General features: G+C 40.4%; 1 protein-coding gene across 1 annotated transcript; it reads left to right on the top strand.

Moving 5' to 3' along the window:
• The first annotated feature begins 52,539 nt into the window (after positions 1 to 52,539).
• POMP (proteasome maturation protein) lies at positions 52,540 to 70,691 on the top strand. The gene is given in 6 exon segments (XM_004604553.2): positions 52,540 to 52,800; positions 56,475 to 56,572; positions 58,864 to 58,924; positions 61,173 to 61,274; positions 63,662 to 63,755; positions 70,546 to 70,691. Coding segments are annotated over 6 exon segments (669 nt in total). The 5' UTR covers positions 52,540 to 52,554; the 3' UTR covers positions 70,614 to 70,691.
• The last annotated feature ends 1,398 nt before the right edge of the window (positions 70,692 to 72,089 follow it).

The raw sequence follows: 72,089 nt of genomic DNA, 5'->3' as shown, positions 1-72,089 counted from the left end.
AAAATGCAGGAAAACTCAGGAGCGGAAAGAATCTAATCTGGTGTTCTTTGATGATGCTGTAAGCGACTGATCCAAGCATCTTACACACACACATGCCCACTTATTTTCCTCCAATCCAGGAGATGGCTTCATCTGTTGTGTCATCATGCCAATTCTTCACAGTGTGAGTCTCAGGAGAGTCCTGGAGATGGTGATTTAGGCTGCTGAGCAAACAGACAGTGTCCTGCTGACATAACTGCTGTGAGCGCTAGAGACCACTCAGATATCCAGAAAGCAGCTCTCCTTATCTCTGGAGGGAAGAGGCCACCCTCTGGGCACTGAAGCCCCAAGTAGGAAGTAGTGAGATCACAGGATAGGGGTCACTTCCTGCCTTCAGTCTCTTTGATTTCTTCTTAGAATCTCCAAAGGGAAGTAAAAAGAGACAGGAGTATCCACGTTGCTCCTTTGATAGATCTTCTTCAGGACTTTGCTGCTCTTCACAGGCTTACATTAGTCATGGTAAAAGGCTCAGATACGTTTTGTATGGGATTGTGACCAGCTCATTTGACTATTTCCTTCCTATTTTGTACTGTAAGACTTGAAATGTGGAGCCACTTAGCAACAGCCCAAACCATTCCATTGTGTTCATTACATTGTTTTTTTTAATTTAATTTTATTTTATTTTATTTGCTTTTTGGGTCACACCCAGCGATGCTCAGGGGTTACTCCTGGCTTTGTACTCAGGAATTGCTCCTGGCAGTGCTTGGGGGACCATATGGGATGCCGGGGATCGAACCCGGGTTGGCCGCATGCAAGGCAAATGCCCTACCCGCTGCGCTATCGCTCCGGCCCCGTGTTCATTACATTGTAAACCAATGAATCATTAATTGTTTTTGGAGGCACAACATCTCGATTTGGATGTGTGTGGGGGAGGGGGGGCGGAGGGGGCTTGCTTCTGTCCTCCATGTCTCCAGAAATCCTGTCAAAACTTGTACCACTGGGAGTATCACTCATCTCATCTGTGTCTTACAGAGAGTGAGAGAGAGGAACAGTTTTTCCAATAGTATGCTGCCCTTTAGCATGAAAACTTCTAGACTTTTTGTTGTTATATACACTTTTCTTTTGTTACTGGTTTCTTTCTAATGTGGCTACTGTCTCCATTTATTTCAAATCCCACAGGTCATGCACTTCCTTCTCACTGTAGTTATTTTTATACTGATTCTGGAGGCTTCATCCCAATCCAGAAACAAACAAACAAGCAAACAATCAGAAAAATGCATGAGACAGTGGCTACCATTTCATTTGAAAATACACTCATTTGAGCCCAAACCCAACTCAAACCTGAAATCAGTCTATATCTTCATTCTGCTGCAGTCCTATAGCACAGTCATCACATCACCCTTCTTTGAGGCAGGAGAAGTATTGTAGACAGTGGGGTTATTAGTGGACCCTCCAGAACTTACAGCCTGTGTCTACCTTTACAAGTGTTTGGGGTGTCCTGTATGACCTCAGATCAATCACTTGACTCCTTTAAATGTGACTGTTTATCTACAGAATAAAGATAATAACTCATTTGATCTCTATAGCAATCACATTAATTTAATCTATGTAAAACATTTAGTGTAGTAAAAGGTACTAAGTGTTATAAGATACTATGTATCAGGAAAGGATATTGGACTTACTTGGTATGAAGTTACTAGTGACTCAGACTGTAGCTGTATTTATTACTATTAGTTTGGTTTGGGGGTCACACTCAAAGTGTTCAGGGATTACTCCTGGCTCTGTGCTTAGGGATCACTCTCAGTGGACACAGGAGACCATATGAGGTGCTGGACATTGAACCCAGGTTGGCCATGTACAAGGAAAATGGCTTACCTGCTATACTCTTTCTCCAGCCCAAGAGCGTAGCTCTACTGACCTGATATAGTTACAAGCCACGACAGCCAGAGCTCTCTTCCATACTCAGTTTTCATCACTAGAGCATCTAGCAGGACCTGTCTAGATGCTGAGAGATGAGAGATTTAATCTCAGCTCTCAACCCTTTGGTTCTCTTGTTTTATCTACCTAGTGCCTCTATTTTTCAGTTACATCTTTGGTCCAGGCCTCAGTCTTTGCCTTCCTATTTAAACCATTCAAGTCCTGATGGATTGAATGAGACAAATAGGAAAAGGTTTTCTGAGAAATGAGTCAGTGCAGTACCTTGAGAACAAATGCCAACCATAGTGCTAAATAGTCTCTAAGTTCATGGAACTTACACTTTTGAGTCACTCTGTTCTGGCCATGCCAGCTTCATTCTCTTCCATGTCCTCTGAAACAAGGCATGGATATTCATGTCTTGAGCACTTTGCACTGCCATTTTCTCCCATTCTGAGTCCTATGTCCCCAGCATCTCTTTGGCTTGTTCCCCAAGTTCCTCTGGCCCAATAATAAAACATTGTGCTTTCAGGATGCAGGCTTTCCTGACCACTTTCTCTCACATAGCCTCCCCACCTCTATTTCCCTCACTCTGCCTTCCCTGCTTCACTCTGGATGACTTAGTAACACTAACCCATTGTAGAGCCAAATCTTTATTTGCTAATTTCCGAGCTCTTGTCACTTTCACCAAAACTCCATAAAGCAGGGCCCTTACCTATTTTGTTCACTACTGTACTCCGGTAGCTAAAGCAATTCCTAGGATATCATGGACACACAATAGATCACTGTATCACTGTCATCCCATTGATCATCAATTTGCTAGAGCGGGCCCATTAACGTCTTGATTCATCCTAATCCTGAGATTTTAGCAGCCTCTCTTTTCTCATCCTTCCCAATGGTGCCGCATTAGAGGCTCTTCAGAGTCAGGGGAATGAGACTCATCATTGTTACCGTATTTGGCATATTAATACCTCATGGGGAGCTTGCCGGGCTCTCCCCAGTGTGGGCAGTAAACTCTCGGTAGCTTGCAAGGTTCTTCAAGAGGGAGAACTAGTCTATCAGATGTCGCTTCCAGGAGCTTGGTTCTATAGTTTCTGGATGTTGGCTGTTGATGGGATTACATGGTGCGGGAGAGGGGTGAGCAGTTTCTGGGTGTGACTGCCTAGCTAGTGGAAAATGGGAGATCTAGGTGGAAGAGGCCCAGTCCCTATCCGAGCAGCCTTGAAGATCTCGGCCCCGGCTCGTGCATACCTGAGTTCCTCTGCCGGTTCCTTCATGCATGAGGCTCATCCAAACGTGTAAACTATTATGCAAATTATGTAAAACTATTATATAATCATTTAAATTTGATTTTACTAAAGTTATTGTTTGTGAGATATTCCCTTTAGAAAATACATTTTATAAAATGAATCACAAACTTGAGTCTGTGTTGGAGATTCTGGAAAGTAAAACACCAACTACTGGATCCAATTCCTACCACTTTTGATTCAGTAAGTCTAGGGTAGGGCCTGAAAACAAGAGGTTACCTGGTGATGACGCTGTTGGCCAGGGAATATACTTTGAAGAGTCAACGCTTTTTAAAAAATAGCCTCACCATAAGCCTACATAATTTTATTCTCAATTAAAAATAAAGTTGATGCTCTTTCAAGATTATTTTGATCTCCTAAAGAGTCTCTTAAAGAAACATAAACCAATGAAACTGACATAGAAAAATAAGTCAGGTTATTTGGTCTACTTCTCTTAATCAAGACTATAGCTTCCTATGGAAATCAAATACTTAAAGTATTTATCACTATCAGCTATGCAGACTAGCCAAAAACTGACTAAATTATAGCTAACATACCCTATGTGATAACAGGCTATGAACAGCAGCCTCCTTGGTAGTGTATGTTAGCTGTTGCTTGCGTAAGCTGTCCTAAAAGACGTAGAAACAATCCTTTGCAGTGGACATTCATAAATTCTCTCAGGATCCATATCAGAATGAGGGGTGCCTCTGGAAAACCCCTGGGCATGGTGGCCAGACTCCACATTAGACAAGTCACATGCAAGGCATCTCTACCAAACAGAACAACGTAGGACATGTAATTAAGGTTCTGAGATGGACCAAGTAAAAGTTACCTTGCAACTTCTTCAATAAATGGGGCTTTACACATTTAATGCAAAAGAATATAAAGACATCATTTCAGTCACATTGAAAGTAGTTCATCCTACTTGGCTGTGGGGTCAAATCCTTATCCCGATTTCTATACCTCTGGACAATAGTACAGCATTCAATAGAGTATCAAAACTTCCCCCTCACTAGGCATGCCATCTAGTAAATTCTACTTCCTCTTCCCTCCCTGTAAAATATCTGTCTCAATAGATATTTACTGAATATCTTAATATCTCAATAGATATTTACTGAATTAATGATCACACATTGGGCTCATTGGTGATTGTGCTATAGATCTGCTGAAGAATGAAGATATAGTCTCTGATTTCAGATTTGTATTTTATTAGAGCTCAAATGAGTGTATTTTCAAATCTAATGGTGGCAACTGTCCTGTTTTTCCCTTCTGGATTGGGATCAAGCCTTAAGAATCAGTACTAAATAACTACAGTGAAAAGGGAAGCTCATGACATGTGGGGCTTGAAATGGACTGAGAACTTATTGGAGAAAAAGTATGGGATTGACTTAAAATTGACTTTAACTGACTTAAAAGAGAACAAAAATAAACCCCAACTTATTCTTGCCTTATTAGGGAGAGACGAATGACAAAAGAAAAGTATACATAACAATAGTACAAATGATCTCCATGGATTAAATTAACGTGATTGCTACAGAGATCAAATGAGATATTATACACAACTATACTTCAATGTGCCAAGTGTGAAGTTGGGGATATATAGAAGGTTACAGGAGGGGGTGTGAGGGTGTATTGCTCAGATGCAGGTTTCAAAGAAGTGACTGGGTAAGCCAAAACCCAGGAGTAAAGGAGAGTGAGGTACATGCAAGGTCTGGAATGTCATATCTTGAATGACTTAAAACAGGTTACAAGGGAACCGAGATGAGGCAAGAGGAAGTAGACTAGGCAGTGCTGACACATCAGACTCTTGGTCCTGGCATCCTCTTGACTAGGAAGCAGAGACATGCTTTCTCTGCCACAGCCCACACACTTCTCTTGTACCTTGGAAACGACCTCTAGACTCCTCCCCATCTTCCCTGGAATATCTTCTCTAAGAAGTGTGATTTCTGTCTCACTCTCCCTTCTTCAGGCATATTTCTTTGACATGCTCCCGAAAATATACCTGCCTTCTGATTAACCTGGAATAAATTGTCTTCTATTTGTCCTTGGGATCCTCTGTATACCAGTGGACAGACTTATCAATCAACTTCCAGAGGTCTACAACTATCTGTTCAAGGGCTGGAGTGATAACACAACGGATACAACACTTCCCTTGCATGTAGCCAATCCAAGTGTGATACCTAGAATCCTATATGGTCCGCTGAGCACCACCAGGAATGATCCTTAAGTGCAGAGCTAGGAGTAACCTCTGAGCATCTCCAAGTGTGGCCCAAAAATCAAATAAAATTCTCTTTGTCTGTTTATTTACACAATAATTATTACAAGAAAACTGTGTTAAGAAAGCAAGCGAGGACACAGACATAAATGCACCCAACACAGTACCTGTCCCAGAGAAGAGAAAACAGAGAGAAGTTATAGGTATTAAAGAATAAGTAAATGAGGTAGGAAATTGGCATTTTGTTTGTTTCCAGAGGTTCTGTGAAGAGATTCTTAATCAGCAAGGCTTTGACTGAAACAACAAATCTCTATAATCCAGAGTTATCGCTACGTGTGGAACAAAATCTTTCTTCACCGGATTCCAGTCAATCTTGCCACCGCCCTAACATTCGTATTGAGTGATTCCAACGGGAAAGAGAAAATGAATTTATCACAAACATGGTCTGAAGGAATGCAGTGTCTTCATTGTGGGCGGTTATAAGGAACCGTGCTTGGGAGGTAGGGCCTTTCCTGATTGCTGACTCAGAGCCTAGAGGCAATTTTTCTACAATGCAATTATTCCCTGTAACTGCTCACTAATAAAAAGGGATACTTGATTATGACATTAGATAAGCACACATATTAAAATCTATTTTAAAAATGAAATCCACAATTTCTAGTATACCAACAGATGTTTATGTATATAAAAGTGGTAGACTAATCATTAAATTGTTTTCCTTTTTTCCTGGGGTCGATTCCCAGCATCCTATATGGTCCCCTGAGCACCTCCAGGAGTAGTGAAAAGCCAGGAGTAACCACTGTGCATCGCCAGGTGTGACCCCCCAAAAAAATTCTTTAACAAGCTTTTAAAATAAAAATATATAAGCTTACCCATTTTTTTTTGTTGTTCTGGGGCCACAACAGCTGTGCTCAGGGCTAACTCCTGGCTCTGCACTCAGGGATCACTCTTAGCAGCGTTTGAGGACCATATATTGTGTCAGGTATTGAACCATGCTCACCTTTGTATAAGACAAGAGTCTACCCACTGTACTATCACTCCAGCCCACCCATTACAACAATTTATTTGATTTGACTTACATGGCATTCACTCTGCCTAGTTATTTAAATATTAATTATTCTCCATTGGGAGGGGGAAAGGTAATGACTCTTTTTTTTTAATTTATACATTTTGATTTTTAAAAATTTTTTAAATTTTATTGAATCACCATGTGATAGTTACAAGATTTTATGTTTGGGTTACAATCTCACAATGATCAAACACCCATCCTTCCACCAGTGCACATTCCCCACCACAAATATCCCGGGTATACCCCCCTTTCCCACCCTCCCCCTGCCTCTAAGGCAGACAATATTCCCCATACTCTCTACTTTGGGGCATTATAGTTTGCAACACAGACACTGAGAGGTCATCATGTTTGGTCCATTATCTACTTTAGGCATGCATCTCCCATCCCAACTGGTTCCTCCAGCCATCATTTTCTTAGTGATCCCTTCTCTATTCCATCTGCCTTCTCCCCTCCACTCATGAAGCAGGCTTCCAGCTATGGGGCAATCCCCCTGGCCCTTGTATCTACTGTCCTTGGGTGTCAGCCTCATAAGGTGCTACCCTACACTCCACAAATGATGACTCTTAAATTAAGACAAACACATTCAGCAAATAATTTTTTCCCATTCTTATTTGTATGTTCATTTCTTGAGAAAACACAGAACATCCTATATAGTGACAATTGTCTGCTTTATTGGAATACTAAGATTGGGGATTTTATTCTTTTTGCTTTCTAGATTCTGTGGCTATATTGTTCCAAACCAAACACATCCAGAGGTGTTCAGGGCTTACACCTGGCTCTGTGTTCAGGTATAACTCCTGGTGGACAGGTACTATATGGGTGCCAGGGATTGAACCCAGTTGACTGTGTGCAAGGCAAGCACCCTACCTGCTGTATTATTGCTCTGGCCTTTGTGGCTATATTGTTAATAATGATTTCTCATGCACATAATTCTAATACTACATCCATCACCAGTGTACTCACCTCCCTTTTCCAAGGAGACCTTGTTTTAACACTCTCTATTCAATACTCTCCCCACTCCCTTTAGCCCTCCCCCCTCTAACCAACTCAATTGTGAGGATCAGTTTTCTAATCGTGCTGCCTGGGGCCCTTTGTTGCTACCTTGCTACTATGTATACTTATGAATTTTAGAAAAACATGTAGGTCCTGACCACAGACATTTTGATGCAGTTGGTTAGTTGTGTCGCTTGGTTTGGGGTTTTTACAAGATTCCCTAGTAATTCATCCAAGTTTGAAAACCTCTGACTTAAAAGAGAACAAAAAATAAACCCCATAGAGATGTTATCAAAATTAAAAATGCAAGAGGGTGTCTTTATAAACTACAACCAATCGTTCAAATTTAGATGAACATAGTATGTGAGCAGCTCATGGATGAAAAATACTGCAGAATTTAATAGTTTATAGAAATAGTGAAGATTTCCACTACTTAGTGTGTACCTGACATTTTCCATACATTTTCATATGTGTCCTGATAAATAAGGTGTTTGACACTTATTTTAATGAGGAGACACATGTATTTTATCCAGACCATCAAGTAACAGAAGGTTCACAGGGCTTCCTTCCACATAGCCTTCGTTTACCCACCAGCCCACGTTACTTCCATTTTAAAATAAAGAGGTGACTAGCGTGCAGAACAATACATAAAATATGATCTAACTTCTGTGAAAACAAACACATTTCTCAGTGCGTAGACATAGAAAAAGGTCCAGTGCATGGCCAAATTGCTACCAGCCCCTTTTTGAGACTATCCCTAAAAATTTCTCTGGCTTTTTCTTTCTAACAATGAAGAATTATATTTGTAGTTTATAATTTAGAGAAGCTAATCCAGAGGCTTCTATAGTCACTTCTTAACCACTCTGGTGGAAGAAGCAAAATTTCTAGAGATTAGCACGCCCATTCTCCCTCTAACTTCACACCCCTAAACTTTAATTTCCTTCTCTGTCAGCAGAGAGAATGACCCCTCAGGAATTGGATGAAGATTTTCACAAAAGGCATGCTATCTGTGTTTTAACTATGTAATATGTTATATTCATGATATCAACTGTTACATAGTTCTTCCCTATGAAGTCTCTTTAAAGTTTTCCCTTGTTAAAACCTCATAATCACCAACATGTGGCAATTATTTTTTTTTTTTTGTGGATGAGGAACAAGGTCCAAATTATTTGGTGCTTTAATGGCCATTCAACGAAGCCTCAAAGATTCTCAATTCCAGAAAGCCTTCTCCTCACTACAGCCCTGCTCCTACTCTGAGCTTTCTGTGATTTCCCACGAAATAATGTTGGACAAAGATTAGGTCATTGGAAAGACTTGTTTTTGCTTTTAACCATTAGGGCATTGAAAAGAAAATCAAAATTAGTCAAAACAAAAACAGCAACCATATGTGTCCAGAGATATCTGTGGAGAAGCTAAAGACAAACAAGCCTTAGTCCTGCATAGCCTAACTGCAGTTTGCCTCAACTCCCTCTTTTGGAAACTGCAGGGGGCCAAGCCTCAGGTTGTTTTTTATCAAACCTCATCTCAAAAAACCCAACCCCCCTGCATGGTTCCCTTCTTGCTCTCATCAGAGCTCACATCAGGGGACCAATCACCGATCTTGTGATTTCTAAATGTTAAGACAAGCCATGGTAAAACAAAAAAAAATTCACATTTATTGTAGTTTAGCATGAGAGAGAGAGAGAGAGAGAGAGAGAGAGAGAGAGACAGAGACAGAGACAGAGACAGAGACAGAGAGACAGAGAGACACAGAGAGACACAGAGAGAGAGAGAGACAGAGAGAGAGAGACAGAGAGCACGCAGGAAAGAAAGCTTTGCCGAGTTGCTTTGTCCTTAACGATATTGCTTTGAGGAACAAATTGCAAACCACAGTGATGTGTGTGGTCACATAACCAGAAGCTATGTGAGCCTGTCAGAGGATGGAGTGGCAAGTAGCAGTTTTGAGACCTACGCAAGAGGCTTCCACCTCAGAAATGAAAAATCCAACCTGGAATTGGGCCTTCTGACAGAGGAAGTGGTCTGGAAGTTAAAGGGGCAGGAGAGATTGATAGTCATGCTGCAGGAAGCCCGGAGTGCCTCATCCTCTGCACAGCCCTTTCATTTGAACACGTAGCCGTGGAGACAGCTCAGTCCGAGTTAATTAAGCCCATCCACGTAAGAGAAAGTTCTTCCCGAGCAGGATACTGGGGTGGAAGGACAGGCAGCCTGACCGCACGTACAGGCTGAACTGCCCTGCTGAGCCGCTGACGACAAATGGGAGGCAGGGGTCTAGATTAAAAAGTGGTCCTGGCATTGAAGAGAGACAAACAGACACGTTCGGGGAAACACATGTGCTTTCCCTCTCACACACACAAAGGATGGGAACACAAAACAAATGACCCCACTGCAGAGTCCAGATCCTCTAATGATAGGAAGTGTGGTGGGAAAGGCTTGGACAGTACGGGCCAGGTTAGGAAAGCTGCAGCCTGAGCTATCCGGTGCCATACGCTTTAGTCATTTGGGACAGCCATGGCATGATGGAGCAGATTCTTTTGTTTATTGGTTTGGTTTTGGCAGTGCTCAGAACTTACTCTTAGCTTTGTGCTCAGAGATCATTCTTTGCAGGGCTCAGAGGACCCTATGTGGTGTTAGGATCCTATGGGATCAGCAGCATGTAAGGCAAGTGCCCAAACCCCTATATGATCTCAACACACACACACACACACACACACACACACACACACACACACACACACTCTCTCTCTCTCTCTCTCTCTCTCTCTCTCTCTTTAAAAAAGAGAAATAATTAATGGTTTATAGAAATGTATATATGGAGAAGTCTGTATTCTCTTGAGCACGAATTTATTCTCTCTCTCTCTCTCTCTCTCTCTGTCTCTCTCTCTCTCTGTCTCTCTCTCTCTCCCCTTCCCTATTTGGAGAAATGTATGTTCTCTCTTGACCAACCCCTCTATCTCTCTTCCTCAGAACTTCCAAAAAATCTGTTACAGTGGGTAGGGTGTTTGCCTTGCATGTGGCCAACCCGGGTTTGATTCCTCCGTCCCTCTCGAAGACCTCGGCAAGCTACTGAGAATATCTCTCGAGCACGGCAGAGCCTGACAAGCTACCCGTGGCATATTTGATATGCCAAAAAACAGTAACAAGTCTCACAATGGAGATGTTACTGGTGTCTGCTCGAGCAAATTGATGAGCAACAGGATGACAGTGACAGTGACAGTGATGCTTTAAAAGAAAAAAGAAAGAAAGAAATGTATATAAAGTTAAGGAAGATGAAATCCTCATCCCTGTTTATCAGAGTGAGGTGAGAGGTTGGAATAGTCCCTGAATGAAAGTGCCCATCCAAGAAAAAGGTCAAGGTGCAAGATCAGATGGCTGGTATTAGAGAGAATGGAGTGACAATTAGTATTAGAGGAAATGGGCAGGTGATAAGAAGCAGGGTGAGGAGCAGCTGCATGGATGGGTGGTCCATGAAGGGGTTCAGCTGTGTCATTTTTCTCGAGATGAGAATTCTGAGGTTCTGAAAGGCTTAAGCTGTAATCCAGTCAGCTAGCACAACCATCAGAGGAGAAAAAAACGGAATTTCAACATCGTTCTGCCTGATCCAAAAACCCCTGTTCCATCCCTTCAATATAGTTCCTCAAAGTAGAATCCCATGAAAACTTTGACATAATCAAAGAATGCTGAGATCAATAAGCAAGTATTGAATCTATCTGATCATCTGTCTCCAAGGCTCTGACACCTTAAGAGAGACTGATTTGTGCCAGGCCATGTGTGTACTACGTGTCAGAGTGCCTGAATGGATATTTTAATAGTTTGTCATACTGTCTTTCTGGGTGTGGCACACTATTGTTACCATCAGCGAAGCCAGGCGACATTGTCTGAAGACTGTTGCGTACCTGGAAAGTCCAGGAACCAAGATTCTAACTGGAAGAGTCAGAAATGATCCACCCAGGACAGGTATCTTGTTGTAATAATAGCTGTCAGCGGGTTCCTTGTAACCCAGGACTATGAGGATAACAAAGGGAAATACTAAGAGGGCTTAAACTGTTGCTACAAAATAAGACCAATGCAGTTACTTCCAGTTAACTTACACTTTTATGCAAGAAATAATTTCATGATATAGAAAGCCGTTTTGGCATACACTCCCAAATTCTTTTCACTTAAGGAATAAGGAAAACTTTTAAGGGTGCCTTGGTGAAAATTCTCTGTGGGTCTGTTCTAAATTTCTCTATATCTCAGATTTCCAAGTTATTGTGATTCTGCTAAAATACCTCTTTCTGCATTTCACTGTATACTCTTCATGGATTGTGTGTGTGTATATATATATATATATATATGCATATATGTATATATGTATGTGTATGGATAAATGTGCATGTTTGCAAAAAATTTCATTATATGAAGGGGTTTTTGTTTGTTTTTGTTGGGAGTCAGCTTTGGGCAACACCTAGCTTTCTGGAGGTAATGAAAGAGATACTCCTATAGACACCTGGCAGGGCTTGGGGGACCATGCAGAACTGGAAATTGAACTTAGCTTCACACATGCAAAGCAACTAGCTTTATCACTGAGCCACATTTTCTGAAGCTTCAAAAACTTGTTGCAGTATTACTAAGAAATAGGGTGAATTTTTCTTTTTTTGGCTGTTATTTGGTGATATCCTGCTTGCCATGCTAATTTTGGCACCCTTTTCCATGCTTCTTCACTGAAATGTGCTCAAACCTCACTTTCTGCATCAAACATTTTGTAATGTTATTCTTAAGAAATTCCCCCCCCCTCCAGAGATTCACCAGGGTGCCTGTCACCCACAATTTCTAATTTTCAAAGGGTTTCCTCTATATTTTGGGCCCTTACAAATCTAAAGATCATGTGGCAGAGTCTTTACTAATCAGAGAGAAATTATATTTTTTTATGAATGGCTCATTTCATTTAGCATGATGTCTTTAAGGTTCATACCATTAGGGTATGTGCTACACTTTTCTGCCTTGTTAAAGGCTCTATAATATTCTACCATATATGTATACATCATATTTTTTAGATGTTTAGAGTTTTGACCATGTCTTTGAAATTCCAGACACTATGTTCTTTTGCTATGAGTAAACATGCTTTGCTGACTTACATGTCTCTTAGCTTATCTTTCTCCTCAGAGCACCAGCTGTCCACTCCTCTGTTCATCCTACACCATCCATTACTGCTTCCCATCACCCTCCTACCCGAGAACATATCCTGGGTTTTTTCCCCTCTAGAAGTCACGTACCATACAGGCTCCAGGACATCTCCAGATGACTATAAATATCCCCGAGACCTCAGGCTCCCCACCCTTCCTTCCCAGTCTTCCTTATTTCCCAACTTCTCTGTCTGTAAAGGCAGTGTTCTGTTGCTTCTCGTTAATCTTGACCGTTTCTTTAGCTTTCATATTTTACCACCAGCAGCTCCCTCTCCGTAGTCTGTTTCTTATCTGCCCGTATATTCCCCTTCATCAAAATCCCACCCAAATCATTTGACCAGGGCCAGATGGCTTTGCCATTGCAGCATATTCACTCACTAAACACTTGCCTTCCTTGCTCTACCCCATTACCTCTCTCCCAAAGAGTGGTCCTGATGTTCTGTACATTATTTATATTTAATTGCCCATATTATTACACTACGTAAGCTTCCTCCAATAATAATAATTATCAACTGTCCTGTTTAGTTTTCTCCTTCATCTGCGCCCATTATTTATTCATTCCCTCCATCTGCACCTAGACCCTCTGTAACTTGGAGATCTTTGACCAACTCATGCGTTTTGCATTCATTTTTAACTGTGGGCATTAACCTCAACCACATCCAGACTTGGACCCCCCCTTTCCCTTCTGCTATAAAGTGAATCCTTTCTCTCTTGTCCCCCAGTAACAACTTGGATTGAAATTTACAATTCAGGTTAATTCTAGCCCCTATATCTCCTTTGTCATTTATTATTTTCTCAGATTTAATATAATAAATGCATTTATTTGTGACTATTTTGGCATAATATAGTAATTTATTTTTCTTTCTACATAGATTTCTTTGAGTAGATTCAAATCTGCTCTTTGTATTTCCAAAGAAGTCCCTCATTCTCTCAGCATAAATTAAGGCATTAATAGATCATATTATAAGAATTAAAGGGAGAAGGAATTCAAGATAATGGGAAAGCTAATTTTCCAGCCAAGATGGATTTAAGGTAGTCAGTGATAGGGAAGAGAAAGATTGGAGGAAATGTAGGTCTGTCGTGGCTAGTGCCAGTCTGTGTCTCCTGGAGCTCAGATCTGTGTTGATTTGTGCCAATCTGTGTTTCCCTGTTGTTCAACAATGCAAGACCATGTTGGAACTTTGGCTCCTTTTCTTCTTAGCCCCAATTACTTTGATAATCATGTGGGTTGCTTTTGTTTGTTACTGTTGTTTTGGGGCCACATCCAGAGATGCTCAGGATTTATTCTTGACTCTGTGCTCAGAGATCACTCCAAGCACTGCTAGGGGACCAGTAGCTGTGCCGGGGACCAAACCTGGGTCTGTCTTGACTATATGGGAGTTTCAGGGATCATTTCCTGTAGGATAATATAGCCTCAGGTAGTTTAGGTTTACTGGGTTGTTCCCATCACAGTCCTCCCTTTCCTCTGTGCTTATTTGTAACTTCTTTCTTTGTGCTCAATTGACTTGTAAATATTGTTTTTCCCTTTTCCTTAAGTTCTTTGTATAGTATATTCAGAGCAATGTCCTTTTTGTATGGGCACAGGAAGACTGTAGTAAATGCTATGCATTTGTAATGTGGGAGTCATTTGACTCTACATGATACTTTCCTCCTGGGCATCTGTTCTCTTGACCCCAAGCCTCAGCTGCCCTTACTTCCTAGCACCCCCAAAAGCAGGGTCCCAAAGAGGGACTGGATTGACCCAGGGCAAGCAGTGAGCTATGTGCTACCTTGGCATAGAGATGGGCCTTGCCAAAGTGCCTAATGCTTAACTATAAGTTAAGAGCTTGGTCATGGACAGATGCTGTCATGATCCAAAAAGTATCAACTAGATTCAGACCCTGCTAGGGTTAGGAATGATTAATCGGGCCTGAGCACTGTAATCTGAGTTTGTGGCAAAATGTTCTCAGGAGAGCTGCCCTACAAGCTTCAATGTATCTCTTACTGTGTCCATATAAAAATAACTAAAGGAGAAAAACACCTTAAGTGGTATTTTGCCTGAGGGCGGTCAGGAAGGGCTTTCTTAGGTTATTTTTGCTTCCAGATCAAGTGTCGCTTGGGCCTGGAGGGCAAGGTGCAGAGATATAAATAGGGGTGAAGCTTGCCGTTCCGGTAAGAATCCAAGAGAAGTGGGGGTCTGAGTCCAGAGAGTCTGAATCCAGGGGCAGAATCCGGAGAGTGAGGATTCAGGAATGAGGAGCTAGGAAAGAAGAGTGCGTGAGATGAGAGAGAAGGAGGAAGAGAGGGATTGAGATTTACAATATCCAATCAGCCACATGCTAAGGCAAGCATCCTACCCACTGTACTATTGCTCCAGCCCTCCATGTGATTTTTTAAATCTTTACCACCTCATACATTCCACAAAAACTAGCTCTGCAATATTCACTACAGTATCTAAAACCCAACACAATATGTGGCACTTCATAGGTCGTTAGAAACTAATGTAAAAATTCAGTGATCTGTGATCTATTGTATTCTACTGTAGTATATGCTGAGCTGAGATGATAGTACAACTTTATGATTGATCTTGTTTGCTGTTATTATTGTGCTAGATATATGTAATGTTTCTAGAATCTGGAATAGAAAATTATGGCTTGAAAAACAGCAATTTGAGTCATTATTAAAGTATACCATTTTTATAGCATGCTGAGCATTTAACAAGCATTTTCTCATTTAATTTTTGTTCTAACTCTATGAACAAAATAAAGCAGGCTCTATTCTGTTCATACCATTCCCACTCCTAAGTTCAGGTGCTCTAGAAAGTACAGCATTGAGCAAATTATAATTCTTGGTTGAGAATGCACTGACTTTGTTCCAGAAATAGTCCTTTTTATTCACTTTTTATTCATTGATTCACATTGTAAGTAACAAAACATAGTTTCCAATAACTTACATACACCTATATCTTCCTTCCATCCCATTCTATTGCTCTGCCCATATAACCACTTTTCAGAGTATTGTATTCCCTGTTTTTTTTTCTATCACACAATTTTATATTTTATAACTTTGTTTTAATTACTTAAGTGCTTATAAAAATATTGGTACACTTAAGTTCACTCAGTAATCTATTTTTTAAATTTTATTTTTATAAAGTAGTTCACAATATTTGATTACATTTAATATTCGAACTAACCTCCTCCAGTGTGTCCCCCTGTTTCCAGCAACTCTGCAGTCACACCCACAAGCCACCTCTGGCTGGTGCCAGATAATCTCATCAACAGCCACAATCCAGTGACTCATTGTCCTTCTCTCTCGGAAGAGAGCATAAAACGACACAGACATAGCCATGCCTCCGGACCCTGTGCCAAGCTGTTTCATTCGGGGTGCACCGGAGGGAGGCGGGTGAGCACCTCCTCATTCCAAGGAACCCAGTCTGGCAGCCAAAAACCTTCAGAACTCAACCACTGCCATTCTCACGGCTGCTCTCTACATGCCAGGGCTGAGCCTCACTCATGAGTAAACCTATCCTTGGACTGTGCGACATCTCATACCTCACACCACTCATACTCCAAGAGTAGTACACCAAATTTAATGGGGTTTAAAGTAGAAGGCAACCAAACTTAGAGGGAAATACATCTTTACAGATATATATATACATATATATTTTAATATTCATTGATGTCACAAGAAGCTATAGCTCGTTCATGTTCTCTGCTGTATAATTTTTGACTTATTCTTCTGTTAATAAATCTTGCTTTCAGTTGTTACCCAGAAAGGCTGTTTCTCTTGGGTATAATGTGAATTTTATAACAGAAGAATCTGAAACATTGAAAAATTTTAAACTAGATTTATCTGACTTTAAAATGGGGATCTTGGGCTGGAACAATAGTATACTGGGTAAAGCACTTGCATTGCACATGCTTGACCTGAGGTTCAACCCCTGACATCCTGAAGCTGCCAGGAGTGATCCCTGAGCACAGAACCAGGAGTAAGCTCTGAGAACTTCCATGTGTGTACACAAAATTTTTATTTTTTAATTTTATTATTATTATTTTTGCTTTTTGGGTCACACCCGGCGATGCACAGGGATCACTCCTGGCTCATGCACTCAGGAATCACCCCTGGCAGTGCTCAGGGGACCATATGGGATGCTGGGATTCGAACCCGGGTTGGCCGCGTGCAAGGCAAACGCCCTACCCGCTGTGCAATCGCTCCAGCCCCCAAAATTTTTAAAAGTGATCTTTCATGACTATGTTATACCTTTTCTAAGAGTCTCATGAAGGAAAAATAATAGGTGGTAGAAAGTACATTCTCCTTCCTACTTTTACTGCTAGTAAGTTTCTCCATGTTCTCTTTGTCTAGAGAAGAAAAATCTCTAATTTGAGTTAGCCTTTAAAAAATGTCATTTACTCTATTCCTCTTACCCACTTAATTTTTCTGCTACTATAGCAGAAATATTTATTGATATTCAGTCTTTACTTCCATGTCCACATAGATTTAAAGATTTTATACAGTTATTTATTTATTTATTGCCTTAAAAAAATTGAACCACCATGAGATAAACAATTACAAGGTTGTTCATGATTTGGCTTCAATCATACAATGTTACAATATTTATTCCCTCACCATCAGTGTCCCCAGTTTCCCTCCCACCACCCTCCCCATCTGCCCTTTACCCCAGCCTGCCTGTACAGCAGGCACTTTTCTTCTATCTCTGTCTGTCTGTCTGTCTGTCTGTCTGTCTGTCTGTCTCTCTCTCTCTCTCTCTCTCTCTCTCTCTCTCTCTCTCTCTCTATCTCTCTCTCTCCTTCTGGGCATTATTATTTGCAATTTAGGTAGTGAGTGGTTATAATGTACCTTCCTTTATCTATTTTCAGCATTCACTCAGTTCTTGTTCAGAGTGGTCATTTCTAACTACATTGTCTTACTGGGCCCTTCTCTATCTTATCTGTCCTTGCCCTACCCTTCCACTTGAGGTATGCTTCTATCCGTGGACCATTATAAGTGACACTCAGATACAGTATCTTATCAGAGAATGCTATCAAATATTTTAGCTACATTTATTATAATCTGTACATTTATAACCAACATTTAACTTTAAATCGGGGGATAACCTTGCAACAGAATCAATTGTTTGTGTGTGAGCTCATATTTTTAATAAACATCCTAAATATGAGAGGCTGGAAAGATAGTATAGGAAGTAAGATGCTTACTTTGTGCACAGTAGACTTTTATTTAATTCCCAGAAACACATATGACTCTGCTCTGAGAACTGTCAAAAGTAATGCCTGAGTGCAGAGCCAGAAGTAAGTTCTGAGCACAGTTCAGTGTGGCATCAAAGCAAAAAAAAAAAGATTTATAACTAAGAGAATGATAGAAGATTAAGTAATATGCTAGTTTCTATAGCTCACTAAAATGTTTTTAGAAGCAAGATAAATAAACTCACCTAAAAAGAGATATGTTTGGAAAATAGCTCATTCAGATAAAGGAAGTTCTGATCATGTATGCTATAGGTAACTGTTTTCAGAAATGATTTCACTTGTCCATAAATAAATTTTCCAAAGAAATGCTTAGTTGTTTGAAACGTAGAAAAAAATAGGAACAAATGCAGAATGTGTTTGCATGTATATGGTTTGTTCTTTGAACAATAGTTATCATTACACTTGGGGCATCAAATTACATAAACTAGGAAGGAAGAAGGAAGGAAGGAAGGAAGGAAGGAAGGAAGGAAGGAAGGAAGGAAGGAAGGAAGGAAGGAAGGAAGGAAGGAAGTAGAGTAAATAGAGCAGAAAGTTATGCTATGTTCTCCCAGCTTCATCCAGTGCCTGGATTTGCTACGTATTTCCTATACACATTTTGCACATATACTTCATAGAGAGTAGCAAGCACCAGTTTATCTACAACTTCCTGTCCTGCCTGTCTCAGATTGAATTTTCCTTGAAGCAGACTCCAGAAAGACAAAGGCACACATGAAGGTAGTTTTTGGACTGAGGGGGCCTAGCGCAGGGGAGAATAAAAGTAACAGGCTAGGGTAGAGAAGAAACTACAAAAGGAAAGGATCTCAGATCATAAGGAACAGTGCATTTATTATGATAGAAGCTAATTCACCTGGGAGACTTGGGAGCCAGGTACAAAACGCGCATCTCAAATTGTCCTATGAAAGGTGATGGAGCTGGGATTCTTCATACATTCACTGTGTGAGGGCCACTGGGGGAGTGAGGAACAGTGCAGAGGCCAGCTAAATCCTCAGCTCTGTGTATTGTGGTGGTTGTGAAAAAAACTCCAGGCTGAGAGACACTTAGGGTGGCAGCTGAAACAACTGAAATCCCTAGGAGACATGGGTGAAGCAACATGTTTGCTTTTCTGCCTTGCTCACTTGACTTTAACTGCAACACCAACACTTCCTTGTTGCTAGAGTCTTAACACTTAAGAGATTAATTTCCACATAATATGTCATCATGAGACATAACTCATCTACCTCCCTAATTGGGGCATTTACATTGCTTCAAAATGGGAATGAGGGAGCAACAACTAGCTAAGACATTCTGGCCCAAATTCAGAAATCGGAGGTAAGTGCCAGGGAGTGGGTATGTTACACATTCTTAAAGATGATGAAATTTCTTTAATCAAGCAAAGCAGAAAACTTGGATGAACTATAAGCACTGGGACTCTGAATCAAATGCAGTTATTTAGAAAGACATTTCATTGCTAGATGGATGTGTTCAGGAAATAGATATACTTGGTTTCTCAGAATTTCTAGCATCTAAAAAAATTTTAGAGGGCAAGAGAGAGAGAGAAAGAGAGAGAGAGAGAGGGAGAGTACAGCAGTACAGCAGTACAGCAGGCAGGGCATTTGCTTATACATAACCAAACTGGGTTCTATCCCTGGCACATCCTATGGTCTCCTGAAGTCTGTCAGGAGTGATCCCTGTGTTCAGAGCCAGAACTAAGCCCTGAGCACTGCAAGATGTGGTCCCCAAACAAAATTTTAGTAGGGGTCACATTCCAGAAGAACTGGGAGGGGACCAGAGCCACCCAATAGTGTTGGTGAAAGGGAATAATTCATGCAGTGCCTGGGATTGAGCTCTGGGCCTTGTACGTACTAAGTATGTACTTACCACTTGAACTATCCCCAACTTGAGGCTCTACAGTATTTGTATATAAAGACTTTATGATAAAGGTTCTGAGTGTGAGGAACCCTAGCAATGAAATTATTCAGTGCCAAAAAGTGATATGGAAATAAGAGACCTTGCTTTCACTATGGTTAGCCACCAAGAAGCTTTGTTATACATGCAAGGTAAGCAATATTCACAGTCCCTATCCACAATATCCACAGTCCCACAGTCCCTAGAAGCCCTGGTATAAAAGGGGAGGACTCTTGCACCTCTGTGTTTCACCTGGCACTGAAGGTGTGTGGCACACACAGACTGCAGCTTCTCCCATAGTTATACAACCCTCCCAGCTAATACAACTTTAATTTATGTAAACATGAAAACCAGGTGAACATCTGCTCTCAGAGAGACCAGTCCCAAGACAAACCTAAGGAGAATCAAGATTGTTCTGGGTCACTTGTAGTACTTTCAATTCTTCTTAGCCACAAACTTATGTGTTCAGCTTCTTTAAAGTTAGAGAAGGGCAAGGTTAGAATGATCATTGTCATATGATACAATGCTTTCCACACTTTAAATACTTCATGTGCATATTAATTCATGTAATTCTCACAATAACCCTGTTAACTAAATGTAGAGTATCCTATTTTACCAAAGAGGAGAGGAAGCAACAGAGAAGGGAAGTACACTTTTCGAATCTCATGCCTAGTTGATGGAGCTTGTCTGATCTCTAGGAGCTATGCTTCTTCGAGAGATAAGAATATCTAAGCTTAGCACTGTATAACCAGGATTCTATCAATCATTCTTCCTGAATCAGCAAGGATTGGCCATGGGAGATGGCTCATAACCACTGAATCCTACAGTAGTTCTCCTGGCTTTGTACAATCAAGAGTTGTGGTTTTGGGAGAGAGTACAACGGGTAGGGCACTTGCTTTGCATGTGGCCAACCCAGATTCAATCTTCAGCATCCCATACAGTCCCTCAAGTATCACCAGGAGTAATTGCTGAGTGCAGAACCAGGAGTAACTCCTGAACATTGTTGAGTGCAGCCCAAAACAAAACCAGAAAAAGGATGAGGTTTCCTCTTAAGAGTGTCATCAATGAGTGAATTCTAAATATTAGCAAAAATAATGTGTAACTAAAAGGTAGCAAATAAGATTATTTCAATTATAAGATTACCTGCTCCCACTTGCTACCTTTTAAGGTTTGGTTGTGTGGGTCTGACTCCTTGCAAAATTGCCTCCCCTCCATTCTGCAAATGCATTTCTGTCCTTTATGGAATTTGCCTCCTCTTCCTCCACCTCCTCCTCCTCCTCCTCCTCCTCCTCCTCCTCCTCCTCTTCTCTCTCTCTCTCTCTCTCTCTCTCTCACACACACACACACACACACACACAGCACCCATAATAATGGTTCTTCCAGGAAGCCTACTCTGTGCTCATTCCTCAATTTTCTATTTGAAGAAAGTTTTCCTCAGACCTCTTCTAACTTGCTCTCAACTGTGGGTCACTGACTTCTACTTTTTTTGTTGTTTTTGTTTTGGAGTCACACCTGGTAATGCTGAGGGGTTACTCTTGACTCTGCACACAGGGATCACTCCTGGCGGTACTTAGGGAACCATATGGGATGTGGGGATCAAACCTGGGTTGGTTGCATGCAAGGGAAAAGCCTTACCTGCTGTACTATTGCTATGGCCGCTGACTTCTTTTTCCTTACTTTTCCTGTTGACTCTCAGATTTTTAAACCTCAGATCACTGTACTCTTTCATGCGAGAAAGATGGATTGTTTTCACAGAGAATCTTTATTTTCCATGTTAGCAACAGGCTCACACCTCATCCAATCCCATAGGACCTTTAGGTCTGTCATCTTGACCTCCCGTCTTCACTTCACTGGAGCTCAGAGGCCCCAAACAATGTCTTTCTAACTCATCATCAGTTCTCACCAGTAAGCATTGCCCATGCTTCATTCTGGGCCCAGCTCATTACAATAACAGAACTTGGGGGGAACCCCAGTTTGAGGTTTTGCTTGAAGAACCAATTTCAGTCTCTTTGAAAAATTATACCGAATGATAGAGCTTTCAGAACACTGTTGCCAGAAAACATTTTCCCAGTTTGCACATGGGAGAAGACTGTATCACAGAAACTTTGACCCTTTTGCTTAATTTGCCTTGGATATGACTGTGAGAAGAAATTCATAAGAGCCCCTAAGAGTCCACATGAATTCACAAAGAACAAATGGAACCCAAGTGACCTCATTTTCAAATTTGAGAGGCCTGGTAAATTAGAGAAGCAAATTTTAACCTTAGCTTTCAATACCGTTGTGTGTGACAATCAGGGGATGGTGGATGGAGTCGAGTTATAACTAGCCTTCCAGGAATGACACGTATATTTAGTCTACATTAATCTGCTTCAAGCTATTAGAATATAAAAGAGCTTGAAATAGAGTAATTATTGCATGGAAATACTTAAAGGGCTGTCATGTAGATGAATTAGACTTCAGAGGGTAGGGCCAGACTATAGAGTATACAAACCAAAAGGAAGAAGTTCTTTGCCCCATATCAGGAGAAAGCATCTAACATTTACAGTAGAGTTTCTTTTTTTGTGGGCAAAGTAGGGGATGGGGAGTTGGTTGGGAGTGGGGTGACACAGCAAGCTATGTTCAAGGCTTATTCCTGGCCCTGTGCTCAGGAGACCCATTTGTGATTTCTGGGATCAAACCTGGGTTGGCTACATACAAGGCAACCTTCTTATCCATTGTACTACCTCTTCAGCCCAAGTAACCTTATTTTAGTGTGAGAGATGATGCTATTTTGCTGAAACAAAATGACTATTTACAGTAGGAATGTGCTTTTATCTTAGGCAAGTAGAGAACACTGAATAAATTGTGGTAACCTAAACAAGATACATTTATTTTTCTGAGCCATAGAGACATCTATCTTCCCTTGTAAGACGTGGTACAATGTCATGTTCCTTCACTAAAAAGTGACATAATTTGTTACCTGTTCACTTCAGTTCTGTTCTTTACTTATTTACACATTCCAAAAAATTAAAGTAGACCTACTCTCAGAGCACATAGACAGAAGGAAACAGTGGAAAACATCTGCCATTAGTTCTCCAATAAAAAAGAAGAAATGTGATTGCCATAAAGGTAGGTGGGTTTGGTGGAGGGGGAAGCTGGGGACATTGATGATGGGAAATGTACATTGGTGAAGGTACAGGTGTTGGAACATTATATGACTGAAACCCATTTGCAAACAACTTTGTAACTGTGAAAAAAAAAGATAATTGAACTTAAAAAATAAACAAATACATTTTTAAAAAGTAGTCTATATTAAGCAAAATTCATAGGATGTACAACAGAAAGGGGTCAGAGAGAGAACTCAGTGGGTAAGGTAGCTTTCCTTGCATGTGGCGATCAGGTTTGATTTTCATATTGCCCCTGAGCACTTTCAGGACTGAGCCCTGAGCACAGAGCCAGGAATAAGCCATGAGAACTGCCAAGTGTAGTCCAAAAACAAAAATTAAGGAAAAAAAGCAAGAGGTGGAGGAAGAAGAGGGGGAAGAAGGGAGAGGAGGAGGAGAAGGAGGTGAAGAAAAAAGGAGGGAGAGGAGGAGGAAGAGAAGAAGGAACATAAAAAGCCAGAACCCTAAAATATGGTAGAGTATTTAATTTATCAATATTGGTTCATCATTTGGGGCAAATTTATTGAACTAATGCAAAAATGTCAGTGCCAGGGGAATTAGGAGGCAGAAGAATATAGGGAAACTACATAGTTCCCACTCAATTTCTTTGCAAATGTAAAGCAGCTCAAAAGCCAAGCAGCAATTACAAAAATAGTCTCTATAACATGTTTTTATATTAGTTCTTTTTGGATAGTTATCTAAATGAAAAGATAAAACTTTATGATCTTCTATTTTAACTTTTAGACACACAAGAACATGTCTGCACACCAGATCCACCACCAGGGTTTAACAAATGCCGGAACAGAATTCAGGAACAAAATGGGCAGTCTGAATCGACAGTAGCAGTCAAGGTGCTTGCCTGGCAGATGTCTGACCCTGGTTCAATCCCCAGTACTCCATATGGTCTACCAAGATCCACCATGAGTTATGTCTGAGCACAGAGCCAGCAGATATGTTCTAAATATTCCCCCAACCAAAAAAAAAAAAAGCATAAAAGCATCATGGATCAACTAAAAAAAAATAAAATGGGCATTTTAATTAATTATTTTATTTTAAAAAGTTGCTCACAATAATTTGCTACATTTAATATTCCAACACCTGTCTCACCACCATTATACCTACCCACCACCATATTTTGAATGTTTCCACCCTGACCTGAAATGGGTATTTTTAACCAGTTGATTGTCTTTCCTCTAAGTGTTCAAAAAATATATGAAAGGCTATATTTTAAAGATGTCTGTCTTTCTGTGAATCTTGTCTTTAGTGATCATATTGGACATTTCCAATATGATCACTAAGCATTGATATAATTCTGTTTGGGGAATATTGCAGAGTTTTGGTTTGGGGGTCACACGAGCAGTGATCAGAACCTGTGCTGATCAAGGATCATGGCTCTGTGCTCAGGGATCATTCCTGGCAGGGCTCATATGGGAACCATGTGGGCTGCTGGGGATTGAACCAGGGTAGGCCACATGCAAGGCAAGTGCTCTATCTGAGATACTATTGCTTCAGCCCTAATTCCAGTCTCTGTCAATGCTGAGTACATTTATTCTCAGTTCGTCTTTTCAAAGATTGTGCTGTGGCCTGATGCCAGAATAAGAATGTGCTTAAACTTGTAACTTTCAAAGTCCTTCTTTCTAATTCCCACAACCCTGTCCAAATAGCAACAATTTCATTTAGGTCAACCAATAGTCAATTTTTGGTCCTGGGAAAGAATAACTAATAAACCCCACTTCATTCCAGCAAACCCAGATCACATTCCTTTTAGATGGCCTATCACATTCCACTCTTAACTAAGTACCATAGTTCCAGCTTCATTGTACAACTTTGGGTAGTCCGTGTCCTTACTGTTTTCTCAGTGAAATCGTAGAAAACCTTTTTATTTCATCATTCCCGTGGAAAACATTTCTTTCTAGGAATCCAGGCCAGGATAGAATCCATAAAAGGATTCTTGTTATTATAATTATGTCAAAAGTTCCTATTTTGGGTGTCTAATTAAGCTCACATATGTACATCTTAGCAAAGGACACTAGAAAACCAGAAGTTGCAACACCTTTGACATTGAGTATGCAAAAATCCTCTGTAAAGTGTCTTGTGGGCTTAAGAATTCCATTTCTTCCACTGGGGCAGAAGTCCTAAATTGGGATTGAATCGTTTCCAGCTGAAAGTAAGGATGCAGGGTTCAATAATAAATGAAAGCTTTTATGGGAGGATTTGAGACCCAGGTTCTCAGTTCCAATCTGCCTCTCCTCTGTGCCGGCAGCATTCTCTCTGCTATCCCATTACATCAGACTCTTCACACTTCTCATTTGGGTCTTTTAGAATCGTCGGGCAGAGACGCATGGCTTCTCATCTCCACCTATCGTCTGCTCCAAGAACTGCAACCATCCGTGGCACAAGTCTATAGGCATGGAGGAAGAGGGGAAAAGTATGGGACTGAAAAGTCAAAATAAAATGGAAGAACCAGTAAACTCAAATATTCTGGGTGAAGAAGCCTGAAAAATGCTTCTCAATAAAGCAACCTGTTTTTATAACTTTTTGGATATTTCCAGATTGAATCCTTATTTTTAAAAGATGACAATTAAAGACCCTTATTAAAAAGTGAGATGATCTTTCAAAGTGAAAACAAGATCTACTCATTGTTCTTAAATTGAGTTTAATAACATTTCTAATGAGAGATAAAAATATATTTGTTTTGATAGGTGCTATCCCAGAATGTTTGCTTTTTTAAAGCTATTATAAGCTTAGCATCAATGTATTTTTGAATGCTGCAGTCTAAAAAAAGACAAAACATGCCTCCCTGATGCCTTGAGATTCTTCTTTTTTCACTTCAGTTGTGATTTTTTTAATACTTTCACCAGTTTCAGGAAAGGGTGGGTTAGAGTTAGGGGTTTCCTGAAACTTTTCAGAACAAGAATTCTAATGAGGCAGTATGTTTAGAGAATTGTGTTTTGGAACATACCGACCGCATGTGGTATTCTCTTAGCCACGTTTTGCAGGTTTGTGTGAAATTTATTTTTAATCCTTAACAAAGCATATCCATGTTTATCTTAAGTTATGAAAAAAGTGTAATCATTTAAAACAAAACTTTTCTAAAACAATTAAATATACAATGAATGCTGAAACATAAAAGTCAGACAAAATGTTACCTTAACAAGAAAGAACTTCCTAGGGATCAAAGAATTGTTGTTTGTTTTATTTGCTAAAGACAAATAACAATACTTTCACTTTAAGGGATTGGATGACTACTGAGGGCCCAAGCCTGTCCATTGCTCCACCTTCACCAAGATAAAGGGTCCTTACACTTCATGACTACAGAGCTGGAAAATGTACTTATTGGCATTCAAAAACTATACAGAGTGTTGAGAAGAGTGTGATTGGAGACTGCACATGAATCAAGCCAATGGCATTTCTGAGCATGTCGTTCATTCTTATTTAAAATTGGATGGAATAGCACTAGGGCTTCAGTGGTGGGTATTTAAGTTTTGTTCATATATAGAAGTGAGAGCTGAATTCTTGGAATCTTTAAATCAATGGTATATTTTAAACCAATGATAAATAAGTAAAATTTAAAAACAGAGTATGCCAGTAGAAAAAAAAACATGGGTTAAAAGACAATCCCTGAAGCTTTGTCTATTTTGTGCAATCTTGCAGTCCTGAGTAGGGACTAATGCAGCAAGTGGTACTGTGTCCATCTCTGAATACAACAGGTCTGAATCCCATCAGTCTCTCTGGCAGATCTAATTTTAATGCTACCTTTGAAAAGGAAGGGAATCAAGGAGCTTTTAGTGAATGAAAGTTCTTTTTTCCTTCATTAGAATGTAGGTGTTTGGGCTTTCTTAAGTTGATGACATAAATTAAGTCAGTTATAGACTAATTTGTCATATTAGCACAAGGTTAGAGTTTGTGATTTTCTGTGAGAAATGGTCTTGTATCATACTGGACCTTTCAGCATGGGGCCATCATAGCAGAATCCATAATTCAGATGGATTAATGAATGAATCATCATTTCTAGTCTGCAACTTTCAAATGGACCATATCAAATTCAAAAGCATTCTATTTGTAGAGAAATAATAGTTCTATTCATTTATCTTCTGTGTTTTCTCCAAACAACTTCAAAATATTTCTCCTACTTTTCAAAGTATTTCAATAAGATACTTACTTTATATTTCTATGGGCTGGAGCACAGCGGGTAGGGTGTTTGCCTTGCATGCAACCTACCCAGGTTTGATTCCTCCGCCCCTCTCGGAGAGCCCGGCAAGCTACGGAGAGTATCTCGCCCATGGCAGAGCCTGGCAAGCTACCCATCATGTATTCGATATGCCAAAAACAGTAACAACAAGTCTCACAATGGAGACATTACTGGTGCCTGCTCAAACAAATCGATGAGCAAAGGGATGACAGTGATACGGTGATACTTACTTTGCATAAAGCTAGACTGTGATTTCTATATTTTTTTCTATAGTCCAGGAGTCTCTTTATTTTTAAACAAACACCTCTCCTGCCATGAATTCATAGGGAATGTGATTTCTATATTTTTAAAGATGTCATTTCTACATTTTCTACCTATCATCAAATGGCTAAGATCTTGAACTCCAGAATTTGACAAACTGATTCCATCACATCCTGGTGCGATAGAGGCAAATCAATGCAACTTTCTAATCCTTCACTCAGTTGCAAAATGACAGTTATGAATATTACTGAGCCTGAAAGACTGCTGTGATATTTGTATACACTAATGAGCTCAGCTCTGCATGGCAGAGCCTGACAAGCTACTCGTGGCTACTCGATATGCCAAAAGCAGTAACAACAACGGTCCTGATCCTGAAAGAGCCTCCATTACTCCATTGGGCTACACTAGCACACAACATGGATGAATGGAGATGTTACTGGTGCCCGCTTGAGCAAATTGATGAACAACGGGATGACAGTGATACAGTGAATGAGCTCAGCTCAGGGTCTGGTACTACATGATCACTGTTATGGTAAATAGTATAATGTATTTTCATCCTTAAGCAATTACAAAGAACCATAAAGTTATTAGATAGTAGATGAGGGAAATCTAACAATGCCTTCCTTTCAACTCAGTTCCTTTCTGCCATGGTCTCATGGAACAATTTGAAACGCTTAACTGTAGGAAGTTCACAGTTCCGTGCTGTGAGGGGTGGAAGAGAAGCAAAGGTCACGAAGCAGAGCATGACCCTGACAAATAGAGATATCACAAAATATTCATACAGAAGATAGAAGACCTTCATACAGAAGACCATATGGGAACCAACAATTATTTAAAACTCTACATGGGACAGACTTAACTGATTTGGTAAGTGGTGTTCCATAACTTTGGAAACTGTCACAGATAAATAAATAAAGACTCATAGTTGGCAGAGCAATAGTATAAATATTTCCAAACCTGACACTCCTCCAAATAATGGGGTTTGGAATGTATTGAATCAGCGGTTTACTTTGTTTTGCTTAATTCAGCTTAACAGAAAGTATGGCAGAGTGATGAAATGAAGTGGCTTAGTTGTTATCATTATTATTATTATTGTTTTTTTGGTCACACCCGGCGATGCACAGGGATTACTCCTGGCTTTGCACTCAGGAATTACTCCTGGTGGTGCTCTGGGGACTATATGAGATGCTGGGAATCGAATCCGGGTTGGCCGCGTGCAAGGCAAATGTCCTCCCTACCCGCTGTACTATCGCTCCAGCCCCTGTTATTATTATTTTTAAAACGACTTCGAAGAAGTGCTTTACATAATTACCTGAGATAGTTATGTACATTTTATCAGTTCATAGTCATCAGAACATTGGGAAAGGTAGTTCATGTGTAGTAGAGATAATAAAAATTAGGTCTCCCTGCTTTATTGCTGCTTTTGCAACACTTTGGGGTTGCATTTGGAGCTGTAGTACCGCGTATTTACTTGTGGGGCTCACTGGAAGGCAGGTATAAAGTTGCTGTGCTCACTCATTGGGCTGAGATATTCATCAGGGTTGCACTCCCTGAAGGTTGGTGTTGCTGGGGGCTTATTCTCCATTACTTCTGCTGCTCAAGCATATTCTGATCACAGTGCTAATCACAATGTTTGCTGTCATGCTCATACATATGCCTGCCAGGGGTTGGACTTCTGTCCATGGCTCACACATTTTTTGAATGACAGTGTTCACCAGGGTTAGCATCCTTTAATGGTGATGCTTGTATACACCTGGTGGTGGTACAGCTGGGGAAAATGAACAACAGAGCAGCATTGGCTTTTGTGGTTTTTGGTATTTTTATGGGTGACACTCACCTATGTTCAGGCTAACTCCTGACTCAGGAACCACTCCTGGCAGGGGTTGGAGGACCATATGTATTGCTTGGGACTGAACCCAGGATAGATGTGTGCAAGGCAAATGCCCTACCTTCTACCCACTATACCACTGCTCTAGCCCCGAGTCAGTAGCATTGGGAGTGGATCTGAAGGCCTCACACTTTCAAGGCCAGCACTCTAAGTCACTGAATTGTCCCTACAGCTCTTTTAAAAGTACAATTTAAGGGGACAGAGTGATAGTGCAGCAAGTAAGGTGTGTGTCTTGCACACAACTAAGCCAGATTCAATCTCTGGAACCCCACACGGTCTCTTGAGCCCGACAGGAGTAAGCCCTGAGAGTCACCAGATGTAGCCCAAAAACAAAAAAGAGTACATTTTAAAAATACTAGACATAAAGTAGATGATTTTTTTCATAAGGGAGGACTGGGGAAATAAGACTAATTATTTTGGATAAACTTATTCTCACATATCAGACTTCAAAGAACTTTCTTTGGCTTGCAGAAGGACTTGAGTTTGGATCATATCTTTCCAATGTAGGTTTGTGTTTGTTTTAATGTGAGGCTATACATGGTAGCACTCAGGAACTACTCCCAGCTCAGTGCTCAGGGATCACTCCTGACGGTATTCAGAGAACCATATTTGGTGCCAGGGGCTGAATCAGAGTCAACTGCATGCAAAGCAAGTGCCTTAATCTCCATACAATCTCTCCAGATCCCAAATACAGATTTTTATATACGGATTTTATTTAGTTTCCTATTGATTGAATAAGTGTTTTTTGAGGACCTGTCATGTGATCACAACATGATGAGTTAACAATGATATTAGGATCGAGTCTACAATGTTTTCCCCAACGTGAATGTCATAGTTTCTTTACCATTCTAAATGTGGCGGAATTTTGGCTGACCAAATGAAGATAGACTGTACCAGATAGTTCTACAGTATCTCTATTGAAAGTTCTTTATAGCCACATCCTGACCTACCAGATTGTTAGCAAATAGAGAGTTGTAGCTCCAATCTCATATCTGTCCCCAAAATAGAACCCCAGATTCTTTTAATAAGAAGCTTATCTTGATGAAACTATATCTAGGTCTTCCCTGACAAGTTCTATGATTCAGTGCTTTGTTTCTATCAACTAAAGTTAGAAACTCGGAGTGACTCACTTTTCTTTTTTGTATGCATCTATGTGTACAAGGAAATCAGACTGCTTTTGGTGGTGTTGTCTTTAAAAGAAAAATAAAAGATATGCTCTTTCTCAAGTATCCTTTTTAGGTCAGTGATTTTGAAGTGCAAGAGTTATTGGTATCCGAGAGGAAAGGGCTGATGCCCTGATTTATCACGACTCACTGTGAGTGGAGTTCTTCCATGACCGGAGAAAGGAAAACATTTGTTGTACTAATACTGAATGTGCTTCCTGTGTAAAATAACCTTTAACTCTGGAGATCCCCCATTTTAATGAGCGGGAACCTAGTGGAAAGAGAAGGAAATCCAAACACCCTAGGGGCAGTTACTCTTCTCCCCAGTAGGTCAAGCTGGAAACCTCCTTAGAGCAGAGATGACAGCCAAGGGAATGCTCTGCTGGGCTCTTGTTCCTCCTCTTTGAAGAGAGGATGAATTACACTGACTGTTTCACAATGTGAGCCACACTGGGACCTTCTAAGAAGGCTGAGCTACATCATTCAGGGATGTGAGGAAGATGAGACAGGGGAGTCCTTGCACTCACACAATCGACATGGGGACCTGGGGAAGCTGGTCAACTGTAGAGCCAGCTCTCAGACCTCAAGAAGAGAGTCTGTATCTCCAAATGTTTTTCTAGAAACACTAAGGAGTCTCCAGTGAACTGCCCTGACCATAGCAACTTGTCTTTCTGTGCACACCTAGAAAGGGGTTCCGTGTCCTGAGGCAGGGGAAATCCAGAGATTTTTCAGCCAGAGAATGAAATCTTTAGGGGACACAGAAGACTGCATGTTCTGCGTGCAGTAATCCAGCCCTTCAAGTTCTATGGAAAGTGTGTCCATGTGATTAGCGTAAGCTCCTGAGCTTGATGCTTTTAGAATTTCCTGTCCTGCTGGAACTACGTGTCTGATTGCAGACACAATTGCAATGTCTCAACAAACTACACTTCGATGATGCATTTGCTATTCCAAGAATACATTTAGCAGTGTGCGAACATGAAAGCTTCCTGCAAGTCACAAAGGGACACAGCAGACTCCAAACTTGTGTTTACTTTTCTCCTTCTTAGGAAATGTATTTGCATTTGAGAAGACAGCAGAGTGGTTTTCTCAAAGACAACTGGGTTTACAATTCCAGACAGGCTAGATTTCTAAACCAGAATTGTGTTTTCTTAATAATTCTTAAAATGGAATATCCTTGTCCGAAATTGTACCAGAGGATGCATGAACCCAGAAGAGAAACATTTCTAGAGTAACAATTTTACTTGAGGATAAATAACAAGAAAATTATGTTTTCTGTAGGCTAGTGGATAAAAACAAGGCTATATTAAGTACTCCTTAAATGTGAAGTGAATAAACTTGATGTTCACAGTCAATACTTTTGGGGAGTCAGGGTTTGGACCACACCGAGCTGTGCTCAGAGGTTACTCCTGGTAGTGCTCTTGGGACCCAATGTGGTGCCAGGGATTCAAACCAGGGTTGCAGCCACCCAGCCACAGGCAAGGCAAATGATTATTATCTGTATTATCTCTCCACACTGCTCCCCAACCCAATAGATTTTAATCATAAATGCAGGTTGCCTCTCTACTCTCACCTGCTATTCATATTCACTCTCCTCCAGCTTTTGAAGTTATTCAGCAGAGAACCCTATGAAGCCCTGTTGGGTGATAGGTGCTCTCACATTGAGCCTCCATTTCCTTCCTGTTCTTAAAGTGCTTTTTCTTCGAGGGGTTTCCACCACCCAGAATTTTAATTGCCACCTGTATGCAAATATTTATGGATCGATTTCTTTTTAGCATCAAAAATTTGCAGATCGGTTGACTACTTGGGATTTCTTTTTGGATATCTCAGAAATACAAATCCAATGTGTTTAAAGCTGGACTCAAGATTTCCTTCAAAACCTGGTGTGTCTCCATCTATAGCTTGCAAATGCCTTTGCAGTCATTCAGTTACATAAGTTCAAAACAAGAGCCATGCCTGACAACTTCTTGATCTTGTTCTCTATAGTCAACCAATCACCCAAACCTTGTCATCACTGACACCTAAATAGTTCTAAAATCCATCTTCTCTCCATCTTCAATCGATGCTTAGCTCTTGTTTTAACTTTGTTGTGATTCTATGCCATATCCTATTTGGCCTCTCCACCTATAAGACTGTATCTTCTAGTTCTATACTTACCTAGAACAGCCTTGTTTTTACTACTCCAGACACAGTCTTTGCCATATCTGTTCTTACTTCTTCCCTTTTATACTCTGTTAACTTTCTTTTTCTTTTTCTTTTTTATTTTTGCTTTTTGCGTCACACCTGGCGATGCACAGGTGTCACTCCTGGCTTTGCACTCAGGAACTACTCCTGGCGGTGCTCAGAGGACCATATGGGATGCTGGGAATCAAATCCAGGTCAGCTGTGTGCAAGGCAAATGCCCTACCCGCTATGCTATCGCTCCAGCCCCTCTCCTTTAATTTCTTTTTGCTGGCTGGAGCTGCATTATTTTTCTTTTGTTGTTTGATTCAACTATGCTCCCATCAAGACCAAAATCCCATGAGGACATAAACCATATCTAGCAGTAATTATCATCCCATACATTAGCATTTTGGTTTAGTCTGTGAATACTTGCTGAATCAATCAATAAAGTAGTTACTCAGTATCAAAAGAGTAAACTCTATTGCTATGTTACATCTAAAAGTAAACTGGTACACAAGAAAGAATTTTGTGAATCTAAGGTAATGTTTATTTATGAGATTTTGTTTCACATAAGTAGTTGGGATGCTATTTTTCAAATATCAAGTGTAGACTAGTATGACATTATGCAAAAAGAAAAAAGAAAAAAATTATATCCTTTCTTGACCATGAATGAAACAAATTTAAGCAAAATATAAGAAATTATACTGAGCAATATATAAATAAGAAAATAATATATAAATAAGATAATAATTTGGCCTATGCCAGGAATAAAAATTGCTGCACATTAGAGGATTTATTAATATAATTTATTGATTAAGAGATTTTAAAAAAGAAGAATTGCAGATTACTTCAAAAGAAGTGGCAAAGTGGGCCATAGCTCAGCAGTTGAGATATATGCTTTGCATGCAGGAGCCCAGGGCTCAGGCCGCAGCACAGCTGGGGGCAGCCCCTTAGCACAGAGCTGAAAGTAGCCCCCTGTGATGCAGGGTGTGGCCCAAAAGCAAAACCAAAAAAAGTGGAAAAACATTGGAAGATTCCACAAGTCATTAGAAGAACAAAAAAAGCAAACCTCTTAAACAAAAAGAACAGAAAAGAACATCGTCAGTGTATCTAATAAAACATATTTAGAAAAAACATCTGTTAAACATAGTTCTCCACGTAAAATCATTACACGCATTTCCTTTGAAAAAGAGCATGAGACAAAGAGATGAACTATTACCAGCCCTAATAATCTCATGTTGGTATTCTAATCATTTTAGAACATCCAGGAAAATAACAAAATAACATAAAGTTTGGAGAGGAACCTAATTGTTGTTATTTATGAATTCAAAGATTGTCTATGTCAAAAGCTCAAGGAATATACCACTATTACAAGAAATATTATCAAGATTTTTTTTTTTTTTTTTTTTTGCTTTTTGGGTCACACCTGGCGATGCACAGGGGTTACTCCTGGCTCTGCACTCAGGAATTACCCCTGGCGGTGCTCAGGGGACCATATGGGATGCTGGGATTCGAACCTGGGTTGGCCGCGTGCAAGGCAAACGCCCTACCCGCTGTGCTATCACTCCAGCCCCGAAATATTATCAAGATTTTTAGATATAGAATGGAAAGGCAAAAATTTATTGAATTACTACATACCAGCAAAAGTTGCTGCAAATTTTAATTTAAAATATATCACTTAGAACAAAAATAAGATACTTGGGAATAAATCTAACAAAAAATATTTAAGAAACATCATGTGCAAAGATCAAATTGCACTGAAATATACATAAACACACCTAAATGAAGAAAGATCATTCTGATGAAGAAGTTCCATCTTAAAGTTTCAACTTTCTCCAAAGGTATCAACTCAATAAAAATCAAGTAAGCACTTTAACTCTAAAATTTATGTAAAAAAAAGGCTAAGTGCCCAAGATAGCCAAGGTACTTTTTGGTTTTTGCTTTTTATTTTTAGGTCACACCCAGAGGTGTTCAGGACTTAGTCCTGAATCTGCACTCAGGGATTACTTCTACGTGGGCTGAGGGGACTCTATGGGGTGTCTGGGATTGAACCAGATCAGCTGTGTGCAAGGAAAACACTTATTCCACTGTACTATCTCTCCAGCTCCACCAAGATACATTTAAAGAAGGAAGTAGACAGAACTTGTGCTATCAGCTATTGAAAGATATTACAAAGCTATAAAAACAGCATACAATTGTAGAGATAGAAAAATTTACTAATAGAAGAAAGAGAGAAATATTGTTATGTGCGAAATTGTTACATGCGAAATTGACACTGTACATAAATGGTGATACTTGCACTTCTCAGTATGTACTTCTCAAAATGAAGTATGTTATGTGTATATAATAATTATATTTGATATATACATGTGAAAGGAAAGTATTCAAAATTTCCTGAAGAAAATGATTAATTTTATTATATTTAAAAATATTCTATGTCTGTCCCTCTCTTTCTGACTCATTTCACTTAACAGAATACTTTCCATGTTGATTTACCTATATGCAAACCCTCACATACTGGGGGAAAAGGCAGTTCAGTTAGAGAAGGGATCACCAAGTAAACGGTGTTAGGAGGATCTGCTCGGGATGGGAGACGTATGCTGAAAGTAGACTATAGACCAAACATGATGGCCACTTAATACCTCTATTGCAAACCACAACACCCAAAAAGAGAGAGAGAGCAAAAGGGAATGCCCTGCCACAGAGGCGGGGGAAGGGATTCTAGGACCATTGGTGGTGGAAAATAGGCACTGGTGAAGGGATGGGTACTCGATCATTGTATGACTGAAACGCAAGCACAGAAGTCTGTAAGTCTGTAACTGTACCTCACAGCGATTCACTAATAAAATAAGTAAATAATTTTTTTAATCAAAAATATATAGAAAAAAAGGACTAGTAAACAAATAAGTACAAGATATGAATCAGTATTTTAGAGGAGAAATAAATAGAAATTGGCCAATAACATAAAACCATACTCAACTTCTATAGCAATTAATTGGTGTCAGAAAAATAGTACAGCTGGCAGGATGCTTGCCCTGCATGTGTCTATGTTGGGTTCAATCCCTGGCACTCCGTATGGTCTCCTGAGACCACCAGGAGTGATCCCTGAGTGCAGAACCAGGAGTAAAGCCCTGAGCACCCCTGTGTGTGTCCCCCAAAATAAAAGAAAATAAAAGTAATTATAAAAATTAAAATTAAAATCACAGACTTGATAGGTAACAGAAAAATATAAATATGTATTTAGGTATTGATTAGGATGTAAAGAAATGGTAAGTCTGTAAATCTGATTATAAATTCCTTCAATCTGTTTGGTTAACATTTGGTATTATTCATTAGCTCTGGGTACTTCTATAATTTTACTACTTGCACCAGCATACATACAAAAAAATTTCTATGTCTGTTGATGCAACTTGGCCCTGCCAGCAGTGAACCCTGAGCACAGATCCAGGAGTAAGCCCTGAGTACCACCGGATGCGATCCTCCTCCCCTAAAAATATTTCTATTACCACTCTTTATGTTAACAAAAATTGAAACAATTTAATAAATTCAGCAGAATGGATTTTTAATTTAGGCACCTTGATATTAATAATGTCAGGATTTCATGCAAAAAAAATTTCAATACCATATTCCCCATCAAAGTGTCAGCTTCCCTCCACCATATCCCAGTGTCCCCTCCCCATCCCACCAGTATTATCCCACATGCCTTCTTATTTATTTATATACTTTTCATTAAAGGCCCTTTCTCAGTTTCTGTTGCCCTTGAATATATACTTAATATATACTTTATATACCACATACTGAGATCATTCTGTATCCGTCCCTCTCCTGACTAAATTCATTCAGCATGATACTTTCCAGATCCATCCATGTAGCTGCAAACTGCATGATTTTGTCTTTTCTTATAGCCTTACTAGGCTATGGATCCCACTGTGTGTATGTACCGTAGTTTTTTATTCAGTCATCTGTTCTTGGGCCCTGGGGTTTTTTCAAATTCTGGCTATTGTGATCAATGCTATAATCAATATAGGAGAGTAACTGTCTTTTCTGAAGAGAGATTTTTGAGTCCTTGAGGCAAATGACAAGAAGTGAAATTGCTGGGTCATATGAGAGATTAATTCCTAGGATTTTGAGAAGTGTGCATATTCTTTTCAGACCTGTCAACATTCCTACGAGCAGTGGATTGGGATTCCTTTTTCCTCACATCCCCACCCACACTAGTATTTTTAAATTTTTGTGGTGTGTGCCACTTTCACTGGTATGAGGTCATGACTCATTGTTGTTTTGATTTACATTTCTTGGATGACAAGTGATGCCCAGCACTTTTTTAATATGCTTTTTGGCCATCTGTAATTCTTCTTTGAGGAGATCCTGTTCAGCTTTTCCATCCATTTTTGATGGTTTTTCTTTTTTCTTATAAAGTTCTACCAGCACCTTACACATTTGGGTGCAGGGCTCACTGTGGGTTGCGGTGTGCAGGTGGTTACAACTATGGTTTGGGGCATCACAATGTCAGCACCAGAGATTTCCTGGATATTAACTCTTTATCAGAGGAGTGATGGACAAATCTTTTCTCCAACTCTGTGTGGTCTTCTTTTTATTCTGATCATCATTTCTTTTGCAGTGCAGAATCCTCTTAGTTTTATGTAGACCCACTTATTTATCATGGTTTTCATTTGCTTGGCCAATAGCATTGGATCATTAAAGATGCTTCTAGATTCAATGTCATGAGGAGTTCTGCCTATGTTTTCCTTGGTATAAAGTTATGAACTCTAGTCTGATTTGATGTGTTTAATTCACTTTGATTTGACTTCTGTGCATGGTGTTAGAGGTCTGTGTTCATTTTTTCACTTTTGACTGACCATATAAATCTCACTGTATTTGATCTATGTTTTTTAAAAAATGTCTTTTTTTGTGGAGTTCAAGCCCAATGTAATGGCTGAAAAAATAGCAGTACTTCTACATTTTAAAAAAGTCATTTTTTAAAAAAATTGAGACTACATTGCATCTGTATAGTGTTTTGAGCAGGATTTCCATTTTGACAGTGTAGTTTAGTTATTTACTCAGGAGAAATGGAAAGGGGTTGGGTGAATATCCAGAAAAACTATACCACAGAAAGTAACTAGTTACAAGATTAAAAAAACTTTTGACAAAACAAGAGATTAACTATTATCTTGAAGATTAAAATACTAAATATATTTCCAGTTGGATTTTTTTAATTAATAGTTTATTTTTAATTAGTGAGTCAACATGAGGGTACAGTTACAGATTTATACATTTTTGTGCTCACGTTTCTCCCTTACAAAGTTTGATAACCCATCCCTTCACCAGTGCCCATTCTCCACCACCAGTAAACCCAACATCCCTCCCCCCCCAGTCCCGTCTCCCCCCACCCCACACTGCCACTATGGCAGGGTATTCCCTTTTGTTCTCTCTCTCTGATTAGGTGTTGTGGTTTGCAATAAAGGTGTTGAGTGGCCATTGTGTTCAGTCTCTAGTCTATATTTGGCCCGCATCATCTTTCCCCCACATGACCAACAACCGCATTTTACTTGCTGTTCCCTTCTCTGAGTTGCCCAGAATGAGAGAACAGCCTCCAAGCCATGGTGACAACCTCCTGGTACTTATTTCTACTATTCTTGTGTGTTCGTCTTATAGTCTAAACAGACAGATCTCTTCTCTCACCATTATTTATCCAACATTATTTTGGATAAGCAATTGCAGTAGGATTTTTTAAAAGTGAAACAGTATGTTTGAAAAAGTGCTTAAATTATCTTTTTTGTTTACCATATTGTTATTTGGAAACCTTAAGATATGATTTTTTAAAAGTGTGAAACATATGACCCATACAAATGTGTACTAATGCATATGTGCACATTAAACTCAATGGTAAAAATCTCTTAACTTATTCATATCATAACTCTTAGGGTTTACAGAGACTCTTAGTTTTGCCTGTAAAATTTACAGACTCTACCCCAGAATTAATGATCTCACCTTATGAGACAGTCATGGGATCCATTATCACCAATGAATTGTACACTGTTCTTGCATGAAACCATTTTAATAACAGTTTTGCTGTGATTGCAGTAAAGAAATTTAAACATTAGAGATGAGTTGTCTGTTTTAGAAAAAATCCATAAAGACAAGTTTTTAAAATTTAATTACTGTGAGATATAGTTACAAAGCTTCCATGATTGAGTTTCAGTCATACAATGATCGAACACCCATCCCTCCACCAATGTACATTTTCCATCACCAATGTCCCCAGTATTTCTCCTGCCACCCCCACCCCTCCCCAGCCCACCCCTTGCTTCTAAGGCAGACAATTTCCTTCTTAGTCTCTCTCTACTAGACAAGTTTTAAAAGTAATATTGGTTTGGGGGCTGGAGTACGGCAGGTAGTGCACAAACTTCACATGCGGCCAACCTAGGTTCAATCCCGGCATCCTAAATGGCCCCTCAAGCACTGCCAGGAGTAATTTTTGTGTGCAGAACCAGAAATAACCCCTGAGCATCTCTGAGTTTGACCCCAAAACAAACAAAACGAGTGTTGTTGGTTTGAGTGAAATAACTGTAAGAGATGAGGGACAAACTGTATAATCTTGTATTTGTATTTTTCCATAAGTATTTTCAGATTTGGCCTCCCAAACAGTGCACAGGGCATTTGGTAGTCATTCCCACTAATTTTGGCCTGGTGAGCTGGTGGTTCCTTGTGAGGTAAGGGGACTTGGGTCCTGTGGTGCACAAAGGCCACCCTGGTAGTTCTTGGGGACTTCTAGGGTGTAATTGGCAATGCTCAGGGAACCATCTGTTACCAGAGATTGAACTGGGTTTAGTCACATGCAATGCATATACCTAAATCTTATACTATCACTATAGCCCTTATAAATGTTTGAAAGTTTTTGGTCCACAGTAGAGAAATCTCAACTGGAAATCACATTAAATGCATTATGAATATGATTTATGTAAGAAAGAGATGCCATTCCAAAGTAAGAGACTTAAAGAAAAGGACTCTGTCTGACATGAAGGAATATATGTACTAGGATAAACTAGGCTGCACTATAGTAAAACAAAAACAACAAAAATAAAGCTTAAAAGCCATAAGATGCTTCACCAGGAAGGCATGCAGCACAAACATTTTCTGGTCGCCCTGTATTCTAGCTACTTTGCACTTTTAGTACTTTCACATTAATGCATATTTACTACAGGCTTAGAGAGGTTCAGGCACTTGCCTTGTGTGTTCTACCTAGGTTCTATCCCAACATCACATAGGGTTCCCCCAAACACTGTCAAGAGTGATCTTTGAGCACTGAGCCAGGAGTAAGTCCTGAGTACAGCCACATATGTCCCACCCCTCTCCTCACAAATAAGATAATTACCATTCTCACCATGAAGAGGAAACCACCATAGAAAATCATACTCTAGCTCCTCAATCATTCAGTGTAGGAGTGAATATATGGCTTCAATTCACATTTTCATTGACTTGGATCAATCACCTGGCTATCTACGTACTTGGAAGAGACAAGAAAATATGATCTTTTATATTTGGAAGCAGAGAAAAATTGGAGATTGTTGAAGTGATAGATGTCTATCATCCACATATGATTTTCTCGTATTCCTATATCTTGCTAACTAAAATGGACTGTGAAAAAATGTCTTTTTGATCAAAATATTTGCTGGCTTTCATGCTAAATACTTCTGGTCTCCATCCTCTGGATGCCACACTGGGACTTGAACAGCGGGACCTGTGGATAATGCACCTCTCATACTTCTTTGTCAGGTATGGGCATGAGTCTTCTTTTGTCTTATAAAATACAAGGGTAGGAAGTGGCATGAGACACTGTTTGATTCAGTGAGGCACATGCAGGATTCCTTCCTCTGTACTAAAATATTGCACCATGCCCTATAGCAGTTATTCCCTTAGTCTGCATCCCAGAGGAAAGAGAAAGTAAATCAGATATTCTGTCAGTTTGTGATAGACATGTGGTGTGGGCAGGAAATTATCTGTAGCAAACCACTGAGAATTTCAGGCTGTTTACCACTGCAGCATAAATTACACTATACTGTAGGATATGCATTCCCTCTTTATGTATCAGTCAGAAAGTTTAAAGGAATAGCCCAAGAAACAAAATAGAAATACATACATTCAACATTGAGCAATAGAACAGAGTACAACATTCTGAATGTTAAATTTTACAAGGTATGTTTAAGACAAGAAGAAAATTGTAAAATATTATTAAAAGACATTAAACTTGTCTGTTTCAAAAATATGTAGATGTGATATAATTTGAATCATAATCCCAATGGTTTAGTTGATGAAAGCATCATGTTGTTTTAATTTCTTTTCCCCCTGTTCTTTTTGTTACTATGATGGCACAGGCTCACATGTCTTTGGTTGCAATGCTCACACACTTTGTTGTGATGCCAGGAATCAGAATCAGTGTCCAAATTGGCAGTGCCACCCTGACTGCATGTGGCATATGGGATAGTTTATCTGGTATCATACTTGAGGCCTCAAGTATGCAAAACTGGTAAACTAAGCTATCTCTAGACCCCTGATAAAAGCACTGTAAAGTTTGTGTGGAACTTGAAGTGGCTTATAATATTTCTGCCAGAAACAAGTGAACTAAAATATTTAAAAATGCTTAGGACCATATTTGGCACATATGTGCATAACAAATGTTAACTAGTTTCATTGTTTAGAATAATACTTAGAAGATTACAATCCAGTTGTAAAATGAATCCCAGTATAAACGGGATTTAAAGATAGCAATTAGAGGAAAATGTAATTAGACTCCTATCTAAATCCATGTTTAAAAATAAATTCCATGAGTTAAAAATTTAAAAATGAACCACAAATATGTTAGAATAAAACATAATAGAGTACACTAGGGATTAGGAAAACATTTTCGACTAAAACAGTAAAGTAGGAGGTGGTAAGAGAAAAAAAGACATTTACTAGAAATGCGTAGGTCAAAGATACTATAAACAAAGGAAAAATTTTACAAGAGATGTAGGAAATATTTATAATGCAGAAGACAAAGATTAAAATCTACAGTATACAATGAGTGCCTGGAAATTTATAGGAATATGAAAAACTCCATAGGAAAATGAACAAAGGATAATAAAAATGTGTTTTTCAGAAAAGCAAATCTAAGTGATGCTTATGAAGAAATGCTTTGTCTTACTATCAGTCAAGAAGGCACAACTAATGTAACAATAAACCACCCACCCACCAGGTTTTGACAGAAACAAGAATTTACATATTTTGAATCACTTTCTAAAAGCTTTTCTCCCTTAATAAAACAAAAAGAGGCCCATTTTAATGAATCCTTTAATAAGTGGAAAATCAAATTATTTTACATTGCAAGACTAATCATACACAAACTACAATGTTTTTAAGTTTCAAACTTTCCTGGAGGAATGTATTTCAACAAGACTCTGGTCTGTACCTTTTTTGAAATCCCAGCTATCTATCCCTCTCCAGTCATGGGAGTTTGCAACTACTCCTGGTCATTGGAAGTTGTTTTTTACTCTTTATTCCCACTCTGATCCAATATCACAAGAAAACTCCAGGTAACACATTTCAAAGCATCTATCCATGAACATTTTGGCTGCTCTGGTTGAACTCTGCTTAATGATGGATCCTTTGGGAACCTGGACCTTATATGAATTGACATCTATTCCTTTATACAGTTTCTCATATCTCCTATGTTCTCTTCTAAGTCGTTAACTACTGTCTAAGTCATCTAGTTCCAGAATCTCTCATTAGGTGGTTAAGGTCAGGGTAGTCTTAATAGTAAATAATAAATTAGACTAATGTAAATAAATTAGACCCAGTGCTGATGGTGCCTTGGAGCTAATTTCACTCAGTTCTTGCCACCAAATCTTTCAAACAAATAACCATTGTTAACATAGCCTGCATAGTTTGGAGATGATGTGGAGAAAGATGGTGAGTAGGTTTACAGTCTTACAAGGAGAGGCACATGTGAAAATAAGTACAACAGATGCAGCAATGCAATTCCATATGTACATGCAGTGGGGCACAAAGGGTTTATTCTCCCTGCAAGTGGGGGAAAGCAGGGAGGTAGAGAAGGTCAGGAAAGACTTCGTAGAGGAAGTGATGCTTGAATGAGACAGTGCAATAGAGCATTCCAGAAAGAGGGCAGGACAGGAATAAAAGTATAAAGGCATAAAACCAATGACATTTTCAGAGAATTCCGAGTAATTTAATACGAGTAAAGGATTTACGAATGAGGTTGGCAGTCAGATCACAGAGGCCTGTTTGCCATTCTGAAAGGTCTGGAATTAATCCTAAAGGGCAGGCCATGAAAAGCTATTGAATAGCTGAGAGGAGGGAAGAAATAGATTTAAATTTTAAAGGACACAACATCTTTGGCAACAGTATGGAAGATAGTTTGGAACAAGGCAAAAATCTCTTCTTGGAGCTCAGGTATCAGGCAATTAGTTCCTTTAACCAATATATCCCATTTCTTAGTCAAGCAATTTCACTGAGATATTTTAGAAATAATACTTTTCTTTCTCACTGAGGTAAAGACACCTAACTAGACTGATAAACAAGGAGCTTTTTTTCCCTCCAAATTCTATTGTGGAAAATTAGTTTGTAAAGTCTAATTTAATAAATGGTTTAAGGCTGAATAGCCTTTGGCATCAATCCCAGATGTGATAAACAGTAAGAAAATAAGACATGAAATATAATATTTATACATAAAGTCAATTGTATGGCTAGAGTTGTACAGCAGTTTGAGAATACTATAATTTCCCTGGCAAGCGTCAAAAATTACCTTCAAAATATATTCAGAATAGCCATTTGGCATCCAACTATGCTGACAAAATGAAAAATGTAAAGTAGAAAACTTATGTGTAATTCACTATTCTTGCAGAGGTAGGATTTTTTTCTTTAGACTTCAGAAATGCATGTTTTATTAAATAATAACATGGTTATGTAAACAGCCAAGAGAAAACTTCCCAAGCCCCTTAGAAAACTTCCAAGATCCCTTAGAAAATGAAATCTATATTTTTTCTTTAATGCTAGATATGGGCTGGAACAATAGCACAGCGGGTAGGGCATTTGCCTTGTATGCAGTTGACCCGGGTTTGATTCCTCCACCCCTCTTGGAGAGTCTGGCAAGCTACTGAGAGTATCCTGCCTGCACGGCAGCACCTGGCAAGCTACCACGGCGTATTCAATATGCCAAAAACAGTAACAAGTCTCACAATGGAGACGTTACTGGTGCCTGCTCGAGCAAATCGATGAGCAACGGGATGACAGTGACAGTGACAGTGACAATGCTAGATATATTACGTCCTAGAGAAGTCTGCAAGAGAGTGCACTCATGAAGGTTATCTTTGTCCTCCATTCACTTCCTTTTGCCTTTTGTGTTTTCTAATTTTCTGTGTTTAAAACATACACTGATTCTAGAAGGAAAAATGAAAAGTCATATATGACCAGGTTGACACAAAGTGTGTTTCAGCTTCCAGATTTCAAGCCAATTTTTAAAAATTCTGAACACATTCATTTCAAGGTAAATTGCTTTTTTTTACTTTTTCAATTTTATTTTCATAAAGTTGTTCACAGTAATTGATTACATTCAGTATTTAAACACCAGTCCCACCACCATTACACCTTCCCTCTACCATGATTTTGAATTTTTTCACCACCACTAAATCTTGACCCACAGGAAGATGCTAAATAATTTATTTTGTATTGCTTATTATGAATAGTATAGGATATCTACAACTTTAAATAACTGGGTTCAGAGACATCTCTTTGGTGAGCTTCTTTCTTCTTAGATTCATTTGAGAGTCTCCGGACCAAGTCTATTAATGTGCCTTAATGGCACTTGGGGGCAGTTGGTGGGCATGACAGCCAGGACACCTGATGAGTGGGTAGGTGGGGAGGGATGGCCCATATTAACCTCCATGTGGCCTGGAGTTTTCAGTCACTGGTCCTGCCCATAAACTGCTTTTGCGATAACAGTCAAGTGGGCTTTACATATAGGGATTTTCCTTCTTCAAGTCTTCAAAAATTTAGGAAAAGAGTTTTGAATTTTTAAGAATCCCAACATTTTCCCTTTTAATTTCTCATGCCACTGGAGGGAGGAGAATACTGACCCTAGTATGTGAAGCATCAGTTCTTGGTCTCTACACAATAAGTCCTGTAAGGCACTGTGTAATATTTTTGGCAGATAGGCCTTTTAAATTAACTTTTTTGACTCCATACTCCTACATGCGGACTGGCAAATGAAGAGAGAAGGTTATGGTAAAAGGAGGAGGTCTAGAATTAAAAACTCATTGTCTATAATCACAGACTATATGCTCCACACACAAGTAAATAAAGACTCTCTATGCTGAAAATATAAACCACTTATTAAAAACATAGCTGAAATAGGGCTCTGAAAGCATGGAACACGAAATGCTAACCTCTGTTATCTGATGCAATGCAAATGTAAAATAGTAAAGCAAAACACCTGGATTCAAAAAGGACTACTTTAGTGCTTATTCTCAAAGCCCAGCTTTTCTTTTTTTTTTTTTTCTTTTTTTTTTTTTTTTAATTTTTATTAAATCACCATGTGGAAAGTTACAAAGTTCTCAGGTTTATATGTCAGTTATACAATATTCAAACACCCATCCCTTCACCAGTGCCCAAATTCCACCACCAGAAACCCCAGTTTACCCCCCGCCCCCACCCCCCTACCCCCTACTGTATAACTAATGAATTTCACTTCATTTTTTTCTTTACCTTGATTACATTCCATAATTCAACACAAAACTCACTATAGTTGACATAACTCTCTCTCTCTCTTTTTTTTCTCTTTTTCCTTTTCCATTTTTTTTTTTTTTTTAATTTTTCCCCCTCATCCCCCTTCCTGCGCCTCATAGTATGGTGTACTCCACGCCACGTTGGCCAGCGTGGGGCTTTTGCTTAGCTCATAGTCCAGAGGTGGCTGTTACATTAAGAACCTTCAATATTTCAACAAAAACTTACTGTTATTATTTGGAGTTTCCCCCCCAAGTCTGACCTGTTCAAATGGAACCCTTTCACATTGATGACAATTATAAATGTTAAGTCGCGCGGACGCGGCAGCGTCCGCGCGGTTTTGGATTTCTGTATAAAGTCCTGGGAAAATTCTGCCAGAAATTACATATTTCCTCCGTTAGCCGGCGTGGGGCAAAGGCTTAATTCACAGTCTCCATACATGGGTGCAGGCACTTGCTGGAACCCCAATTCCTAAAGCTGTCTCTGGTTCCCGCTTGTTCCACATCCACCGGCTCTGCAGGGGCATGGGCGCCCGGGCCGAAAATCCGGCCGGCCAGAGCCGAGCACGGGCCCGACTAGGGCTGGCTCTGTATCCTGCGGCTGTTTCAAGTTCAAAGCACACATTTTTTTTTTTTTTCCGCGCCACCAAGTTCGTACCTTCTCAACGGACCCACAAAATGTCGGACTCCACGCCTTCTCCCGGAGGGGAGAGAGACCAAGAAGGAAGGTTCTTTCCTCCGTTAGCCGGCGTGGGGCAAAGGCTTAATTCACAGTCTCCATACATGGGTGCAGGCACTTGCTGGAACCCCAATTCCTAAAGCTGTCTCTGGTTCCCGCTTGTTCCACATCCACCGGCTCTGCAGGGGCATGGGCGCCCGGGCCGAAAACCCGGCCGGCCGGAGCCGAGCACGGGCCCGACTAAAAGCCCAGCTTTTCATTATCAGAATACACTCGCTTAAAAGCAGCTCCATCCAAAATCATAGTCAGCAAAATATTTCAGAAGAAACATGAAACATTCATCTTTTAGGGTTAGGGAAAATGTTCTGTCAAATAAACTTGATGAAAAGTATTCCTCTGTCTTTTACCATGTAAGGAAGAATTTGCAAGGAAAGATTCATAAATATGACTTACCTTAACTTAGGCTGAACTTTCCCCCCATAGTTTAGCCCATTTGGGCTGGAGTGATGGTACAGTGAGTAGGACACTTGTCTTGCATGCGGCCAATCTGGGTTTAATCCACAACACTCCATTTCCATCTCCACCCCACTCCCACCCCAGCCCTCCAGGAGTGAGTGCAGAGCTAGGAGAAAGTCAGGAGTAAACCCTGAGCACTGCCTGGTGTGGACCCCAAACAAATAGTCAGGGGCAGAGTGACAGTATAGCAGGTGGAGCATTTGCCTTGCATGCAGCCCGAATGGGTTGGATTCCTGCATCCCATATGGTCTCCCAAGCTCTGCCAGGAGTGACCTCTGAGCAAAGAGCCAGAGTAAGCCCTCAAGATCCAGTGTGGCCCCAAAGCAAAAACAAGTTTATACCATTTAAAGAATAATTCTATAAATCACTTCTAATTTGCACATTCTTTTTTGGGTTCACTGTAACATTGTAGTTCTCTTTTTAGTGAGACTTGAATTCCCTTCCTCATTCTTGCTGGAAACACAAATTTGGAAACTTACATTCCCATACAACACCTAAATATTAAGTATCTTGAGAGAAAAAAACTAACTTTTACACTATTTCCCCCTGACATCTTTTTCAAACAATGGAGCTCTTATTCATCTCTTACAACTAAACTCCAAGAGAAAACCATAATCCCCAATTGCTTTGTTCTACTTTCAAAACTCAAAGGACCCCATCATAATGAGACCCTTAGAGATTGGGAGGAAAAAATAACCAAAGCAGACGTTGTCAGAACATGCACTGCCTCCCATTGCCTTTATGCTCCAATGCCACATACACACACCCCTAGGAATGCTCATGGATATCAAAATTGTAGAGTTATCAGAACTGTAGAGTAGTAGTAGAATGCCAGAATTTGCTGGGTCTATTGCTGAAGAAGAGATACAGTAGAACCAGGTAATAATTTAGGGCTTTTGCTTACAGTTTTGAGGTTTGGGATTTGGCTTCTGGCACAGAAAGGTGCTTCTTGAAATTTTGCCAAACAAGTGATCTTGGATTCTCAAATCCACCTCCAACCTATTTCCCAACCAACTACATTAGTCAGCATTGCCCTTGCACACTAGGCACACTTTCTAAAAAATCCATTTCTACACTTATTGTTCAAATTACATCTATTGGGTGCTTTCTAAGTGCCCAATGTAGATACAACAATGTTTAAGTTATAGTTCAAGATTTCAGCAGCATGTAAACAAGGAAAAACAGACACTGGAAGTAGGTCAATATAAGCAAGTGCTAAAAATTATGGTTAAGTTTGTACAAGTTGCATCTGGGGCATAAAAAAGAGGACATTGGCTTTCCTCCCCCACGTAGTACTCTGTTACTATTATCTGATCAGCTCTTGAACTTTCTACTCACTTGTCTTGCCTTTTCAAACCCCTACTATTCTTGGGACATGCAAATTAAACATCCTAAGTCTATTACAATACTAGAATCCCCAGTTTTTACCACAAGTTCTCTCTCTGTGTCTTGCCTTAATTAAAACCTAGCTTTTTTGTTTTTTTTATAAATATTGTCATATTACTAAAAACTTCTCGAATGGTCTTCACCAACTTCTCCTGGCTTGCAGGGCAAGAAATATTTCAATACAACCTCTTGCTCTCCAATATTTCCGCTTATCTATTAACTCAACCACCTCTTACTTGAAATACACGCCACCTGTTTTACTATCCTTCCTCTGCTTTTGGAGGAATGATGATTCTGCTTAAATCATGAGAAATTTTCAACTCAGTATGTTTTTACAACTTCTAATATCCAACTTCAGCTCTTGGTTGGCTGTATTAATTCACCTGCTTCTCACCCATGCCAGCCCGTATAGACTCTGGCGGAAAGTTTCACCTATGTTCAGCAACATTTAAACAAATATTTGTGCCAGGGGATGGGAATTTTCAGAAGTAGGTGGGACATAGCTCCCACCCTCAGGGAACATGAAGCAAACAATAAAGTGATATAACAAAACTAGAAAGCAGGTATTATAGGAATATCAAGAAGACGAATATCGTGCTTCAAGTCATTTGCTTTACCTGTCCAATCCTCTTGCCTGTTCAGCCCTCTCACAGTCTTTGCCTTATTTATCTTTATGATATTTGCTTTGTGAAATCTTCTTTATCTACCTGCTGAGCATTATGACAGAAAATAGCTTAGGTATATGGATGTTTTTTCAAGTTTTTGTTTTCAACTTTTTGCTAACCATGATACCATTCCAACCATAATTCTTTTCTGAATGAGCTCCCTGTCTTTCTAGTTGGCTCTTTAGTGTCATGCCATGGGCCCCCACATATGCAATTATCACCTGTGGCCTCTTTGAGATGTCCTGTGGGCCCACAGGGGGCCCTATGACCTCCAGTTGAGATACACCATTATAGCCCATCACAAATTGATGTCATATACCTTCACATGGATTCTTGTAGTTCTGATTTGTTCATTTTACTATTTTATTCCTCGATTTGTGGAGAATAGTGCACTCTTCATGGTGACTTCCATTTTCCTGCTTTTCCAATGCTACGATCCTCTTCCTTCATCAGCTCCATTAATAGTGATCAGATTTCAGTTTCCACACCATTCCTCACCTACGCTTCCCATACTTTCTCCTGTTTCAGAAATAGGCTCCTTCCATGACTTGACACTTCATCCAGGCCCTCTGCCTCCCCTTATACTTGCTTTGAATGTGTGAGAGATCATTAACTCAACTTGACCTTCATGGTTCTCTTCATGGTTATCTTCATACTGGCAACTTCACTAATTCTTTCCAACATCTGCCTAAACAATTCTGGCTTCTCCTATCATACATATGAAAGAAAAATAAAAATAAAACCCCACTGTCATTCAAACCCAACACTTATTCAAGATCCTGTTTCTTTTTTGAGTGACAACTTTCTAAAAAATATAGATCTATAAAATTCAGGTATATCATTCTCCATGAACACTTCAATTCTTAGCAATCTAAATCTACTTCTACCATTTTACTTGGACTGTAAGGCTGGATTGTTATTAGAATATTATATAATATCACCCCATTTGCCACATCTATGGACTTCCCCATAATCCCCATAGTCCTAATACATGACATCATTGCCCATTCCTTTATCCTGAAATATCTTTCTTGACTCCTAAAATATTCCTTAACTGAAATAATTTCCTACTTCCCTTTGTAATATCTTTTAGCTTCTCACAAGTTGTAAAATTAGACATTCCCCAGACATTATATATATATAATTTTATGTAAATATGGAAGCCTCATGTTAAATATGCAAGGCATGTTTTATATAGACAAACCAGTCCTTAAGAGGGGATTTAATCAAGCAGATTACTTTTCACAATTTCTCAAAAAGTGTTTCCAATATGCTGTGCTGTGTTTACTCCTTTATCTTCTCTGGCTTGTTCTATTGTAACACTCTTTAAATGGTATCCCCACTCATAGTTTCTTCCAATTACAGTAAGTTATTTTTAAAATCATAATGTTTAATCATGTATGTTGTGAAAAGACCAGCTTTATCTCCCGTCTTTAAAATCTTAGCACACAATTTGGAGTCCTTCATTTTGGCCCTAACGAATCCTTCCAATCCCATTCAACTAACTCAAAACTCTAATCACATGTAAATGTTCTCTATTGTTCAAAACATAATATACCCTTTTAATAAATTCCTGCCTTTCCAGTTTCCTTTTCCTTAAATGCTCTTTCCCCTTGTTCCCAGCCACTTCCTGACCAGCTTCTTTCTTGATTAAGCATTTACCACAGTGTATTTACAATATCTGTTTACACATCTATTTCCCCAGGAAAATAAAAACGTCTCAGATATAGGAAAATGGCTTTTTTTTTTCACTTTTGGCTCTGATTCTAGTACCAAGGAGATACTCAATTTTAAATGACTGAATTGTGAACTAACAACACATATTAAAGTGACTGGAGGTCAGTTGTGAAATACAGATTCTTATTTTCTCTTTAGGTGAATTGAGTGAGAGATAAAGATGGCAAATAAGAACACTGAGGTTTAAATATCCAATGTGGCTATTCTGAAGAGCCAGAAGACAAGAGCCAGAAGTACAACAACCCAGAATACTGAGAATGAAGCTATGTTTACTATAAGGTTTAGGACCATAGCAGTGGATAGAAAACAACACATCAGTTTTGCACCAACCTCCTTAAAATTTTTCAGTGCTTTACTTTAATGTGTTTTTGGCTTGAGGGCTATGCTGTGTTGAGGGGTTACTCACTCCTAGCAGTGGGGCTCAGAACCACATTGATGCTGGGGACAGATCCTGGGTTATTAGTGTGCAAGGCAAGCATCCTACTTGCTGTATTATTTCTTTGGCCTGGCTTTAATATAGTTTTTTCTTTTTGGGTCACACTCAACAATGTTCAGTGGCTATGCCTAACTCTGCACTCAGAAATTACTCCTGGCGGTGCTCCAGGGACCATATGGGAGGCCGGGTATAGAACCTAGTTCACCTGCATGCAAGGCAAATCCCGGACCTCCAGTACTACTGCCCCGCTTATTTATTAATTTTTTTAAAACACTGAGGTGGGGGCAGGGTCACAGAGGAAGGTGCCAAGGATCAAATTCGGGGCCTTAAAGTTGCTAGGCATATTGCTTTTGCCATTTGAGCTACCACCTACCATCTTCAGTGTTTTTTTTTTTTTTGTGTGTGTGTGTGTGTGTGTGTGGCAAGGTAGGGGGGTGGGGGGGGGCTGGAGGATTCCCCAGTGGTGCTGGGACCACCAGAACTACATGCTATGGTTCTCAGGGAGCCCTGCGGATGTTCTCATGGGTATTGAACAGTATGACTGCTTCTTCAATGGCTTTAGGGGGCGGGGCTGGGATGGGGTGCGGGGGGGGGGGGGGGGGGGGGGGGGGAGGCAGAAGTGTGGAGGAAGGGCCACTTCCAACACTACCTAGTCTGCCCTTGTGGCCTGACAGTTCCATGCACTGACCTGACAGCGTTGATGCTGGGAATTTCGCAGGTGCTAGATAGAATGGTGATGCATGGGAAGGGAAGGAATTTGGGACCTGATGCCATGTACTCAAACTCTGAGTTATCTCTATCACTGTCATAGGCTTTCTAAGGATAAAGGCTTATCTTTAATCAGGCACATCAAAGCCTTCATAATAAACTTGATATTGCTTGCTTACCGCATCTCACTCTTCATCTTGCCCTTTGAATTTTATTCACACGGGCTTTGTTTTCCGTTTCAGATTTTGCTGCAAATTTGCTTGTAATCTTCTCTCACATACCCTCCTGCCTCAAATTAGTTTGTCAGTCTTTTTTTCTCTTTTTCTTTTTGTGGGCCACACCCGGCACCACTCAGAGCTTACTCCTGGCTCTGTGGTCAGGTATCAGTCCTGGTTGGCTTGAGGGATCATAAGGGGTGCTGAAGATCAAACCCTGGGCAGCCGCCTGCAAGCCCTACCTGCTGCACTGTGGCTCCAGCAGCTCACTCTTTGGTTACCATTCAAGGACTGTCTTCATCATATGACACAGGATAAACACATTTTATTATACACATACAAGTAATAAGTGTACTGTTACAATCATCAGATGAATCCCTGGGCATATCTACTTAATCTCTTATATCTTGGTTTCTTTGCCTGAACACTTGGGGTAATAGTAATATTGCATAGCACTATTGAAAGGTGTTGGAAAGCAATTCAAATACTTAGATCTGTGCTAATAGACGGTAAATCATATCATAGACGTCAGAAATGATCATATATAACTAACTGGTGATCATCACCATCACCATCACCACGACCACCACCCCGCTGCCCTGCTCCTCCAGCCTACGGAAACCTCGTCTGTCCTACCCTTCACTCCCCAGAATCTTGCACATAGTGACACTTCGAATGAAAAGGTCACGGGGATTGGCCAACGCCTTGCGTTCCACTTTTTGCCTTACTAGGTGAACGATCGAGAGGAAATCCCATCTCCATCGCAGTCTCACTCCCCCTTATTAAAACTTCGAATAACCACTTCTAAGAGGTTTTCTATCTTGGAACACGACGCACGTACCGAAATGCCCACCTCGTAGTGCGCAAACAGGGGATGTTTATTACTAATGAGGCCCGCGGCACGTCTCGTCCCCAGCCTCGCAGCGCCCTTGGCCTCCCAGCCCAGGGGACCCGAGGCGTGGGAGTCCCGGCCCCGCGCGGCTCCCTCCGGCGCCCAGCGCCCTCCTTCCTTCCTAGCCCGGACGGACGCACTTCCGGCGGATGTGGGGGGGCACACCGGAAACGGAAGTGAGTGGCGAGGCTGGCTGACGGGAACGGGGCTCTAAGACTCCTCGCAGAGCGATTTGAAGATGGTGAGTGAAGCCCCCGGTGACTCCCAGCGGGTTCGGGCCCGTGGCCCGACAGGCTGCTGGTCGCCGTCCCCGCCCTGTCTCTGGCGGCGGCGGCTGTAGCAGCGGCGACGAGGCAGGTCTCGGACGCCATGATGTGTCGAGTCACGGGGTTGAGGGGTTCGTGGCCGTCGCCCTCTCCCTCCCTCCCTCCTCCGGTGCCGCGCTCGTGCGTGGGGCTGGGAAGGACGAATCCGAAAGTGCGACCGGGCGTGGGGACCCCGCGGCGTCGCCGGCGCGAGAACTCGGGGAGAACCCGTGTCTCCTTGCCCAGCGCGCCTGCCACGGGAACGCCGCGCAGCGCCGCAGTGCGCGGGGCCAGCGTGCCTGACGGCGGAGGGCGCCCAGGCAGGCGGTGGCGGCGCTTCTCCTTCGCGCAGGAGAGCGAGCGAGCGAGCGAGCGAGCTCTCCCTCCCCTCTCTCCCTCCTCTCTCTTCCCCTTCTCTCTCTCTCCCCTCCCCCCTCTCTCCACCCCCCCCCCCCACCGCCGGATCAGCTTTTCGCTTAGCAAGTCACCTGGGTGACCCGGGTTCCATCCCCGGCACCACATAGGGCTGTGTCGTTGCTCCCCCCGCCCCCCAACAGAGTGGGAGTGGTCCCGAGGACAGCCGGGGGTGCCCCCCTCCCCCAAAACCAGAGCCTGGAACATGCTCTCCCTCGCTCGCTGCGGTAGAGAAGTGGAGGGCCCAGAGACTGTCCCCGAGCGTGGGGCCAGTCTCGGGCTGTTGTTGGCTGGGAAGGTCAGAGCTCGTGCGACTCGAGCCCCGGAAGAGTCGAGGTGATAACCGGGGCTGCGAGTCTGTGTCCCTGGCGGACTCCCCTCCTGTTATCGGGGCGCTATTTCAGCACAGTATTATTGACATGAGAGTGTCAGGTGCACCATGTGCTCAGCAGCCCTCCACCAGTGCCCCAGGTTCACCCGTCCCCATCCTTGAACTCAAAGTTTGAGGGTGCACATCGTTTTTGACACATGCACTTGCCTCATCTCTAGTCCCCACAATGCCCGCCTGCCCTGATTGGTGCCCTTCTGTTAACCCGTCAGTCTCCTCGGCACCTTTCTCCCGTATCCCATGTCTAAATCCCTTTCTGGACAGCGTTATTTCTATATGCCAGGACCCAGGGCTTCTCCGCACTGATGCCATCCGTTTCCTTTTCATACTCTCAGTTTGTGTCTTAACAGCTTTGATGGGGGCGAGTTAAGTGCTTTTACGAATATGCAGAATTGGAAAGTGGGAGTTTAGAAGCAGGCCTCCATTGGAGTGCTGTTGACATCATTTTTCAGGTGCGAGACCCTGGACTGGGCATGGTATATTGAGACAAGGGATCAGGACCAAATAAATGCACAGAGATTGAAGAAATCAGTGAAAAGGGCTGGAGAGATAGTACAGATTGGGTGGGGCGCTTGGCTTATATGTATCTGACTTGAGTTCAGTCCCTGGCACCACATATGGTTCCCTGAGTGCAAAGCCAGGACTTAGCCTTGGGCACTGCTGGGTGTGTCCTCTCTCCTCCGTCCAGTAACAAACCATGTAGTGAAAAGCTGGTTTCTCAGAATAATCACTTCCAGAGTACTTTAAGATTAGACACCAAACTTGAACTTTGTACATCCCCCCCCCCATTGAAGGGATTTTTTTCATCAAGTTAGCAAGTCTTTTACCTCTTGTAACATTTATTAGACTTTATTTATCGTTATTAGATAAAACCCCGAAAAGTAATCCTGTATTTTCATAATCGTGGTAGAGTACCTGCTGTATAGTTCATGCTTAATAAATTTTGGGTGATTATGTGTTTTAAATACAGTTGTGATAATTCATCAGTACCTTGTAAGAGCCTAGCAAGCTACCTGTGGCGTATTCTATATGCCAAAATACAGTAATGATAGGTTTAGCTCCCCTGACCCTGAAAGAACCTCCAATCATTGGTAAGACGAGTAAGGAGAGGCTGCTAAAATCTCAGGGCTGGGAGAAACAGAGACATTACTGGTGCCCACTCGAGTAGAACAACGGGATAACAGTGATATACAGTGATGCCTTGTACTAAGTAATTATTTTGCTGTGTTTTACACTAATGAGATTAGATATATTTCTTTTGGGGGAGGGATGCTTCGAGTCAATTCAAGACCCCCACACGGGAGCCTTGAGTCTTCGGCTATAATTTTTGTAGGTGGTACCTTCCTCTTAATAGAAACAAAAACTATCTGAAATTTTTTCCACATTAGTCTGTTTCACTCTCTTCTAGCCATACTTTCTGTTCTTACCCTGCTACTTGTTCTTCCTTGTTTTTAAGAAATGATTTTTTCAGTTTTTTTTTTCATTGTGTGCTAATACACATTACAATCTGAGGGAAGATCTTTCAAATAAAATCTGATCATAGTTTATAGGTTTTTGGTGTTTTTTTTTTCCCCCAGTGGGCCTCATCTGGAGTTGCTCAAGGCTTACTCCTCAATCTACACTGAGGGATCACTCCTGGTGTCCCGGGGAACCAAATGGGGTGCTGGGGATTGAACCTGACTCAGCTGCATGCAAGACAAGTGTCCTTCCCACTGTACTATTTCCCAGGCCCTGAATATGATTATGTTTAAGGTTTTTTATTTTCTATCCTTGACTTTGCCTCTCTTATGCATGTAGCCAGTTATTTCAAACCCTTTGTAATTTGTTTTCTTCTATTTTCAGATCTTTATGTTTGTTTGAAGTTTGTTTTTCTGAAATTCCTACCTCACTAATATTCCTACCTCACTGATAATATTTATTTTCTGTGTGATGATTCTTTTTTCCCCTGTTTTTTATTACGATTTCATAGTTTGCAGTTGTATTGAAGTCATTTTTGTTCGTGCAGTGCTGCTATACCAATCCTCCACTTAGGTGTCAAGATTGCTTCACTATTGGAATGTGTTCTAATCTGATAGTACTTTCACCAAATTTGATAGTATTCATTGTACTAGGTATTTCTACTGATGCTAAAAGCTCAGTCTGTTTAGATGAGGTTTTTTGATGGCAGAGAACTGTTCTTTTTAAATGCCTAACAGTGTTTTTAAGGGTGTCCCATATGGTATCACCAAAAACTACCAGGCTTCTGTTACAGAGCCAGAGCAAGGAGAGGCCTCTGAGCACCAATGGATGTGGCCCCCAAATAAGCCAGAATATGTGAATTAAAAGCCGGCCTCAAATGCTAGGGGAAAAGACAGCTCAGTTAGAGAAGGGAACACTAAGTAAAGGGGTGTGTGGAGGACCCACTGTGGTTGGGAGATACGTGCAGAATGTAGACTATAGATCAAACACAATGGCCACTCAATGCCTCGATTGCAAACTACAACACGCAAAAGAAAAGAGAGGACAAAAGGGAATGCTCTGCCACAGAAGCGGGGTTGGAGGGGGGATGGGGTGGTGGTGGTGGAAGGGATGCTGGGACCATTGGTGGTAGAAAATGGGCACTGGTGGAGGGATGGGTACTCCATCACTGTATGACTGAAATGGAAGCACGAAAGTTTGTAAGTATGTAACTGTACTTCAAGTGATTCACTAATAATAATTTTTTTTACTTGACTAAAAAAACTTAGTGAATTAAAATTGTGAATTAAATTTTATCCTTATGTGAAATTAAAATTTACCTTTAATGCACCATACATTTTTTAATTGTAGAATGCCAGAGGACTTGGATCTCAGCTAAAGGACAGCATTCCAGTTACTGAACTTTCAGCAAGTGGACCTTTTGAAAATCATGATCTTCTTCGAAAAGGGTACATTGTGGGGCCATGTCTTTAATGCCTCTGGAATTCAAAATATTTAAATATTTTGATAGACCTGAAATATTTATATGATTTGGAAGACAGTATACCTTACACAGAAGAAGGGCTGCAGAGGCTTAGATGTTTTCTCAAGTTAAAGAGGTAGCACTGTAGCACTGTCATCCCGTTGTTCCTTGATTTGCTTGAGCGGGCACCAGTAACATCTCCATTGTGACATACATTAACAGTAACAGTAACTGTGGTTACTGTTTTTGGTACATCAAATATGCCATGGGTAGCTTGCCAGACTCTGCTGTGCGGGCGGGATATGCTCGGTAGCTTACTGGGCTCCGGGAGGGACGGAACAATCAAACCCGGGTCAGCCACATGCAAGGCCAACACCCTACCCGCAATGCTATCGCTCCAGTCCAGTTAAAGAGGTATCTTTTCAGATTCCTATTACAGATTCCCTGGATAGTGCATCCTTTGGGGAGATGTTTCCCTATGGCATGATTTAGTAGAATTCTTTTTTTTTTTTTTAAATTTTATTTTATTTATTTATTTTTTTTGCTTTTTGGGTCACACCCAGCAATGCTCAGGGGTTACTCCTGGCTTTTGCACTCAGGAATTACTCCTGGCAGTGCTTGGGGGACCATATGGGATGCCGGGGATCGAACCCGGGTCGGCCGCGTGCAAGGCAAACGCCCTACCCACTGTGCTATCGCTCCGGCCCCTTTTTTTTTTTTTTTTTTTTTTTGTTACAATAACTTGCAAAGATACTAGAACATAGTTATGAGCATGAACTATAGGGTTAGTTCATTTGGGTTTTCAGCCTGCTATTTACTGGAGGTATGTCTTTGGGCAAGTTATTCAATTCCTATATTTCTCAGTGCCCTCGTGCCCTCTATGAAGTAGAGATTGTACATAGTGTTTGTCCTATTTCGAGGAATGAGTTAATGCATGAAAAATATTTAGAACAGACTTGACATTAGTAAATAATGTCAATTGCTATTTTTCTTTTCTAGTTTCAGCACAGTTATACCACTACCCTCTAATTCCTTTTCATTTTATATGCGTAGGTCTCGCTTTCTGGTAACTTTTCTTGGCTGGTTGCATTTCTGCTTAATCCAATAAAAATGATGTGATTCTCCTTTAAACTTTGATTTTTAAGTTAATTTTAAGTTGTTTTATAGTATTAAAGTAGACTATAATACTGGTATTTGGGGATAGCTATAGCACCTTGTATATAACCTTTCCTTTTTGTAGTGAAAGATTTGGTATATATACCCTTTGGTATTGGAGATATAATTTGATTTATATCAAATGCATAATATGGCTAGAAACAAGTCTTGATAATTTCCTTTATTTATTTATTGTTTTAACATTAAATGCTCCTTTTATCCCCTAGACTTTAAGAGTGTTAGGAGCAGAACCATTTTCTAATTACACTTCTGGAGTAATCTGTACAAAGGCTATTCAATAAATGATTATTGCAGGATTTCTTAGGTATCCCTCAGCTCCCAAATTATTATCCTGATTTGTATAATAAATTCATCAGTTTTTTGTATTTAGAGGGGTCTAGTGGTTCTGTGTATTTTCTATCACATTTTATACTTAGTTGGTACTCAGTAGATTTAAACATTGTTCAAGTTGTGTTTTAAAAGATATTTTTCATATTAAATATGCACTGGATCAAAGCAGCAGAGGTTTATAAGCATGTCATCAAAATAGTTGCTATAAATACACTTTGTTATTGAATTACTCCTAGGTAAAGGGTGTTATTTAGCACAATTTTGGGGAGGTTTTTCCTTAGTCAGTTGAAATTTTAACTGTTACCAGAATATGTGTGTTTTGGGCTAGAGAGAGAACACAGCAGGTAAGGCACATGAAGCAGATCATGCCTTCCTGGGTATGATCCCTGGTGCCACATACAGTCCCCAGAGCCCTGCTAGGAGTGGCTCCTGGGCATAAAACTGGATGTAAACCTTAGCCCCACTAGGTATGACCCAAAAACAAAAAATGAGAGGATATATTTTGAAATAATGATAATACAGTAAAATTGTTCCCCCCTTATTATATGGTTATATTACTTCTAATTCATTTTAAATTATTGCAAGGTTTATAATTGAAACCTAATTATTATTAGATTATGGTTCCGATAACCACCATCATAGTCAAGATGTAGAATAGTTTCATCCCCCATGAAGTATTCCATCATGCATTACATTGCAGTTACAAACCCTGATTTTGATGGTTGGCTTATCAAGTAATAGTTAATTGGACTTTTGAATGTTTTTTTCCAGTTTTTCTTGTGTCAAAAATGAACTTTTGCCCAGTCATCCTCTTGAATTATCAGAAAAAAATGTAAGTATGCTACTTGTGTATCTCTAGTAGAACACTTTAATAACAGTTCTGTGGTTTTTTATCTGCTGTGATTTGACAATTACTTGGTCAAGAAAAACTTAGAAAATGACAAAGAATTATCAGAAAATTAATTGGTTTTCTAGTGTTCTTGCTGTGCAGGGAGTGAGTCTTTGTAGTTACCCCCTGAAAGATGTTGAGGAGATTAAGCTAGTGGTTGCTCTGTGTCTTTTCCAACCATCCTCACAGAAGACAGGAGGAATAACGGTGAGTAGCGTGTAATTTGCTGGGTAGAGCTGTCATGGTGACCATGTAAGCGTGCTTCAGGAACTGGTATGGGCCCTTAATATGGCACAGGTCAGGGGTGGAGGCTGCTGGAACTCATCTTGTAGGGAGGGGCTCTTCCTCCAGTTTCAGTTCTGCCTTCCATTCTGAATAGGCCTGGTGATACCAGCTGGAGGCATACCTCACCATGAATGGTGGAGCAGCAAACAGGTTAGGAAGGAGCTGTGGTGTGTGCCCTTAATATGGCATAGGCTGGGTATGGGTGTTGCTGACTATGTATTTTAATTAGAACTTCATATTATGTTTCCATGATAAAATTCTGAATAAAGAACCATCATGCCAAAATTTGGTTATCAGCCAAAGTAATTAAAAAACAATTGTTAGATATCTTACTAATAACCCAAGGTCATGTCATAAATGAGTGCTAATCTCAGTAAATTTTTGATCAAGTTTTTGTTTTTTGGACCATACCCAAAATTTAGGGGCTTCTCCTGGCTCTGGCTTAGGGGACCAGGGTGTGCCAGGGACTGAGTCTGCACATCCCTTATGCAGAGCATGTACTCAGCCCTTCCGAGCTATCTCTACAGCGCTGAACTTTTTTTTTTTTTTTTGAGTGGGAGGGTCATGATTTAAAAAATCACGATCATGATCACGAAATCCCGTTAATCACCGATTTCTCAGGCGGGCTCAGTAACATCTCATTTTGTCCTTTCCCTGAGATCTTAGAAGTCCATTTTGACTCAGCCCTCCTAACGATGTTGCACTGGGGGCTCTTCTGGGAATGAGATCCAGCTTGTTGTTAACTGGATTTTGCATATGAATACACCATGGGAAGCTTGCAAGGTTGTCCCATGTGGGCAGGAAACTCAAAAGATTGCCTGTTACTCCCAGAGGGAGAAGAAGGCTAAAGATATTGCTTCTTAAGAAGACTTAAGACTTAAGAGCAAGATCCCAGAAGCGATTTTAAAAATACCAACAACAAAAGAACAGGGTTTACAGGTGTGCATTTGAGAAGTTTCAGTTTTGATTCCAGACCAATAAAGTAAGGTATGCAATAGTCTAGTTTCCTAGTGAATACAAAGTTACACTATGCTGTAGTTCATTAGGTATTTAATAATATGTCTAGAAAATAATACAATATGTTCATTAAATCTAACAGGAATACAAAGTGAACATAACTATTGAAAAATGGCACAAAATAGCCTTGTAATACACATTGCCCACTGATCTGTAATTTTTTAATAAAGGTAATATCTGAAGTGCAATAAAATGGAAGTATTCCTGTAATGTTACAGAAGTCACTTTATTATTCATTGTATGTAATTATATTTTTAGTGTATATCCCCTATTCTTCAGAGCCGTTAGAGGAAATCATATGTCCATCAGTCAAGTTGATTCATTTTGCTTGAAGAATTTTTTGCTATTAAAGTGCCATAAAAGTTTTAAGAAGTGATATCAATGTTCAACAAAAGTATGATTGTAGTAGAAAAATTGTTTATCAATACCCAATCAATATGGACAGAATTTTGGATTCCCCTCACCATCAAAAAAGTGCAGTTTTCATGTTGTAGTTTAATAGGATCCTATGATGGGTCTGATGATAGCTTTTATCAGAGCGTTTGAAATACATGTGTTCAAAATTATGCTCTCTTGTCATCCTTTATTTCTGCATAATTATTTTTACCTTCTGACACTACTATAGTAATTCTAATCAAAACAACTAAAATGTGATTGTGCGATATACTTTTGTATATTACAAAATACACTTTTGTAATGTGAAAAACATTTCTTAAATTACTATTTTTGTAAATTTAGACAAAAATTTGGTAATTTTACATTATTAAAGTCCTCCTGCATTCAATTAGGGCTACTAAAATCTTTCAAGAGTATTATTTATATGTCAGTGTTAGCCATTTTAAATTTAGAACGATGACTATAAATTTAAAATGACTTTTTTTTTTTGTAGTTTCAGCTCAACCAAGATAAGATGAATTTTTCCACACTGAGAAACATTCAGGGACTGTTTGCTCCACTAAAATTGCAAATGGAGTTTAAGGCAGTGCAGCAGGTGAGTTCTTGGGTATCAGTTACATCTATTACCTACTTGAGTCAGCTGTAAGGGTCCTTCTGTTTTGAGAGTAGCTATACAAACCTTATCTTCTCTTCTTTATTATAGTTTAGTCTACTTTTGCCTTTGCTGTTCTTGCCACCTATTTTTAAATGAAGTTTTGACAATTTAGAAAATACTTAATAAATTTTATAGTATTTGGAAAAATTTTTAGTCTGGTTATGTTTCTTGGGGGGGAAAATCTTATTTGGCCCCTTGGGTTATAAGGTATTGATTACTTTTTAAGATATTACTATTATTTAGACCTAGGCATCTGTTACTCATATTATTCTTCTTGAAAGTATCCAGTATTACCTGGACTCATTTCAGTTGTAACTACTAAATATCAAAGAACTTAAAAACTGATGGGGCTGGAGCAATAGCACAGCGGGTAGGGCGTTTGCCTTGCACGCGGCCGACCTGGGTTTGATTCCCAGCATCCCATATGGTCCCCTGAGCACCGCCAGGGGTAATTCCTGAGTGCAGAGCCAGGATTAACCCCTGTGCATCGCCGGGTGTGACCCAAAAAGAAAAAAAAAAAAAGAACTTAAAAACTGAGAATGTAATTTGTCACATTCAAGTTTGTTAAATAACTGTGCAACTGGCTATACTATCCAGACACTTTAATCACAATATACTATTGTTTTGAGAGGAAGGTGCTGTTGCCCTATTTCACATCTGATAAAGTTAAAAGTGAGATAGAGGACACTTTTTTGAATCACCGTAAGGTATAGTAATAAAGCTTTTATGTTCGAGTTTGTCATACAATGATTGAACACCCATCCCTTCACCAGTATACATTTCCCACCACCATTGTCCCCAGTATCCCCACCCCGCCTACCCCCTACCCTTATCCCAACCCTCCCCCTGACTGTATGGCAGACAGTTTCCCTCGTACTCTCTCTCTACTTTTGGGCATTATGGTTTGCAATATGCAATATGAGAGACTATCACCTTTTGTCCTTTATCTACTTTTGGCACACATCTTCCATCCCGAGTTATCCCTCCAACCATCATTGACTTAGTGATCCCTTCTTTATTCTAGCTGCCTTCCCCAGCTCATGAAGCAGGCTTCCAACTATGGAGCAGTGTTCCTGGCCCTTGTCTCTACTGTCCTTGGATGTCATTCTCATATGTTACTTTATATTCTACAAATTAATGCAGTCATTCTGTCTGTCCCTCTCTTTCTGACTCATTTCACTTCTATGCCAACACTGGTTGTGGAACACTGGTTCCACATCTATGTCAACACTGGTTATTCTTGTTCTTTTTGATGTATGCCAGTTGATATAGGACACTTACACAAAACTATTGGATCCATAAATTGTAAAATCAGAATTAGAAGCTTACCTAATTTCATCATCATACTGTTATTAGGAAATAAGAATCATCATGGTGTTAGGCTCCGGGAGTTTTCATTTTATTGCATGTTTGTTGTGGTTTTTCTGGACACAAGCAGTCTCCCAAATGTACAGATACGATGGGATACGAAATAGTGATAACAACTACTTTTAGGGTTGGAGATACAGTACAACAGGTAGGGCACCTGCTTTGCATGCTGCTGGCCCGGGTTTGATCCGTGGCATCCTGTATGGTCTTCTAAGCACTGTCAGGAGTAATTCCTGATTGTTGAGCCAGGAATATTACCTGAGCATTGCCATGTATGGTGGCATGGCAATGGCAACCCCTCAACAACAAAACTAATGTCGATGTCTTTAGATATTTTGGGTTAAAGTTTTGAAAAATTTTTTTAAAACTTGTTATAGGTAAAAATATGTTCCCCCACTAGTTAAATTGATATTTTCTTTATTGAGTGAATTTCATAAATGAGCATGGCTAGGAGTGTAGCCTAGCAACAGAGCAAGTACTTTGTATGTGTATGGTCCTAGGTTTGATCCCAGCACCAATACAGAAATGGAAAAATGTGCAGCTGGATGGTAGCTCAATGGGATGGAACATTGGCTTTTGGTCCCCAGCACTCCACAGCTTAGTACCATTGATTGCTAGGTGAGCCCAGCACTGCTGAACCTGAGTAGCCCAAAATTGCTAGGTCTGAACTCCACATATCAGGCCTGGACAGTGAGCATGACCACTGTGACCCCTGGGCTTTTCAAGCACTGCTGAGGAGATGACTGTCAAAAATAATTTTTATTTGAGTGTGTGTTGGGGCCTCATTTGACCTGTTACTTGGGGTCTGTTCCTGGTGGTACTCAGGTACCAAGAAGTCTTTGAGTGTGTTTTCAATCTAAAAAATAGTATTTTGAAAGAGTAAAGAATGTGAAATTAGATTACATGTTGTCCTGCCACCTTGTCCTTTCTCATCTTGTTCCTTTGTATTTTCTTCAAAGGTTCAGCGTCTTCCTTTTCTTCCAAGCTCAAACCTTTCCTTGGATATTTTGAGGGGTAGTGATGAGACTATTGGATTTGAAGATATACTTAATGGCAAGTATCATTCATTTCTTTTTATATAACCACAGTAATGTGCAAGGCAACATCAACAAACAAAACAGCATTTTTATTCTTATTGAGCTTATACCTGATTGCATTCAATAAAGTAGTTACAGAAGTGGATGGAATTTAATGGTAATAATTTGTTTTTAGCTTCCTTTTTAAAAGTTGGTGGGTTGGAACCACTGATGTTGTAAATTACCACTCTGGATAAGAACTATATGCTGAAAGTAGGTAAAGGAACAAACATGATAACCTCGAAGTATCTGTATTGCAAACCATAATGCCCAAAAGGGGAGAGAGAGGTGGGGGGAAGAGGAGTGGGCCTGCCATAGAGGTAGGGTGGGGGTGAGGTGACATTCATTGGTGGTGGGAAATGTACACTGATGGAGGGATGAGTGTTGGAACATTGTGACTGAAACTGATCATGAACAGCTTTGTAACTTTATCCCACAGTGACTCAATTAAAAAAAAAATGTTGGTTGGAGCCTGAGAGATAAACTGGAAGGATGGGGGTGCATTACTTGCATGTGGAAGCCTTAAGCTTGGTCTCCAGTCTCTATGAGGGTAGTGGTACCTATGACTGCTCCTTGCCTCCTGTCCCCAACTACTAGACCTGACTCAGTATCACCTGAAGTTGGCCCTGGCCCTTGACTACTGTTAGTGTGTTCCACTCCCCCCACACACATCAGGCAAAAAAATGAAGATAATTTAGAGTGCTTGGGATGTGGCTCAGTGGTTTAATACCTAATATCCACCTTGGTAGGCAACCCCCACCCCCCAAAAAAGGGGGGGGAAGAGAGACGTAGACGTGTATGTGTGTGAGAGAGAGAGAAAGAGAAAGAGAGAGAGAGAGAGAGAGAGGAGAGAAGAGCGAGAGATATCAAAGTCTTGTGTTCAGCTTAATGATAGTCATTTCACGTCCTAAGGATAATGTTTGATGTGATTCTACTGAAAGGTGGAGACTTCGTTGCATTAATTCTTGTGTCCCCAGCATTTTATAAAGTGCTTGATCATAGTAAGTGTTGAAAGCTTGTTTACCACATTCTTAAAGCTTTTGAGTCAAGAAGGGATTTTTAAATCTAAAATTAGAAGGAAGGCTAGGAATATGGATCAGTAGTTGAGCGAATGCCTCATGTGTCTGAGTCCCTGAGTTCAATCCTCAGTACCACAAAAATAAGATCATCATTAAAAAATTGATATGAAATGATTTTTTTAACCTAAACACTATCTGATGACTGTTAAACTATGGTGGAAATCTGTATATTTCTCAAGTGTACATTTTTTGAAATATTGGAGGTGGTGGACTTTTGCTTGTTTATCAGTGAAGTGCTTGGTCAAAAAAAATCTTCCCTTATTACAAAGAAGGGAAGGGAATATGAGAAGACTTAATTATTTCATAAAGTCAATCTCAGTCCTGTAAATAGATGAATCTAATTAAGCGTTTTTTTTTTTATGTCAGTACTGCTATTTATTCAGCCATTGATTAAGCTGATTGAACTGGGCATGAACTCCACATTACTTAAAAAAAAATTTTTTTTAATTGGATATTCGTGAGATAGAACACTACAAAGCTATTCATAATTGGGTTTCAGTCACACAAGATCCAGCACCCATCCCTCCACTAGTGTCCACTGTTTCCCCACCACCATACCGTAACCCCCAACCCACTAACCCCAGCCTCCCTCTATGGGAGGCACTTTCCTTCTTTCTCTCTCTCTCTCTCTCTCTCTCTCTCTCTCTCTCTCTCTCTCTCTCTCTCTCTCTCTCTCTCTCTCTCTCTCTCTCTCTCTCTCTCTCTCTCTCTCTCTCTCTCTCTCTCTCTCTCTCTCTCTCTCTCTCTCTCTCTCTCTCTCTCTCTCTCTCTCTCTCTCTCTCTCTCTCTCTCTCTCTCTCCTCTCCCTCCCTCCTCCTCTCTCCCTCTCTCCCTCTCCCTCTCCCTCTCCCTCTCCCTCTCCCTCTCTCTCCTTTTTCCTTTTATACATTGTTTCACAGTACAGGTGCTAAGAGATCATGGTGTTTGTTCAGAGCATTCAGTATTTTTATCGAGATGGTAAGGCTGGAGGAGCTTTTCAGTTGGGTGGCAGCTTTGGGGTGTGTATGTGACTGCTGAGGCTTACAGAAGTACAGGGAGGTGAGGGGAGGTAGCCCACCCCAACTCTGAGAAAGCCTGGAGGTTTTAGTCACAAAACCCGCATACCCGAACTTTTAACAGATTATATCTTGGTGAGGTCTGTCCTGAGACGGTGGAGTTTTTGGATTGTGGAAGCAAGTGGCTGCTGGGGGCTCTGCTTGGGCGGGCCACCAGGCCAACCCACCATGTTCCGATTTACTCCAGTCTGTTCAGCTATGCGCAGATCCGAGGATCACTGGCTTTTGATCTCTTTTGAGATTTATCTATGGGTCTCTGAAATAAGGCCAATAAATGAGCTGGTAGAGCTGAACTGGAGGTGATTTGTGGGTCTGGCTCCCACATACCTACCTTTTGTCTGTTTAATTTCTTGGTAAACTTGGTCCCAAGTTGTTGGGGTTTGGCCAAAGGCACAGTGGCAATTTTGGGGTGTCAGGAAGCATGAAATCACCATCAAGCTACTGATGCACTTGCCCCACAGGTACAGGTTGACCTGTTGGCGGCAACATACCCCCAATTTAAGCAATTTTTAAATTTTGTTTGGGGGCTACACGTACTGGTGCTGAAGATCTCTTAAATCTTGGCTCTGTTTTCAGGGATCATTCCTGGCAATGCTTGGGAGTATGTGGTGCCAGGGATACTGGGGTTAGAAGGCAAATACTTTCTGTCTGTAGAATCTCTCAGACCCCTCCCAATTAAGCAATTGTATCCAAATCATGAAGGTATTCCTGTAGGTGAGCCCCTAGGTTAAGTATCAACTGGGTATGTACTCATTAGGCAGAAGTATAATAAAGGGTCCCAAGGTTGTGGCTGATGGCATAGACCTTGCATGTGTGAACCTTGGATTTGATCTCTGGCATTGTACATCTCCTTCTTTGCCCCCAGCCCCAAGCTCCCTTTCACCTCAAATTCTGTAGATTTTTGAAAAAGAAAAGTTAAAATTGGAAATGACTCTAAACTCTAGTTGAGAATTCTATAGATAGCTGTGGAGAAGATTTTTAAATGCCAGGTGAAGCACCCTCTTTTGACAGGCTGTAGGATCTGTTGTCATTAGGTCTTCAGAAAAGTGTTCTGTTATGAGGGCTGGTGAGGCACATTGACTGTGTGAACTCTCTGAAGTCTCTCTCAAGTACTACATTTCCAGTTTTCATGGTGTCAGAAAAGGCCAGTCTAAGTTGCAAATTCTTTCAAGTCAAAACTGGCACAAGATTGAACAGTGAGGGGCTGGAGTGATAGTACTGGCACAAGATTGAACAGTGAGGGGCTGGAGTGATAGTACAGTGGGTATGGCACTTGCCTTGTATGTGGCACAGTCACTGGTTCTATATATAGTCCCCCACGCCCTACGTCTGACTCCTGAGAGCAGAGCCAGGAATAAGTCCTGAGCACCAGGACCCTCCCAAGTCCTCCCAACAAAAAAGATTAGACAGTGGGTGGTATAACTGTTTCAGGTGACCACATGTTTTGATCTGTTATGTTTGTTGGGTGTGGGCCTACAACTGCAGAATCCCTGTTCCCAAAACTATGATACTGGAACAATCAATTGCAAATGTTTGGATGGTTGTAGCCAGATACTGGAACAATTCAGAGTCCAGTCTAGTTCACAGGTACAATGCAAAAAAATCTTTAAAAAATGGTTAGGAACACAAATATCTGATGCCCACAGAAAAGGTATGTTGCTGGAATATTTGTTTTCACCTCATGCCACTTCTAAGTAATTCAAGTAAAATGATGAATTTACTCACAAATTAAGCCTAATTCTGTTAAGACATAGCCAGTAATACATGTGTCAATAACTTTCTGCTTAAGCATAGTAAAAGCATATCTAATAGATTGTTTTAATATTATGAATTAAAAGTTTTTCACTGGTTCTGCATTCAGTATTTATTTCTAGAGTGCTAACTGACATTTCTGTTAAAGCCTCAGTAACAAGCCAGCTTCCAAACAGTTGAGAGGAAAATGATTGCTTCTTGAGTTTTTTCAAGAAAACTTACTGCAGTACAAATACTTCAGTGAAAGGTTTTAACATTCATTGAATGAGGGGGGGGAGAGAGAGAGAGGGAGGGAAGGAGGGAGGGAGGGGGAGAGAGAGAGAAAGAAAGAGAAGGAAGGAAGGAAGGAAGGAAGGAAGGAAGGTAGGTGTGAGTGAGGGAGGGAGGGAGGGAGGAAGGAAGGAAGGAAGGAAGGAAGGAAGGAAGGAAGGAAGGAAGGAAGGAAGGAAGGAAGGAAGGAAGGAAGGGAGGGAGGGAGGGAGGGAGGGAGGGAGGGAGGGAGGGAGGGAGGGAGGGAGGGAGGGAGGGAGGGAGGGAGGGAGGGACAAACAGTTATTTTTGCACCACAAAGTGACTCAGTGTTTAATGCTGCAGGGCATAGTTACCTCAGAAAGGAAGTTACCTTAAAACTTGCTTAGGGGCTGGAGCAATAGCACAGCGGATAGGGCGTTTGCCTTGCACGTGGCCGACCCGGGTTTGAATCCCAGCATCCCATATGGTCCCCTGAGCACCGCCAGGGGTAATTCCTGAGTGCAGAGCCAGGAGTAACCCCTGTGCATCGCCGGGTGTGACCCAAAAAGCAAAAAAAAAAAAAAAAAAAAGGGAAATGAGATTCTTGATTGGCTTACTAAATGGTTGGGCTGCAGACAGTGAAAATCAATACCCATTCTCACCATTTTCAGGGGCTGGAAAATATCCAAACAGTCCATCAAAAGACTGGTATATGAAAAATAAAGATGTTTGCATGTTTGCTTCCTGCATGCATGGGAGAGACTCAGCAAAACTAATTCCTAGACTTCTCACTTCCAAAGGAGGAAATAGATATCTGAGGCCATTTTGGTGGGGAGGGAGAGGAGAGAGAGAGAGAGAAAAGAAAAGAAAATGACAGAACTGAGCTGTCCAAGAGCCCAGGTACACCTGAGTCCACCTCAGACTCTCCATTAGTTACTGGCAGAGCAGGCTAGAGTGGCACAGGTCAGGGCCTAGTTTATGTTGTATGTGGTTCTCTAGTACAAGTGACTAATAATAAGCAGCTACTTTGTTTTTTAATTTTTTAAAAATTTTTTATTAGTGAATCACTGTGAGGTACGGTTACAGACTTACAGTTTCGTGCTTGCGTTTCAGTCATATAATGATCAAGTACCCATTCCTCCACCAGTGCCATTCTCCAACACCAATGATTCCAGTATCCTTCCCACCACCCCCACCCCACCCCACCCCACCCCGCCTCTGTGGCAGGGCATTTCCTTTTGTTCTTGCTCTCCTTTTGGGTGTTGTGGTCTGCAATAGAGGTATTGAGTGGCCATCGTGTTTGGTCTATAGATTACTTTCGGCAGGCATCTCCCATCCCGAGCGGATCCTCCAAATACCCTTTACTTGGTATTCCATTCTATTTGAGCAGGCAGCTACTTTATTAAAGTGAAAACCCTTACAAGTTTATTTTTCAAGTTACATAAATGACTATACTCCTTGTTTAAAATTTTTAAATATTACAGTTAAAATTCAGTTCCATGATTGCCACCAAACCCACTTCTCTTCCACATTATGCTCCAGTGATTTATTTTTAGTGTTTTTACAGACTATTTTGTATCTTTGTACAAATGTGTGGTCAGAATTTGGCATCACTTAGTGTTTATTTTTTTAAACATGTCAAACTGCATCTTATGAATATCATTCAGTTCCTTTAATGAATGATGTTCTTATTAAAATGAAAGTGCTACAGTAGACACCTCTCCTATCCATGATACTCATAGCAGACATGTTTTAAGTTTAGATTTTGGATGCTTGTGATACTTCGGTTTGATAACAGTTTGTTCTGTTAGTGATAGTTGTGGCAGTGTCAGCTGTTGCTACAGCTAATTGTGTGATAGAAAGTTAAACAGAGGGTAAAGAGGCTTCACTGTCCTTAGGAATTTTACTGATGATAATCACTTATAAATGATCATTTAAAATTCCTTTTTTTAAAAAGAGCTTCATTTTAAATAAAGTTTAACAAAGGGCGTCATTTAGATAAAGTTAAAATAGGATTTGTCTGATTCATATATAAAAACAAATGAAGATATTTAAGGTTTTTTGCTTTAAAATTTTGATTTTTGTTAGTATGGAAGTCATAGAGCAAAAGATAGAAATTGTTCCTTGAATCATCTGTGAATCCACTGTAAAACTGAAACTTTGGAATTTAATATTTTAAAAAGTCAACCATATTAAGTTATTATGAAAGTATATTTCTATAGTAAAATGCTGCACTCCTGCCAGCATTACCGGGGGACTGGAGTAGACCCCTTATTCTCACCTGCACAGCATGAACTCCAGCTGACTGTGCTGTCTCCCCAGCCAGAATGTACCATTTTCTTTGTTTTGGGGCCATACCCATTGATGCTCAGTGGTTAATCCTGGCTTCACTCTCTGTAATCACTCCTGGCAGTGCTCAGGGGACCATCTGGGTTGCCAGGGGCCAAACCTGGGATATACCATTTTCAAGTGTACGGAAATCATGTACTGAAATCAGAAATCTACTTTCTGTCATTTTAGATCACATTAGATTTTGCCTGTTCTTGCCCGCTCAAATCGATGAGCAACGGGATAGATTTTCATGTAATTGGAATCAGTTATATGAAAATGTAACTTTTTTTGCTAATCTCTCACTGTTTCTCGTTTTCAGATCCATCACAGAGTGAACTCATGGGGGAGCCACACTTGATGGTGGAACATAAGCTTGGTTTGCTGTAATTCAGTGTGCCGCTGTGGAGGAAAATATAGAGGGCCTGCTTGTTGTCGATTGTCATCTTTTTACTGTAATTTGATGTGTACACCTAAAATGGTATCTGTGATCCTCTGAAATTTGTGAGGGAGGGGGGTCTTTGGTTTATGACCAGTTGGCAGCTGAAAATGCCAAAAGGAAGGTGACTTTAAAACTCCTATTTCATATGAGAACAATCATCTAGTATTTTTTTGCTAATGAGTATTACAAAACTGTACACAGTTCCAATTCAGCCTGTTTTCTAGGTGCTCCATTCATTTAATTAAAAAAATTATCAGTATTTGAGTTTGTGACCTTCATAGAACAAACATCTGTGATTTCTGTGGCAGAATAAATATGAACATCTTTAATGATATAGAATGGAGTTCATAGTGCTGGAGCACCTGCTTTGCATGCAGGAGCCTCTGGTTTGGTCTCTTACATTGAATTGTCCCCCAGCAACTCCAGGAATCTCTGAGAAGTGTGGGGAGTGTAGCCCCTGAGCACCACTGTTGTGGCTCTGAAACAATACAAAATTATATTTTAACTTATATTTTTTGTTTTTTTCTTTTAACTTTTTAAAAATTATTTTTTAATTAGTGAGTCACCGTGAGGGTACAGTTACAGATTTACACATTTTCGTGCTTGTGTTTCCCTCATACAATGTTTTGAGAGCCCATCCCTCCACCTGTGTCCATTCTCCGCCACCCAGTATCCCTCCCACCCCCAATCCCATCCCCCACACCCCACCCTTCTCTGTGGCAGGGCATTCCAATTTGTTCTCTCTCTTTTTTTGGGTTAACTTGTATTATTTTAGTTCATTAATACTCATAGCAGCTATTTGATTTAGTTTATTTAAATATAGGAGTACTGCTGTTTGTTCAGTACTTAATGAATAAACAAGTACTGGATCAATCGATTAAGCTGATTGAATTGAGCATGAACTCCATGTTACTTTTTTTTCAATTGAATCACCATGAGATGCAATTACAAAGCTTTTATGTCACTGATTCACCCATACAGTGACAATGATCGAACACCCATCCCTCTCACCAGTGCACACTTCCCACCACCAATGTCCCCAGTAAATCCCCCCAGCCCCCCATCCCACTCCTCATCCTGCCTCCATGGCAGACAATTTCCCCAATATTCTCTTTCTACTTTTGGGCATTGTTCTGCTCAAATTTTCCCACCACCATTCAAGCCTGCCTGCCAGGGGCAGATGCTAGATCATTTATTGTCCCTTGCGCATTTTGAATATCATAGGTGCCATGGCCTCATGCTTCTGGAATCCTAGATTGTAGATGGTTAGGTACCAGAGACATTTCTGTAGGGCACTAATCCATTTTGGGATTCAATTGGGCATCTTTGGATCAGGGCTATTAGTGCGCTAAGATTGTGGGTATGACACTATGGGTGTGACAGCCAGGCGGAGCCAGGGAAGGAATGCTCCATACCTCTGCCCT

Source organism: Sorex araneus, chromosome 1 (genome assembly GCF_027595985.1).
Source record: "Sorex araneus isolate mSorAra2 chromosome 1, mSorAra2.pri, whole genome shotgun sequence".
NCBI lineage: Eukaryota > Metazoa > Chordata > Mammalia > Eulipotyphla > Soricidae > Sorex > Sorex araneus.
The sequence above is the reverse complement of the archived record's forward strand: the minus strand, read 5'-3'. Positions and strand labels throughout refer to the sequence as shown.